Genomic DNA, 69,504 nt, shown 5'->3' with positions numbered 1-69,504 from the left:
GGCCCAGAGGAAGTGCCAGGCAAGAAGGGTCACTGCCAAGGTCAAAGCAGAGCCCAACCCCCCCCCCCCCACACACACACACACACACACACAAGCGCTCCCACGACAGCAACAACAACTATGGTTATTTATCAGGGGGATGTGATCCAGAGCACATAATATATTTTTATATTTCATTATCCTCGTGACCATACCTGTGACCTCTGTGTATGTAAGGAGGAGGGAAAAAAGCAATAATGTTTACAGGGGACTGCGTATCATTCATCATTAATGAGCCCTTCCTTGTTTCTCTTCGTTTGTAAGCTCCCTCTGGATGCTGCCGGTTATTGCGCTTATCATGTTCCCCCCACGTTCTATCTCTGTCGCGGCCTTCCTGTGGGGAATAAACGAGGAACACGTTTGGCCGGGATGCTTCAAAGAGCAGCCCCGACGGAGGACGCCAATAAAGCCGTATTTCATTTTTGCAGTGGAGGGGGTAGCGTAGCAGCGCTGGTGGGGTGTAGCGGTGGGAGAGATAATGTGGAGCACCGAGGGGTCCCTCTCAGGTAACATTTGCTACTCAACCAGGCGGAAGTAGAATGACTCCAGGTATACAGTAGATGGACTGAAGAAAGCAGAAACCTCGCAAAGAAAAGAAGAATAACAGTGTCTCAAATGAGTATACCTTTCAGCAGTGGCAGCTGGCTGAGAAACGTGTTTTGAGTTAAGTCCCAGACATAATATGGTATGATAAAAACAAGTATAAAGCATCTCTCAGGGGCTGATTGGGGAGGAATGAAGGTAACCCGATTCCGGCCTAGTCGTGAATGTCTGGTATGCTCCTAAATGCTGGCTTTTCAGGAAGCCCTTAATGCGTTACATGATGAGGAATTTGGTGAAGTATATAAGCTGTTTAAAGAATTGACACCTTCGATGGAAACTGTAGCTGTGTTTTTATGTCTGTCGAGAGTCAGCAGTAGGCCAGGTCTGATTGTAAAACTGAAGCAGAGTTATATTCACTAATATTATTTGAGAACCACATGGTAATACTGTGTTGCTCAACGATACCCCTGTGTGCACGCGAGTCTAGGTCTTGAACTGTAGTTTTAGGGGATGTGAAGGTCAGTCACTTTATTTTAAAAGAGCTCGTATTTTTAAGAGTTTGGTGACTTTGTGGGTTTGCTTGTCTTTGTTCAGAGTTACGCAGTGAAGGTTTGTAAAATGATGCATGCTTGAAGCACAAATCACCAGGGTTGCTCCATAAGGTTTGTGTCAATATGAAATAAATTTGATGAAATGCACTGCGCCAGTTGGCCGACATGCCAAAACAAAGCAAATCTGACGGAACGCGCCACGTAGTTAATGAAATAAAGGTACAATGCATATCCAAAAACAACCCTGATAAGCACAGAGCCAGAGCCAGACACATAAATCTCCTTAACCAAAGCTAAATTCCTTCTCTTGTGGAAAGCAAATATTTGTGTAGTCCAAGATTATACGGGCATTGGACATTCAAGACATTTTGCTGCCTAACAACCTTGAGGTCGAAGCAGAGCCAACCGACTGGAATGATGCATAAGGATGAAATACAGACTGAATTTTTAGTCAAAACTGAAGTCTACTCGAACATGTCAATCTGTATGCAGCCTTTTGTGGCGCCTCGTGTCTATCTTAGTGTATACTGTATGAATATTCCAAGGTAGAGGACAGAGGATTCAATGGGGAGAAAGAATGCTGACTGTGTTGAGACACAAAGGCAAAGACAGTCACCAGACAGTGGCACTGGCATAAATAGCAGCAGACAAACCCATTCACCTGAGAATTCATACAGCCTGTCTCACACAGTCTGCCTCAGGAATAAACCACATGCCTTGCACTCAGCAGGGTCAGCAGAGTTGACTTTTTGGCCACACACACTCAAAATCTCTAGTCAGAAATAAAGCAAATTCCAAACCAGAAGGCATAGTTCCCCCTCACCACTAAGAGTAAACAACAATTTGTGGTGCTATAGAGAAGAGCAAATATATTCCCTGATAATGTAGAAGGAATTGCTGTTCAATGGCAGTTTGAAAAATGACAGCAAAACCAGCCTGAAGAACATGTCATAGCTTCACACAGGGCTTGATTAGGACTTAAGTCACTTCTACATACATCAAGGTACTGTGAACACATCAAGATTTTGGTAGCAAGATTGAGTTTAAAACTGTAGTAATTTGCCTTCAGTGAGCTCATAGTGCTTGATGAGATTGTTAATGTTTATCCAACATGCTGTGTTCAACTAAGTCAAATTTCTTATGCATATAAAACACACTGTGTTTAGACAAAACACTAAAGGGTAACACTCCATAATAAGGTGCCATAATAAATAGCAAACTAGTAATTACCTAACCCTTTGTTAATTGTTACTAACATATCTATTTGGTACAAGTTAATAGTTTTTTCATCATTAATTAAATATTAGTTGTTTGCATAAAAACTGTATGTTAATGCTTTAGCAAATCTATTAACTAATATTGCATTAATATGTGATTACTAATTAACAGTTATATTTTACATCATTTAAATGTTTATTTGCAAACTACTGTATATGTTAATAGAAAAGTTAATGACATATTATTATTTAACTAATTGTTATTAAACTGTGCTTCTGCCTATCCCAATATGAACCACTCTCCATAAGACCCTTAGATAGATACTGTAGATACTTTATTGATCCCCAAGGGGAAATTCAAGAAAAAAACATGGAGCCACCTTGACATGTTGCCACTGTTGTCAGCGCCGGAACCGCTTGCGATAAAGTTGGCTAAGCTTAATTAATATATTAGTGGTATATAGCTATAAGCGTGGGGTCCCTTATAATAAAGTTGGTTAAGCTTAATTAATATATTAGTAATATATTACTATCAGTATGGGGGACCCTTATAATAAAGTTGGTTAAGCTTAATTAATATATTAGTAGTATATAGCTATCAGTGTGGAGCCCCTTATAATAAAGTTGGTTAAGCTTAATTAATATATTAGTAATATATAACTATCAGTATGGGGGACCCCATATAATAAAGTTGGTTAAGCTTTATTAATATATTAGTAATATATAACTATAGTCAGACGGTGAAGGGACTGAGACCAAAACTGGCTAATCACATTTATTCTTTTAGGAAAAGTTAAAACAAAACAACAAGTAGTTGAATGGGCTATATTACATGCATCATTCCTATACCATCACTGACAGCCCTACTAGCAAGGGAGAAATGGAATGTTCAGGTGCACAGAACGAGTTTATTAATATTCTGAGACTCACTAAACACTCACAGACGTAGACCATACGGAGGTAATGCATAAACATAATGCTAAACTAAATGTACATTCATTTCCTGCTAGACTGAATTGCACTTTCCATGCACACTAAGCTAAACTGCTTAACTACACTGAATGCATGGAAAGTTGCTAGCGGAGTTTACAGCTAGTCACGTTAGACTGTGTGTATGAACTCGTGGTCATAATGAAAACATTAATAAACGTTCTCTAAATCGCTAGAATTGCACCCAAATCTTAAAAATACATGTAAAGTAACATAATACAGGTGGTATATCAAAGCTTTCAACTTAAACAAAAGTGGGGAGTGCTTTATACAGTCAACCTACCCAATGCAAAGCATACCGCTTCTGATCGGCTATGGCAACAATACAAGGACAAAACGCAGCAGAACTGCAGTATAGCGTTTCTCCAAAGGGGGCTCCAAAACACCAATATCATAAATCTGCTTAATTACGGCGAAAATCACATACAAACACTAAACTACATTTCTAACTCTGTTACACCCCTCCCCTGAATTTCACCAAATCCAAGCAGCAACCAAATAGTACTTCTAAATGCAAAGAGTACACTACTTTCAAAGACTAGACAGAGAGTCACCAATTACAGGACAGCCAACCACAAAGGTATCCAATAAGGATGAAGTGGAAGAAGAGGAGCGCAAACTCTCACACAACCAACCACTGGCAGTAGGGTGCCGTATGCACCCCACAAGACCATAAAGCCATAAACCATAAATTCTCAACAAAGCTAATCATAAAAGCTAGATAAATAATGATATGTCATTAACTTTTATATTAGCATATAGTTTGTAAATAATAATAAATAAACATTTAACATTTAAATGATGTAAGAAATAACTGTGCCAAAAATATATTTAGTTAACTATTAACATATATTAATACAATATTAGTTAATAGATTTGTTAAAACATTAACATACATATTTTATGCAAACAACTAATATTTAATTAATGATGAAAAAACTATTAACTTGTGCCAAATAGATATTTTAGTAACAATTAACAAAGGGTTAGGTAATTAATAGTTTGCTATTTATTATGGCACCTTATTATGGAGTGTTACCCACTAGGGTAATGAGGCTTTAGTGCCACTAATATGTGTAGCTTGCTTGCTCTAATTCCACTATCTTTGTCTGTTGTAATTCAGTCTGGCAAAGATGAAAAAGGATAATCCAGTTCCCTCTGGAAGAGGTGGTGCTGGGGAGACGTATGTGTGAGTTTTCGTATCGGCTATTCCACCCCAGGGACACACCAAGCTGACCTGGGCAATATGTCACCCGTGAGAGAGATTGACATGTGCTGCACTCTGTGACTTATTGACAGACTGCCCTGCAAATGTATGCATGACTGTGGCCTCACAGGAGAGGGTCACCTACATGCACACTAATGAAAACCAATCTCAACCAGTGCCAACACACCAGCACTTCCTATGGGGTTATGCACACAACGAAAGCAAACACAGGTATTCATTCATTACAATAAAATTGAGTGCCAAATCGCTCTGTTATGTAGGCCCACCGCTAAATTGGGCAGTATAGTGCTGAGATGGAGCACAGAATGGCAGCCTCGAGAACTGGGACTTGGGAAGATGGGGAGTTGTGAAATTGGTGTGGATTGTGAGGCGGTCCCATATTAGGTCCAGTTCTGGCCAGACCGCTGGTTTAACAAAACTAGTCGAATTGACAACACAAATATTGTGCTTCTCTGGTTTTTGAAACCCACAGCAAAGCGCAAAATATTGATTTACTGCTTTGAAGATAGTTTTGACAGTTTGTGTATTGTTAAAAGTATTTCGCTTCCCCCGCCATCAAAGAGCACCGTCTGTTTGTGCTTGTGTGTTTTCCAGCTCATTTTAGGGCTTTCATGAGTGAGTCAGACTTGGCCTTTTGAACTGCACAAAAACGATGCAGGCAGCTGGCAAAGATCTTATGCTTCGTCTCATTTGCCTAGGCACTAATGAGTCCGATGGCTTTCTTTCAAACCAGAGCACGAGCCCCAGACACAAGCCACGGCTGCTGTCTCAAGTCTGTCCCTTCGTAACAGCGAGAAGGCCCACTATGCTGCATACATACTTTCAATCTTCTGGCAGCCAGGTTTGCCATGGCCCAAAGGCTGTGTTTGTTTATCTGTGAAATCGGTGTTGTACAACGGCGCTGTCATGCTTGTTATAACTCTGGCCAAATGCAGCGAAAGCACGAGGAGGCGCCGATAAAGCTGATACATTTCATGTGATTTCACTTTCAGACAAGACACCAAAGGTTGGAAAAGGACACATTTTTTTTGTTCCTGTGGATGCTCTTTTTTTCTCTCCTCCATTATTTTTTGTCCCCCCACCACACACACACACACACACACACACACACACACACACACTTGAAGTGTTGCCAGCGGTCACATGGGTCTGTGGAGATGTGTCCAGACGTCTGACTGCCATGTCGCCCGCGGGCCAAGCGCCGGCTGAGGGGGGATTAAGGGCCGATCACAGGGTGGGTGGCGCGGGGAGGCAGCGCGGTACCCGCTGTTAGCATTAAGCGCACCACCACAAAGCCCCTCCATGAATAATGGATGCCTCGCTTTTCAATTTTCGTCCACGTCGATACCTGACCCGTGGTTGACCCCAGGAGCAGTGGTACTCCACATTAACGAAAACAAAAGGAGAGAAGGAGGTGAGGTGGGAGGCGCAAGCCACTGTAAGGCAGCTCCCATGCTGCTATCGCAATATTACTGCTCGCGGATGGACAAGAAGTGAATACTAACATTCTCTCTGGGTTCATTTCCTGGGTATTAGCGCTGTGTCGTTTTATTGTCTAACTGCTCATAGAATTTCTGATCAAGCAGCAGGGTCTGGATTCAAATAATGCGCAAATCTTTTATTTTTCATTTTGGACAGGTGTAAAATTCTGCATTCCTGACTTTCCATGTTTAGAAAACTGCTGGAGCAAAAAAAAAAAGTTTGCCATGTCAGCTGTCTGTAGGTTTTCAGTGCTGATATGACAGCTCCAACTCTAAGAATGAGAAAAATGAATCATAAAAAGACATGATACAAAAAATATAACTTGCTAAGTCAACAGGCATGTATGTGTGTCAGTGGACATATCTATGTGATATACTAAGGACACAAATCAGACATTCACCAACTTTTGCAAGGTGAGGTATTCAGCCCGAGGTCTGAAAGCAAAGCAATCAAGTATTTTTTTTCCCAAAAAGTCCGCTCATACATTGACCTTCAGCACCACCTGTTTCAGAATTGCCTTTAATTCTTTCATAAAAGCAGAATTAACTTTCGACTGTAGAAAATTATTACTGGATCAGACTTCAATACAAGAAAGAATGATGTCTGTTCTCATAAAATCATTCCTGTGCCTCATAAACTGCTTGGACTTGAGGTTGCCCCCCTCTGTATTGGCAGTATTAAAAATTCTGAACCGGATTTTTATCTCAGTCACTTTAATACCTGTTAAGTGACAGACATGTCGGAAAACCAGACCCTATGCAAACATTTAGCACAGCACTTTTAGTATGGTTGAACGCACGCTGCATCGCATGTGGTCCCAACATTTAGTCCATTTTTTGGGGCTCATTGAAAAACATGTGGTTCTCTCTCCTGACCCGTGGAATGCAGCCTCTGCATTCTCTGCCTTGTATCCATCTGGCAAGAGGGAGCCAGAGAGTGTGGGATACAAGGAAAAGAGAGACAGACAGAAAGAGAGAGAGAAAGAGTAAAAGAAAGAAAGAGAATGACAGAAAGAGAGAGAGAATGAGTGGGTGAGAGAGGAGGCGAACAAGAGAAACTGTGGGAGTAAAGAGAGAGCTGTTTCAAGGCAGCGTAAGCAGTAAAGTCTGCTGATTAGTGGACTTTAGCCGTTGCCAGACAGTGTGTCAGAGCAGCCCAGCTCCCTATGTCTCTTTTGGCTTAAACCCTTTTAATGTATTTACCTCCCACTCACTACCCCCCCCCCCCACCACCCCTACCTCCACCTCCACCACCCCCTACCTCCACCTCCACCACCCTCATCCACCTCTCCACTCGCTCAGGCCTGAGGCCTCACGTTTATTTATCATGGAACATTCTCAGGTCCCCACAGACAACACGCACTCCGCTCGCTCGGTGCACCTACTGAGCCAAGGGCTCCAGTCCGTGCTGGCAGCATGCACATGTGGCGTGGATACAGTGGGCGAAAGGGAGAGTCGGGCCGGAGTGGAGTGTGGGTGGATATAATTGGGTGGTTGGTTTGGTGGTGTTGGATGTGGAAAAAGAAGGGCATTTTGGGGCTAAACCAACGGGCTTCTCTGAAGTCACAGTCCACAACTCTCCCTTCAGTGCTTCTCACACACACAGAAAAAAAAAAGAAAATCCATGGTGTCACTAAAGTCAATGTTTTGCAGCCTTCCTGGGCCAAACCGTGTGAGAGCAGGCAGAGTGGTGGAGGAAACGTGCTGACGGAGGTCTGGGGGCTGTGAGACGCCTCCGTCACCTTTAATGAATCCATCTTTCAGGAGCATGCAGCACCCAGGGGTGCACTCACTGACTAGGAGGCGGGAGGGAGGGAGGGGTTGGGTATTGCAGAGCCAAAAATATTCACAAGCAGATTTTTCATCTCTGACAAATCTGTGCCACAGCTTGACCAAATGTTATTGAAACGTTTTTGTTTTTTTCTTTCCATGTAATTATTTTTCATTAATTTGTGGCTCAGATCTGCGTGGCGCAGGGCTGAAAAATGAATTAGCTGTTTGGGGTATTATTAGGGCCAACGTTCATGAAGCCAAAGTGGAGTTTAGGTTTGCTACTTTGGGTCTTCTGTCAGAGGGCCAAATGCTTCCTCTGTGCCTTTGCTATTGACGGACTAATTAGTCTGTGAAGTCTGTGAAGCCCAGTTGCAACCCTTATTTCAGCACAGATTATATTTTTAACATGGCTACTCATAATATTTCTAATAGTTAAAGGATTCTAAAAAGATGTTTGGACAATAAGAATAACTATCCAAAATCCAATAACACTGTTCCAAAAAAAGTAGTTTATTGTCATGTACTCATAAAGGAATTATAAGTAATGAAATTATTGTGCTCAAAAGCCAGCTCAACTTTAAAGAATAAATGAAAAGTAGTAATTAAAAAGGTATATTGCGTGTGTGTATGGGCGGGTGTATGGTGTGTGTGTGTGTGTGTGTGTGACTGAATATTTAAATGGTTTTATGTAAAACATTATGTGATAACAGAACTATTAAGTAATTGCTTTACACTGTATGATTGTGTAGCCTAACTAGTTGGATCATACAAATGATTATTACCCTTTCCAATGCAACCTCATGAATGGAGCTAATGGGGAGTAATGGGTTCCTATCCCTGAATTCTTGTTGAATATGGCAGATTTGGTCAAAACAAATCATGGATACATGATATAAACAAATACTCTAAAAGATGTATAAAGAAACAACAATGAAGTATTGACTTCTACCAATGGCTGTCAATGTGAGTGGGGAATTGAGCTTTTTAATGTCGGGTGGATGAGTAACCCTGAGTTATCCATTATATTTCTACTGGCCAGACTAGTGGATGGTCATCGCAATGCACATGTGAGTGGTGTCATATGTTATTTGTCACTATAGCAACAAGAAGCCTATGAGGGTGACAAATTTAACAGCATCAGAACAGCTTTCAGAACAGCATCGGAACAGCTTTCAACTTTGTTCATAGTGCATTCCTGGTCGATATGCAGAACCACAAATTACTGCAGAACATCTCATCAGATTTTATTTTACAGAGAAGTGCTTCATAGTGAAATACAGAGATTAGGAGCACACCATGCATCAGGAAAAGAACTATCGGCTTTTGTGACTAAATTAAATTGCTGTGTAAGCCAGTGCCCATAGGCTTAGTTAAACTACTCATTTATGGTCTGAAGAAAGATGCATCTTAATTTAAGTAAGAAATATGGTGATGAATGTCTGACTATACTAGCAATGTAGCATGAAAGTGTTGGGGCTCTTAAAATGCATTTTCCTTTTGTTTGGTTCAAAAAAGCATAAAGGAATCTATCTTTTTGTGATCAGTGTCTCTGAATTCACTGGGGCAATACAGCAGTGATAGCCTTGACTGGTAGCTTCACTTTTCATCTGGTGCTGAAGTGATCGCACTTGCAGAGTGCATCTGCTCAATTCTGTCAAGAAAATGAAATGTCTACTGAGTCTATCAGTGGCAACCATTTGGGACACGCAATCTTCTCTCAGCATATCATTGTGTTTATACATAAAGGCAGCAACTGGATATCAGGGACAATGGTGGCTAGTGTAATGGCACAGACACACACACACACACACATACACACACAGCCACAGCCAGACATAGATAGAGAGAAACATACATGTACATTCATTGACATACAAAGAAGGCAATAAAGTTACTGTGAAATTGTTAAAACAACCAGACAGACAGAACGAGAGCGAGAGAGATTTGTATAAGCTGTGCCAATATTCACTATTTGTTGTTGCTCAGCTTTCACATTCCCAAAATCAAGCAGGCCAGAAAGAAACTCCTCAGCTGAAAATGTTGCAAAGCAAATTGCATCGTGTGTGTGTTTGTGTATGTGTGAATATGACAGAGAGAGTGAGAAAGAATGAGAGAGAGAGAGAGAGGCTGGGGTAATTTATGCCCCCCGCAGCTGTGCAAATACCAGCATTTAGACACATTCCTCAGCCCAAATGAACAGTTGCGTTCGTTTCAGCATGGCAATAATGAACCATCAGTATATCATTTATTTGAGCTGAATAAAATATGCAACAACTTTACATTTGTTTGGATCCATTTATCACCAGTGTCATTGAGCTGCCTGTGGTACTATAGCGCATTAACGTAACAAAACGCTGGTAATCTTGTGGAAAATGCATATTTATTGTTTGCATTTCTAAAGCCCCCTGAAGCAGACAGACAAGAAAGAGAATTGTTGAATAATGTTTTATAATATTGAATTTCTGAAAACAAACCCTGCTTATTCAGATTATGAAATCTGAAGCAGGCTTTGATGTTGATGCTGAGGCGAATGGAAATGCTTGAATATCCTGTCAGTTCAAGACATTAGCCTATTGCCACATTTATTTACACAACACACAACACACTTAGCTTTGACCCTGCCCTCAACCTTGAAGCTAGTCAAAACATCCCCAGAAGACTGCAAAAGCCTCCCCGTTTTTCATACGGGACAACTTTGAAATTTAACTTTAAATATTTTAGAAGCTCCTTCAGCATCAGGCTTTATACTGTAAGTCCTGCTTTAAAAAGCATTAATATTTACTTCATATTCATTCAGTTTTGTGATGACTTCACAGCAGCCTTAGAGCAGTACCTTTCTCTCTCTCTCTCTCTCTCTCCCTCTTCTCTCTCTCTCTCTCTCTCTTCTACTCTCTTACTCATTGAATGATTCAGTTATGCCATACAGTATTAATTCCCTCATTAGACGCAAACTGACCCTTGTGTTATTACACGGCCGCTCCACAGCCTCCAGTGGAGCAGTCACATGAAAGTGTGATTCACCTGCACACATTCACCAGTCCTTGTCTTCCAGGCGGAGAAAACGAACACTCACCTCCATTTATGCCTGACTGAAATGGTGACACATTAGCCCATATTATGTCTGTGCTAATGTCGCGTTACGCTACATCCTACTTGACTCAGTGCCAGCAATAGCAAAGACAGACAGAGGTGTGGGAATATCCATGAAGGGCTAATTTGATTATGCATGGATGGCAGGGTTTTTTGGACAGCATGGATAATGAGCTGACAAAGGGGGGGTGGGGGGGGTGGCTACGGCTTGTAATAGTCGCTTATGGTGTCGGCCTTATCTTCATCACCGCTGATGGTTGACACAGACTGACAGCTTCCTGATGAAAAGCAAAAGGGCTCCGCTCACACAGGTTATTGTGCTGTGTGCATCTGAATCAACAGTGCTGCTCACTAGAGACTCAACATCGCCTCCTGGCTCCCAACAGGGTTTATCACACACACACACACAGACACACACACACACACACACACACACACACACACACACACACACACACACACACACACACACACACACACACACACATCAGAAAGCCTACGTGCATGCTATCAGATGCGATAATAACATCCGGTTAATGCCTCTATTATGCAGATCTTGTGTTTCCCTGCATGAGGTCTTCTTAATGACTGCGGGGGTCATGGCGGTGGAAATGTCTTTTGGATGACCACGATAAGCCCGGTTAACGCTGCGCACCGGGCCAGCTCTCGTGCCTCTGGCCTGCTCAGTGGGGCGACTGATAATGAGCTCGTCTGCGAGAGCCCATCTCTCCGGGGATTAAGCACCAGGGGGAAAAAAGGGACTCCTGTGTAACCTCTGATTAACTCACATGTGCCACTGGAGGAACCAGCCCGCACACCCAGCTCTCGCCCCCTCAATGGCACTCCAGTGAATTCCTCAAGGCAACGCTTCATTATCATATTGTGTCATCGTCTCCTTATCCCTTTATGAACAATATGACCCTTAATGTCTGACTCTAAGTTGAGTTGGAGTCACTTTTGGTAGGTCATTGGGGAGACATTATGAAAAAGCAGAAAGAGTGAGACTTACAGTAATTGACATGATTCTTTTTTGTTGTTGTTTTTTGTAATGCAGTGTTTATTGAGTTTTGAACATAGGGAAGTATACATAGCATTTGTCTTAAGTACAGAGGTCAAATCTTCCCTTAAAACCCCCCTTCCCCACCCCAAACCATCCCACCCCAATCCCTTACCAACAATGGATACCAATGGATAACCATCAGCTAATTACCTGATTGACATGATTCTGATTGACATGCCAGCTTCCTTGACCCGTTGCAATATAAATATCTGCATTGCAGCAGTGTGAATCTCTGTAATAGAGCATTAAAGGATGGGTAATCCATCATGGCGTCCAGTTGTCATGTTGCCTCATCAGTAGCTACTAGATGTTAATTGAATTCCTCTGTTTGCTGTAATGAGAGATCCATCTGTGACATCCTGCAGAGGTCTTCTTTTAGCTTCCACTAGCTAATGCTTTTGGCGGCACTCTGTTCTTCGCAAAAGCCATTTTCAGTGGAGCCGAGATTCATCTTCGAGGCAGACGCCAATACTGTTTTGCCACCCCCTTAACTGTCAGTGTCAGATGATCCTACTTAATTGCTCGGCGTGTATGAAAACAAAAACATTTCGGCACTTTATGTGCTGCTCATTATCCTTGGTCTGGTACATACAAAATGATGCAGGAAGCCGCCGAGAACAGAAATGGAATTTTCTAACGGGAGGTCTTCCTCATAAAATTACAGATTAAAAATGTTGCTCCCGCTGTGAAACGTCTTCTGCTTTTTTCCCCGCAGTCAGAGAGCGGAAGATGGAGAGAGAGAGAGGGGGGGGGGGACAGTGCAGTGCAGTGCAGTGCAATGTGGGTTTGTCAGTGTGGGGGAAAAGTATTAGCTGACAGACATGAGTCAGGCTTGTATTTCAGAGTTCAAATGATGCAGCCAACCCTCCCAGTGGCTCCAAGTTGTCATTTCTCTGTGGTGTACCAGATCATAATTAGTCAGCCATGTTCGCTCCCCCTCACCACTGTTTATTAATGGCAGGGCAATGTTGTGTTATGTGCGGTTGCCTGCAGCATTAGCCTGACATACAGGCCTACGACAGTGTTCACTTTTTAATGGCGGCACCCTTTTGGTGTTGTTGATGTGAGCTGCTGGAAATACACAGCACTGATTTGCCGACTTCATGTCAAGCCTCATTCTGCTGGGTTAAACCAGAGAGGAATAGTCAAAAATGTGATGTTCCTCTGATGTGCAAATGTGCAATTGGTTATTGACTCTTTACTGGATTGCCTTCTCAAACACCATCATCATCATTTATGTCAATTGTGGGTTCTCTCTCTCTCTCTCTCTCTCTTTCTCTCTCTCTGCATAATTATGGTGTGTATGTGTGTGTGTACGTGTGTGTGTGTGTGTGTGTGTGTGTGTGTGTGTGTGTGTGTGTGTGTGTGTGTGTGTGTGTGTGTGTGTGTGTGTGTGTGTGTGTGTGTGTCAAATCTGTGCATTTGGGTATGTGTCTGTGTAGATGTTTATGTAATGTCATTTACATGTATGCCAAGAGACCGTCTGTCAGCATGTGTTTATAAGGGCATATAACCTTACAACCTGTCACAAATTCACATATGTCTCACAAAGAGCCCAAGGCCTCCATGCCTTTAACATAGTCTTACATTTCCTGATTTTCTTAGACATTTTTATTACACACACAGCTCCCCTATGTCCTCCGGGATCCTGCCTGCTTGGCAGATTGCATAGTAATGTAGCTAAACCCTTTCGGCAGGCTGTTAGGAGGGAAATCGATGCTCCAGTTGACTCCAGGACTGAAAATGATTTCTCGGTGGAGCACAGGGCAGTGAGAATTACAGGCGTCGTGGGTGGTCTATTTGGCATGGTGTGGCTGTCCTGGCCTTTCTGTCTGCCCGTTCCAGTACAGACGACTGGGTGCATTTCTAAGGGGCAAGCCAACTACGGTGATACAAGCTACCCCTTTGTCCTCAAGCCTTTGTTTTAGAGTGATTTTGCTTGTGGTGTTCACCTTATTTGTTCTGTTTACCTCTCTCAGACTGTGGTTACAGTTTTACCCTGTTCCAATTTATTGTCTCATTAGTGTGCTAAATTCACTGTTTGGTTTAATTATTCAGTGGGTCTAGTCTCTACAGCACCCTTTTTCACCTTAGTATCCTAAACTTAATCACCCGCACTGCAAATAATGAAGGTTGTTTGGGTTACTTGTTATTTTCCATTATGTACAACTTGACAGGTGCCCAATAAATATCTCTTGTCAAACATCTCTTGTCTCACCTCTCTGCAAATTACTGCTCTCTCTCTCTCTCTCTCTCTATATATATATATATATATATATATATATATATATATATATATATATATATATATATATATATATATATATGTGTGTGTGTGTGTGTGTGTGTGTGTGTGTGTACTACAGTAAAACACGATGGTCATTACCAACTTTTATAATGTCAAGACCATTAACGCTCTATTTCTCTCTCTGTTTATTCCACTTTTATCACTAATAAGCTGGACAAACCATGGCAGTGCAAGGTGAAGCTCACTCTCCACAGACCAGCTCAGGCCTCAGAATGTGCACCTTTAATACTAGCTTCAGTATGTGAAGTGCAAAGCTTATTCATTATGTTCCAAACTAACTTGCCATTTAAAAACTTTTGATGAAAAATAGGTAAAAGGACAACTAAATTGCATTTTCAAGTTTGGGTAAAATAAAATGAGTTGTGGAAATAAAACACTTTCTTGCCTAAAGATATAATAATTGATTGACTATGATTATATGGTCAATTTATAACAAGTGATTAAGCAAATGAGAGAACTGTACTGTTCACTGGTTGGTTAAAATGAAGAGAACTAGTTTCTTTATTTGTCCACTAGATGGAACTGTTGTTCAACTATGGCAGTTACAGTCCTGCTGATAGTCTGCTTCAGCTATGAAGGGCTATAGAATATGCAACCAGATGAGTGTTTTTAGATTAGATTAGATTCAACTTTATTGTCATTGTGCAGAGTAAAAATACAGAGACACGGAAATGCAGTTTGCGTCTAAGCAGAAGTGCAAAAAAGCAGAAAAGTGCAATGTGATATACACAATATAGACAGGTGGCGCAGTATAAACAATATAATACATATAGTGCAGTGCAGACAGTAGTGTACCTTTAAGAAAGTGGTATGGTTTACAGTAATATGAATTAAATATATATATATATATATGCAATGTATTAGCAGTAGCCTTATAAGAGCACAATAGATATGGATATGCAGTAACAACATGTACAGATATGTGCAGTGTATTAACAGTAATATTACAGTAATATTTGTTTTGGGGGCTTTGTTGTAATATATTTGTTACAGATTGTTTCTCTGATATATTGATAGTTGCTTAAATAGTTGAATGTTGTAATGTATGTGTCTGTGTCATATACTCTTTATTGATATGAGTTGGAATGACAATCTTATGTAACAGTCTAAGATTAACAGTAACAGAAGAACTAAAATAACAGACAGTTTTGGCAAATATTGCTGCTTTCTACAAGGGGTGAGTACATGAATTAGGAAAGGTTACGTTCTCTGTTGATAAATATCCTGTTTGCAAATTTGCTCAGTAACAAAAAGAGGCACCATCCAAACAAGTGTATGCAGTTGCGTATGGTGACCATAGGAGGGCGCAACTAGCATACGTTTTTGGTGAACCAACGATAGTGATTATGAGAGCAGGTCATTGGGTTTCTCCAATGCAACAGCTGCTATTCACTTTACTGGAACATTTCACTGAATACTGCTTTTAATGTACTTTTAACAACATATTCTCCAAACTTTGTTTATGTTCAGCAGTATTGCACCTAATCAGTTTGCATGCCATATTGGAATCAGTTTTGTGCATGCACAAATGTGTTGCAGTCAAGAGATAACACATCATGGCACTTGTCAGTATGATGGAGTGACTGATATGGGGAAAAGAGCTCATATAGTGGCAGCAAAAGAGCTAATTTGTACATATCATTTGAGACCAAGTATGCAATTGTAAGTCAAGACATCAACATGACTATTATCAAAATAGCTGGAACGTCAATGACTGGAAACACAGAATGTAAACATAGCTAAGTAATCTTAGTACCAGCTGATTTTGCAAGTCTTTGTCTGATTGCATCAATACAACGGAGGACTGCAATAAACCTTCCTAGAGCGAGACAAAAACTTCACAAATTACAGAAGGCACCTAAAACAATAAAGAGCTCGCAGTCAGAATCTGAAACTGCTGTTTGTTGTCGCGAGGCCCAGTGGTAGTTTAAGCCACCCTAAAGAGGTGACAGAGGCTCTTAGACAATGCAGAGTCTTCTCCTGGTCCATATGGCAGCTCAGCAGGGCCTCCTTTGTAGTGTGATGGATTCACTCACGTTAATCGTTGTCATCTTTAAGAGGTCTTCCGTCTCTCTCTCTCTCTCTCTCTCTCTCTCTCTTTCTCTCTCTGTATCTCTGTCCCTTTTTTGTGTCCTCCCCTCAACCCATCCCCCTCCCTCCGGTCAGCATCTCTCTCCCCTCCATGATCTAGTATGAGCCGGTTTCCTCCGCAAAAGTGTGCCTTTCAGTTTGTACACAAACCCCCCACCCCATCCACAGCCCCACACAACATCATCACCCCACCCTGCTCGCCTCTCTGCTCCAGACTTTGTGTTTGTGAAAAGGAGCATCTCAAATGTCTTTTGCAGGCACAGCAGCTGCTAGTGCCCCACGCCATTCTTTCAGCCCTGACAACAAAGGGAGGAACTTTTACCCCCCCCCACCCCCCCTCTTTTCTTCCCTTTTTTTTCGCCTTCACCGGGGTGTTCAGTGGACTTTTGTGTGCTAACACCACCTCTCCCCCACCCCAACCCCCCCCCCCCACCCCACCTTTTGACGTTGGAGCAGGAGTGCTGCCTGCTGCCTTTGTTTGAGTGTGTGTTGGAGAGGGGAGGGTAGGCGAGGGAGAGGCCTCTGATAGGGGCTGCTTGCCTCCGGAGCCCTCGGGGGCTAAACTGGGCCTATACTGACACGGGCAGAGCACAGCACAGCTGGCCCCTGTACACTCTGCCACCCCCCACCCCCCAACCCCCCAAACAAACATACACACAGACACATGCACACTTATACACACACACACACACACACACACACACACACACATACATAAGCATAAACATAAACATAAACATAAACATAAACATAAACATAAACATAAATGTACATACACACACACTTATACACATAAACACACACACACACACACACACAGTGGAGAGTGAGGTGGGGGCAGACAGGGAGGTGGGGCGGGGGAGACCCCTTCAGAGCCATCTGATAAACAGCATTTTGTCAACAGTTGGCAGCAGGCGCAAGGAACAATTATCCAGCCATGGACCACTTCACATCACAACAGCAAACAACAGCAGAAGAATTTCGCCAGGCTCTGGCAACAAACACACCCACAACGAACTGTACGCAAAGATACAAACCCAAACATAGACATTCATCTCTAATTGCCACCTGCCACTTGCAGCCATTCAGATGCTCCCTGATGGCTGAGCACTGTTTGGAACGTCAACAGCGTCATAATTATCATCGTCATTATCAGTTAACTCATCGATCGCCACACAGGAGCAAACCAGATCAGACGAGATAGGGCCAGAGGGACAAACAGGAGCCTTGTGGTGGGGCGTTAGCAACCTGAGTCATGTGTTTACATTCCTGTCAGAGATTCATGTGTTTATGGCCCTTTAGTTAGTGGCCAGTCAGAACTGGTAGTCATCTGTATGCAGCCCCTTGTGCTCTTGCGTGTGCTTGCTTTGTTCCAGCTGAGGGCTTTTCAGTGGGTAGTGGGGGTGGGGGGGGGTCTCTTGGAGCAGGTGATTGTAGTAGGGCAGAAGGGTAGAGCAGTGGTGTTTGGGGGGGGGGGGTTGCTTGCTTTGTGCATTTATACACTCACTCTGTGTTGTGGGTGCAAATACTTCTGGATATTTCTGTAGTTTTTCTACAGAGATAGTTTAGGTTTGGCGTGCCTCAATGTGTACAATGCTGTGTCTGTCTTTTTTTGTTTGTTTATGTTTGTGCATGTATAATGTTTTGGGTCAATATCATAGACTATAAAATAGGTGAATGTGCGTGTGTGTGTTTTTGTGGGGGGGGGGGGGGGGGGTGCAAGTGAATGAATGTGTGTGTTTGTGTGTGTGTGTGTGTGTGTGTGTGTGTGGGTGAGTGTGTGTGTGTGTGTGTGTGTTTTCTGTGCCTGCAGCATGCAGGAGAGGGGTGTGCTCTGACCTCCTGACCGCGTGAGGCCTGGCAGCTGGCTCACTTAAACTCATAATTACCATAGACAGCAGACTGAGGGCCTCATTCTTGTGCATAATCTGCAGTCATACATTCAGCCCGTCGGACACCACGAGCCTATAGAAAAGCTGCAGTCTGCAGCATGTGGCTTTTTTCTCTCCAAAGTTGAAGTAAATGAATTAAAAATGTCTGCCATCCTTTGCATGTTTGCTAAATTGTGAATTTGGTCAACATCGAAAATAAGAAACCTATCGGTATGAAGATCTACATGTTTTGTAACAGTTGTGTACAATGTTGAGTTGAGAAACAGTTGTGTGCAAGCTTAAGTTTACTTATTTAGGACAATAAAATCAAAACTAGAGAAGAGCACTTTCATATAATTTATGCACCTGAGACTTCAAACTGAGGTTCTACAACAAATATCAATAATTTTAAGAACTATCAAAACAATTTAATTAACAATTGTACATTCCAGTTGTACTGTTTAACCATAGCTTATTTCATTCCAGTGTTTACAAACATGCAAAAAGAGGGGCGATTACTTTCCTTTTTACAAAGCCAGAGAGACATTCATTCACTCAAGTAGATCCACGAGTTGTTTGATTCTTTCCAATTACTGTAATTTGAGGCTATTTCAATGTCTTTCCTAAATTAAACGTTTGGTGTTCATTGAGATTTGTGTGTGGTGACGGGGGTGGACTGGAGAGAGTGGTATCCGTGACAACAGTGAGCCCCCTGCCCAAATCAGTCTTTTCTGCCATCTGCTGCTGCTTTTTTTTCATCAGGATTTCAGTTCACCAGCTGAGTTGTGTGTGTGTGTGTGTGAGTGTGTGTGTGAGTGTGTGTGTGTGTGTGTGTGTGTGCGTGTGTGTGTGTGTGTGTGTGTGTGTGTGTGTGTGTGTGTGTGTGTGTGAGTTAGCATCCATGTGCGATCTTAATAGTGCATCTGTGTGCCTGTGTGCATAAATGCGAGTGTGTCTATTTGTTTGGCAGATTGTGTGCATTTGTGTTTGCACTTCTCTGTGTGTGTGCTTGTGTTTCAGCATGCTTATTGTGAGTGTGTGTGTGAGTATATGTGTGTATGTCTGTGTTTGTGTGTGTGTGTGTGTATATATGTCCGCCATATGTGTGTGTGTGTGTGTGTGTGTGTGTGTGTGTGTGTGTGTGTGTGTGTGTGTGTGTGTGTGTATGTGTGTGTGTGTGTGTGTGTGTGTGTGTGTGTATGTGTGTGTGTGTGTGTGTGTGTGTGTGTGTGTGTGTGTGTGTGTGTGTGTGTGTGTGTGTGTGTATACAAGCCCTAAGTGAATAGCCTGAGGGGAGGGAAGTATCTGATGAAAGGGCCATTGGAAAGTGAGCCATGTGGCTGCTGCAGAGAGAACCCTTGCAAAGCGGTCTGAGTCAGCCTGAGCAGGCCAGCACTGCCCGGCCCTGGTGTTGCTGCTGCTCTGTGTGTCTGCGGTGTGTGTGTGTGTGTGTGTGTGTGTGTGTGTGTGTGTGTGTGTGTGTGTGTGTGTGTGTGTGTGTGTGTATGTGGGAGGAGGTAATGAAATCTGCTGATGGGGGCAGGCCTGGCTCTGCCTGCCTGGCCTGCTCTCTTCTGTCACGGCAGCTGGGGAGTGCGCCAGCGTCCAGGGGCGTCATGTTCGGCCGGCCGCCACACTGCACCGCACCCCACCCATATACACCAGGGTGGGGCTGACAGAAGCTTCAACCTCCCCTGCCACCCCCCCCCCCCCACACACACACACACACAAACACACACACACCCTCTTCAACTACCAACATGTGGACTCCCTCCCAACACTGTCCTCTTCATCTCTCTCCTTCTTTGTCACCCACCCTCCATCCCACTGCTGTCTGTCCCTACCCCTCCTCCTCCTCTCTCTCTCTCTCTCTCTCTCTCTCTCTCTCTCTCTGTATCTCCTTCTGCCCTACAACAGATCTGCGATTAGCCCCCTTCTCCGCCCATTTGCCACTGGAGGGGCCCCTTTGAAACAGCCTGCTCAGGGGGATGATGCGGGGGAGCACCCCGGTCCCCAGGGGAGAGGGGATGAATGAGGGCTGGCTTGTGCCAGGCACAGGGCCGTCCTCGTCCCCTTGTCCTCGTCCACCTCACCTCCCCCTCTCATCTCATCTCCACTCCTCTCCTCTCCTCCACCCACTCCTATCTCTCCTGCCCTGCATCTCTCCACCAGCTAATTATGCAGCAGCAGCAGCAGCAGATGGAGAAGTGCAGCATGGACCGAGTTGCCGGGTAGACTTTGGGGGTCTTGTGGTTAGGGGCCTCCTGGCCCTCTCCCTCTCTCACTCTCTCACTTTCTCTCTCTCCCTCTCTCTGTTAGGTGGTTTGCTGCCACTGGTTGTCTGAAAGAGGACAATGGGGTGGTATTATTGAGGCAGGATTATTTGATTACCTCTCTGGCTGCTTAGTCGGAGCAGAAGGTCCTGTGGGGCCAGGGGAACAGGTTCATCTGTGGCTTGTGTCAGTGTTTTAGACTGAGCAGCCCATGCAACAGAGATCTCAACTCATCTGTCCTAAGAGCGCTTTAAAATGCACTTTTAAAAAATTAAATCAAAGTCTGATTGACTATGTTGAGATATTAACTATTTAAGGCACTGTGGAATGATTTTCATCCAAAATGCATGTCAGTATCAAGCTTTTAAAAACGTTCTGCTTGAGTTGGTTTATTAGTTAGTCACAATTGCATGTAAGGGTTTTAGTTTAACTTTGTCGTTTGTTTAAAATGTAACATTGTGCACATACTGCATTTAAGAAAGTCCAACAAAATTTAGCTTCAACAGCACTTTATTTTAAATATATGGCTATTGAATTCAATCTTGATGTTAAAAGAGCTGCTCACAGTTTTAGCTGAAACATGAAATGTAGGCATTGACATTAACTGGTTGAAATAACTGTTATGACATGGCTTAAGATGTGAAAAACAAAGTTCATTTACAGCAAACGTACAGCTATGTTGTCATTTTTTGTGATCTTTGACTAGGAAAAGAAACATAAAACTAAACTTTAGTATCTTTACTATAGCAAACTATTATTGAAAGGGGGGTTACAAATTATTTGATTTCAATTATAAATCAGGTTAATTAGATTAATGATATGCAACCCAATTATCCTGGATCACACAAATAAACACATGGAAGAAGTCCAAGGTATCAACTACATACTATGGTAAATTCATTAGAACATGAATTGGCAATGTATACCACATGGATGTTGTAACACATGACCAAAACATTGAAAGTCACATGGCTCTGGCCTGGCAACAGCCTTTCTTGTGGGTAACCAATCACAGAGCTGGTCTACTATATCCAGGAAAAGACACCTTTTATCCTCTTGGCCAATCAGTGAGCGTGTTTGGTCTCCAGATGTCACTTGGGTACATGTCGGGGTGAAGGTGGGGGCTGGGGCTATATTGGGCCTATGGTATGTCAGCTCAGGAAGTAACATTTTTACCAAATCCCACTTCCTAAGCCTCTATACTTGTCTGTACTACTACGACATATACAATGTTCTGATGATCATTCATTCCACTGAAACTTGCCTGACCTAAATAGAAGGAGTATGGCTTTGCCATGGGCTGTCAGAGTTTCAGTCTAGTTTTCTGATTGTTGTTTTCATCAAAACTAATGGCACCAACCGTGTATCTGAAACATAGCGTAACAGATTCTGATGACCAATAGGATGACTTTCTAGCTATTTATGGTATAGTGCAGTGAGTTGCAGAACCATTCTGGGTGGGTCGCAAAGCTTGTGGTTAAAAAACAAAAATAGAATTACCCAGACGCTAGAAACGCTACCCTATCAGATCTAATGTCGGAACTTTATTTTGATAGACATTATTTGAATGACAGTCATTGCGATGGACATAGACAATGTCTGTGACAGGCCATGTTAGATATCCTTTTAGTGGTACATACAGCAAAACAACTCTGAATATTTGAAGCATGGCTTTGAAGCATTTGCCTTTCTTAAGAGACAAAATATGAGCCTGACTATATGGTGGGAATATACATCAAACTCAACTATTCACCAGGACCTGTATAGTGGGGTCTTACTGTTGAGCCCATTTCTGTTCTATTCTGTACTGTAATGTGAAAAGTGAAATTTATTTTGTTGGTTGATAGTCACCAAATCCCACTGCCCCAACCACCTGCCTAAACATTGCATAACAGGTTCTTATTGTGGTTGCTTTGATGCTTAAAGATACCCAAAATTAGCAGCGCAATGAATGCCACTACTAACTTAACAGCTAAGGGTTCAGGGTGTGTTAGAGGGCAATTTGGCCGCTTGTGTCAAGTAAAGCTCTAAGTCTCGCTTCTTATGACTCTTAACTGCAAATCTCAGCCATTTGTTCAACTCAGCAGAAACACAAGGTGAAATTCATTCTTACTTTCCTTTATTTCTTGTTTTTTTTCTTTCTTTTTTCTACAACAATACAAATAATGGTTGCAAATTATAATAACAATAATAATGCAGTAATCTTAACAAATTCTAAAGTGAAACCTTTAGAGATTAATGACAATTCTGGAAAGTGAGAAACATTCTTGCAGAGCAGAGTGTCTTCCCTTGGCTCCGCAGTGCTTATCTTTAAAAATGAGCAAGATGTTAAGTCCATTTAAAAAAAAAAGCATGCTTCATTCGACGACCACTTCGTCCACTGCGTGTACAAACGCATGCGATATTTGCTCTGTGGCAAGGCCACAGCCGCAAAACTCGCTTCTCCTTCCTCTCCAAACCTCATCCGCACAAAGAATGAGGGCCATTGTGTCGCTCTCGTGGCATGCCTGCCCCTGGTTCACATAAAGAACCTGGGTCAGCTTGGCATGGACGGTACGAGGCGCGACGATAACCGCGAGGGCCACTCGGGCATAACCTCGCGGTGCCTGGACTGAGATCCTCCTCAGGAGTATCCAGGGATGCAGGAAAATTTGCATCATCCTGTCAAGTAGGATGAGTATTCCTTCAGGTTTACAGCATCTCGTTCAGAGAAGAGTATAGGCCCAGTTCAACGTTCAGGCAGAGTGATCTCTGGGACCCACTCGTTGAAGCTGCGGCTTTCTTCACAGAACAGGTGCAGCTTCTCGAGGGCCGGATCCTCCCAAGAACCTTCAGCCGGGTTCTGTAGAGAAGGAAAGAGATTAAATATTAGTGCCATTGCAATGACTTGTGCCACTGTGAATCCACAAAAATCTGACTAAAGGTGAGCTGTGTGAAGGCTGACTTGATTTGAAACATACCGAGATGAGGACACAGTGGGCGTCTTCCATATGTTCAGATTTGTCCCCAACAATCTTTGAGATGCGCTGCATGTCATTGACTCTCACAATGCTGATGTCGTTGTCAAAGCAGAAAGCTTGGATGAGAGTGAAGTGAATCTGAAGAGCTATATCACATTCGAAGGCATCAGTTGCCAGCACACAGAAAGACACACTGTCAGGGTCTCTGTTGAAAATGAAAGAAGAAAATGATTAGTTTATGCCATTTTAATGCAACAAAACCAAATGTTACTGATTTATTTAAATGTCATAAATTTGTCCCTAAAAAGTTACTTACTCGTTCATTATTTTTGCACACTCGTAGACTCCAACGGTAACACGACCGTCAGCTTGGGCATTCTGGAGAGCCTCCTTCAAAGTTTTGCCAGTGTTCATCTTAGCGTTTAGCAAGTGAGTGAAAGATGTAGAGTGGTTGATTTCGAACTGAGTCGAGAAGAGTTTGACTCCTTCATGGAACGTGGCCACTACTTATAGTCAGCCACTGGCACGCGTTTGCACCGAACTTTGTGATTGGCTGTTCGAAGATAATACAACCCCCCTTCTCCGGCGCGTGCCTGCACACACAATCAAGACTTCTAAAATAAATCTTGATGAATAGATCAAAACTGAAGCACACGTCTGCCAAAATAGAGAGAGGCGTTGAATAAAGTGAAAACGTACAGATTGTACAGTGGATTCAGATATCTTTCTAAGATTACCGGAAATTTGATAAATTAATTTGATACATTTACTCGTGCTCAGAACTGGGCTACTTACTCAAGGTCTGAAGTGTAAAGGGAGACATCTGAATTTAACCAGACCGTGTAGTTTAACTGAGCTGTTGCGTTTATTTCTGGTATGCATTTTAAGTAAGCTTAACTGTCTATAGACCTAAAACGTGGATCTTTAGATCTTCTGAATTATACATAAATGTAACTTTGTATGTGAGGCGGAAATGAGATAGGCTGTAGAGCCTAACATTCAAACTTTGCAGGTTTGATGATCGAAACGCCTAATTAAAAAAGTCATGGCAATTCCTGTATGGGGGGTTGTCTGACACGCGCCTCTCTTTGCAAAGGTGGGCTTAGTGGAGTGACTTGCGGCGCGTGGCATCTGGAGGCGCTTGCTGTTTCTCCATGGCAACAGGACCCATCTGTCCTTGGGGGTTGGTAAGGGGGTCGCTGAGGCAAACTTGTCTGTATCCAACTCAAGATGATTATCTGCACCTGCGGGTTAAGCGTCCAATGGCTTATCTTTTAGTCAAAACAATATAGTTATTTGGTGCGCAATTCAGTCATATGGAAGACAAAAGGCTATATCTGTACGTATCTGCATGTCTTTTCAAGTTGAATGTAATGTTGATACATTAGTATTGTACAAAATTAGAATATTGTTGTGGAGAAGGGAGAGGCAGAAATAAAAACAAGGCAGACTGAATGCCTTATAATAAATGTCTAAAATGTCACAGCACGTCAGCAGTAGAACAGACTAATCTGCATCCATACAAAGGCAAATTTTAAGATATAGGGCTAGCACACTCGGTCAGAGGGGTGTGTACTTTGGAACACCTGTCACTTGCCCCGGCGACGGGGAGGTCGGGGTGTGTAGGGTCGCGAGGGGGCCCCCTGAGCTGCAGATGTGACTGCAGAACAATGCACGGCCACCGAACTGCACGCGTCTCATTCTTTCTGTCGGCTGACTATGTTAATAAGTTTTGTGGGCATTGCAAACCCGATGACACTCCAGCATATATGTATAGGTGTATGTGATGTGGATATCCATATAACTGATAACTTTTCAAATTATACATCTTAAATGCAACGTTTTATGATAACTAATACAGAGTTAATTGAATACGTTCATCACATATTGCATTACACATAACTTTTCCTCTAACAAGACGCCCAGGAAAACCATCAAGGTTGTAATTTTATGCAGGCCTAGAAGGGTTTTTTAGCGCCCAGATATTCAAGAATGGAAGATACAATAAACATTGTGCCGTACTTAATACGGACAGGAACTTTTGCTACAGATTGAAAACTAAAAGTTTGTAGATTGCACAGGGCAAAATTAGAATCAACCCCATTGAGAGACAGCAGACTGTTCTGGCCAACGAATGTAAAGACGCGCGAACAATAGCGATGCGTGCTGCAGGGTCGCGAGGGGTGAATGGGGGTATGCCCATTGCGAGACTTGTCCATCTGCTCGGCTCACAGTAGTAACAATAAGCCTGAATCAGTCACCGTCAACTTGTAATCGGTGCACCCCCAGCTTTACTTGCAAAAGTCTAATGACTCTAAAACATTTAGTATATATTTGCAAAACTACACGTATTAACCGGGTACGACTGATAACATTTGTAAAAAGGGCGAGCATATGCATGTAGAATGTTTTAGGACTCGCATTCGACTTTCGACTGACTCGCACCGGTTGCTCTCACTGTTACCTTGTCGAAATGCGTAACGCTATGTCGCCAATTTTGTGCATGATGGGCAACTTTACTTTCATGCAACCTGCAGGCCTAATCACATCAACACAACAAACTTTGACCATTAATAAATTAGGCCAGTAGCACAGATTTAGAAGGTCTGCTGGTGGTCACGTGGTCGGTGGCTTGCAGCGCAGATTGTGCGGCAGGGCGTCATGGCACGCGCTTCTCATTTGCATTTGTATAGGCCCCACAATAATAGAAGTTTCTGAACTCACAATAGGGTCGTTTCAGCCTGCCTCCACAGATGGCCACACTCCACCTGTCTCCTACGAAGGGGGGGTGGGGGGGGGGGCTTTTTTTTAAATGCACACTCACTTTCACCATATTTTGCTTCATGTTATAGTTGTACCTTTCACTTTTAAACCTTTATAAATGTTACTTATAGGGCTACCATGCACATATATTGTTTGCATATTTGCACATGTGCATGAACATGGTAGAAAATATAACTGAACGAATGTGGCATACACATATACCATAAGGGCATAGAGTTTCAACATAAACAAAGCATGGAGTTTCAACAAAACGCCACAACTTCACAACTTTAAACATCAACGTTAAACCCTTCTTCTTTGTGGCAGTTTGACATAACAAAGACGTTACTGGTGTTAAGAGATATCGCTGATAAAGTTGATATTATTTTCTTGCAGAATTATATTTTTGCTTAGAATATGCAAAGTTGGCAAAGAAAATATATGGCATTACGATCCTCATCAATCTGCCACGAGCCGAAGTGCGACAATAACATTAGCATACCAATGCACTATTCAGGTCAGCCAATCAGAAGAGAGGCTATTCACCGGACCCACGAGCCTCACAGTATATATAGTGCGCACAGTCCAGTCCATCTTCACTCCGATCTCAGGAAATCTCATCTACTCTTTCTCACAAACGCTACTTGTGGAATTACAATTGCCATCATGACTCTTGAGGAAGTTATCGTCCAGAAGCCTATCGAGAGAGCCCAGTGCACCGGCAAAGCATTGGAAGAAGTGCTGGAGACTGCCAAAGCCAATGACTGCCTAACCATCGGCGTCTACGAATCTGCTAAAGTGATGAACATGTAAGTATAGCCTACAACAAGATACTTTCAGCTAAACTAAAGTCAGATTACTGATGAACACTTATTGAATCTGTGCATTTGACAAAATGACTCACTTTGCTCTTCTTACTTTTACAGTGATCCTGACAGCGTCTCTTTCTGCGTGCTGGCCACTGATGAGGAGTTCGAGTGTGACATCGCTCTTCAGATTCATTTCACCCTCATCCAGGCTTTCTGTTTCGACAACGATATCAGCATCGTCAGAGTCAGTGACATGCAACGCCTTGCTGAAATTGTTGGCGATAAATCTGAACAACTTGATGATGCCCACTGCGTCCTCATCACGGTATGTATGAGCCTTAACAAACGCAGCCTACATTCTGAAGCAGCTTTGAACAAAATATAATGGAATATATTGTGGAATAGTCACTAATGTGTCTGTGTTTTCTGTTAACAGAACCCTGCTGAAGGTTCTTGGGAGGATCCAGCCCTCGACAAGCTGCACCTGTTCTGCGAAGAAAGCCGCAGCCTCAACGACTGGGTCCCAGAGATCACTCTGCCTGAGCGTTGAACTGGGTCTACACTCTTCTCTGATCGAGATGCTGTAAACCTGAAGGAATACTCATCCTACTTGACAGGATGATGCAACTTTTCCTGCATCCCTGCATACTCCTGAGGAGGATCTCAGTCCAGGCACCGCGAGGTTATGCCCGAGTGGCCCTCGCGGTTATCGTCGCGCCTCGTACCGTCCATGCCAAGCTGACCCAGGTTCTTTATGTGAACCAGGGGCAGGCATGCCACGAGAGCGACACAATGGCCCTCATTCTTTGTGCGGATGAGGTTTGGAGAGGAAGGAGAAGCGAGTTTTGCGGCTGTGGTCTTGCCACAGAGCAAATATCGCATGCGTTTGTACACGCAGTGGACGAAGTGGTCGTCGAATGAAGCATGCATTTTTAAAAATGGACTTAACATCTCGCTCCCTTTTAAAAATCAGCTTTGCAGAGTCAGAGGATACTTCTCTGTGCTCTGCAAGAATGTTTCTCACTTTCCAGAATTGTCTTAAATCTCTAAAGGTTTCACTTTAGAATTTGTAACGAAACATAATTATGTATTTTGAAACTTTACTATTTTTTTTTCATTTGAAATATTAATAAACTAATGAACTAAATTTGCCGTTGTGTCTGTCATGTGTCTCTTGTTACAATTTAGCATTAAAAAGTTTACAACACACTCACACACACACACACACACACACACACACACACACACACACACACACACAGTAGTTTACAAACATGCACACTTGTCAGGCTCCAGCAGAGAAAATAGTAAATGTTTGGGGACGGAGCAGCGCAAAAAAAAGAAAGGGGCGGGGAAAGTTTTAATGCAGCACCAAATTTGCATAGCAGGCGGCAGAGGCTGTCAGCTGCCTCGCTGATCTGCAGGTGTATGGCGTGAATACAATGGCAGACCTCTGCACCGTCATATCGGGAGGCCCACACAAGGGAGCTATTGTAAAGGCCAGCAGATGTCTGCGTAGCGACGCCACTCCATCTGCCACGGTCTGCAGATGGGAGGTGTCGGGGGCTCTAGGGGGCGCGGGTAGGGGTAGCTGTCATATGGTGCACTGTCAGCTGCTGCTTTGTTTACCCCCGAGCCATAGATTTTCTTGAAAGCATGACTACACAGACAGTTTTGAAAATTGCGATAAAGTTAGAATACGTTGCAAACCACATAAGACTTTCAAAAAGTGTGTTTATTTGCAAAAATACAAAATAATTGCGTTCATTGTGCATTGGCAATATGAGGTCAATGTCCATACATGTCCTTCTTTTCTGACTGTCTCACATCATTACATTGATATTACAACAGCAAATGATTTGCCTATAAAAGAAATATATTCTAACACAACTATTATTTTACATGTTACATATTTTACATATTATTTACAGTTATGGGTCTTTCAAAAGGGGACTAAATGCATATGTTTAACATGCACTTAGTTAATGAAGCGTTTCTCATGCGTTATGGTTTGTATATTATAGTATTTGTTTATTTGTATTAGGTTATTGATTGAATTGACATTGTTGTTTATTATTATTATTCTCCTTAATGCAGTCTTATACCAACATTTTAAACTGTTCACTGTTAAATTTAACTATTGTATTGTTGTTATTTCTATGTTGCTTTGGATGAAAGCGTCACCAAATCCCATAACCATAACCATAACATGATATTTACCATTCATTGTGCTGCAGTATTCTATGCAAGAAATGAGCTCTCTTTGTGCTTCAAAACATTGTGCAATGTGCCCATCCATAAAAGTTGTGGGTCTATTTAGGCAAATATCTGTTTAGTCCTATCATGCAATGACACAAAACTTTGATGTGTGCCGCAGGCCCCTATAGGCACGCAGACTGTCCCTTTTAGGGTCTTTCACCACACCCTCGATGACCGGTAGACTCTCTACTCCGCGACTTCTCTGAGCGCGGTGGAGCAGGATGCGGTAGACCCCAGTGATGGCACAGCGGCTCCCTTTGCCCTGGTTGTTGTTGATGTGCTCCATGGTGATGCCCAGCTCCTCCATTCGTGCCTTGACCTCCTCCTCCTCCTCCTGCAGGTCGTTCGGGTCAGCGTCGATCAGGTAGGTGGGGTTGAGCTTCAGCGGCGCGGGCGGCCGGCAAATCTCCACCGGCAGCAGCCACTCGCAGCCCAGCATTTGGTCCAGGGCGAAGCGGTCAGCTGGCTCCTGGCGCAGGATGCCCCGGATCAGCCGCTGGCACGGCGCCGACATCCACGTGGGGATGGAGTAGGTGCCCTCCAGGATGCAGCGTCGCAGCTTGCTGACCGTATCCGCCCGGAAGGGCATGGTGCCCGTCACCATGAAGTACAGCAGCACCCCCATGGCCCAGATGTCCACGGGCGGCCCGACGTAGTTGTCGTCACGGAAGAGCTCGGGGGCGGCGTACGGGGGAGAGCCACAAAAAGTGTCCAAGACGTCGCTCCGATGCTTGACCCTGGTGCTAAAGCCTAGGTCGGCCACCTTGATACAGGCATCGCAGGTGAACAGCACATTCTCTGCCTTCAGATCTCGATGAATGACATTATTTTCATGCTGGAAACAGAGAAGGAAGTATTAACACTAAAATTAAACTAAAATAAGCATGAATGTTCTTTATAGGACAGGCACATGTATATCCCTAAATTACATTACATTACATTTAGCAGACACTTCTTGACCAAAGTGACTTACATGTTAGCTATATTACAAGGGATCACATTGTCCCCGGAGCAAGTTGGGGTTAAGTGCCTTGCTCAAGGGCACAACGGTGGAAGCCGGGAAATGACCCGACAACTTTCAGGCTACTGCACGCTAGCCCAGCTCCTTAACCACTACAGTACACTACCACTGCCCAAACAGCACACACCAGTACCTCTCTCTGCTAAATCAACAGACACGCTGCCAAGTGTGGACAGGGATGGACACTAACCATGTGTTTGATGGCAGACAGGATCTGGGCAAAGACTATCTTGCTGATGCCATCTGACAGCCTGCCCTCCGTGGTGATCCTGGTGTGGAGGTCGCCACCTCCAGCATACTCCAGCACCATGTACATCCGGCTGGGCGTCTCCACCACCTCGTACAGGCGCACTACGTTCGGGTGCTGCAGGGCCTCCATGCTCGAGATCTCCCTGGACAGCATGCGCTGGGACTGCCCATCCAGACGGGTCTTGTCCAGAACCTTGATGGCAACCTTGTCTGAATGAAAGAATGTAAAACAGGGTCATTGAAGTGTGGGGTTAATCTTCTCATCTCATTTTTTTAAGGGACAGCCTTCTGTGCCAGGCTTGGCTGCTTTCCTTTCAGTCAGTGCCTGCCAAAAGCCTTCCTTCTCTGTACTTGGCATGGCAGAGGGCACACTGTTTGGTTGCCTTGGCCAGACCTCAGTACCTTTCAATTGCGTGCTCTCTTTTAATCCTCATGGTCGTCAGCAGTGCTTCTCATCAAGCCAAACTGGCTCATGGTCATCAGCAATGTTCCTAATAGGGCCAAACCTTTTCATTTTTATGCTGATTCCACTCCCTCTCAATCAAAAATAAGAAACACCTCCAGAGCATTGTGTACACATGGTCTAAAATCATTGGCCACCCCCTCTTCAGTCTCTGACATCACTGCACAACAAGGCAACACTAAGGAAAGCCAACTGCATCCTAGAAGACTCTACCCTTGTCCTACGTAGAGTTTTTGAATGGCTGCCCTCTGGCAGGTCTGCGCTGTCCTTTGGCTAGGACTAACAGGAGGAAGGCTACCTTTACTTTTGAGGCTATTTGCCTTTTGAACTTGAATAATGCTCCAAGCCCCCTCCTCCTCTATCTACTGGGACTAATCCCCCTTACACCCCCACCCCCGTCTGTCTTTTTTTTCTTTTGTCCTGTCTTATATGTTGTGTTGTCTCATATGTCACTATGGGGATAAATAAAGTTTTTTGAACTGAATTGAATTGAATTGAATTGAAACTGGCACAATCACCTTGGCAGACAATGTATCTACAAACTAACTTTATTTATTTTTTTATTCAGTTCTCATGATGAGAATATCCATAAATGACTCAGCTATACACATTAAATTATGTGTGTGTGTCAATACAATGACTAATAGAATGTAAAAAGATATCAGAACCATCGTTGTCTTGTCTTTAATTATGTGCCTATATGCATATAGTTATGTGTCTTGTCTTTAGTTACTGTGTGCTTCTTGTCATTAATTATGTGCCTAAATGTGTGGTGTTCCATAATGCTCCCTAATTTAATGTAAAGTGTCCAGACAGCTATCGGGAAACCCGGCTTCAGAAAGTAAAAATTCCAACCAGATATTTGTTCCATCTATTCACTGTTGATTCTTATTAGATACACTCTTCAGCCAGGTAGACGAGCTAATTAGTAAAATCATCTGTTTTGGATGTACAGGTACCTTTATTTTCTGAAGCCAGGTTTCCCATCTCTGATTACCAACAAGCCAAAGAGTGTTTTTGGGTTACTTTCTTACCTTTTGTGAGTGCATGGAAGGCCAGCTTGACCTTGGAGAAGCTTCCGTAGCCAATCTGTCCACGGACCTGGTAGAAGCCCACCCTGCGGCCTACCAGTACTTCCTTAATGGTCTTCTCATCGTGGCACATGTTCATGGTCAGGCGCTCCAGAGGCGTCAGATGCTTCTTTAGACCCCCTTCCTCCTCGTCCTTTACGCATTCGGACTCGGACAGGCTCCAGAGGCTGTGGCGGGTCACTGGCCCCGTCAGGACCACCTGGTTGGCGCCCACAGGCATGGCTGTGCTCTAGGCTTACAGAAGAGCAGCGGGGAAACAACAACTAATGGCAGCTGGTAGCAAAGCACAGGTCCTCATCTGCTGCAAGCTGTGCTGTGTGAATCCAGAGGAATTTGAGTGTATTTCCCCACAGCGTTTATGTCCAAAGATACTGTGTGGGTCCTACAAGTAAAGATACACATTTTTAGTCATGTTGCAGCTGATCATGCAAGTATGTACTTGTCTATCAACTTGTCTATTGTAAGTGACCATGTATTGTGAGTATCACTCATGCATGTTATCAAACATTTTGAAAATATTTTGCATGTCTTGCAAGTATGTAGTGTGTGATGGACAAAATGTCTTCTATCACAGGTGATCATCATACTGCTATCATGGATTTAATAGTTAAAATAATTAGTAGCCTACTTGCTGGTTCATAATTGTCTGGCATCAAGATGAATATCTTACCCTTTGTTGCCCAGCTGTCAGGGGAATAACAGGCTTTTTAGCTCCTCTCTCATAATCACAGGCATCTCAAAGGCAATCCAAGGCTTCAGGGCCCACTAATGAGTCTCAGATTCAGTGTTCACTGTCCAAAATCCAACTGCATTCTAGTAATTCAAAAGCTTCACAAAAACATTCTTCACAGCAAAGAATTCTCCTTACTCCTCTTCAGGAATGTGAAATGCTGTGCCGAGTGTTAGGTACAGGGAGCCTTTGATACAGGGAATCCCGACACTTTTGTTTGTATTTCTTCTAGAGGAGTCTTCGGGGATGCAGCCGTCTTCTCTCTCCATCATTCCTCATTCCCTCTACTGTGCACTGATTCTCTGAGGAACAGCCTGGATTAGGATGGTGTCATGTTTCTTAATCTTCTGGTTTAATTTAGGTGTACCTTAATCCTTATTCATTTGATGGTCCCTTTAGACAAGAAAAAAAACAAAGGCATACGGTAAAGTTGTTTACTGGTATATAATAGTTTTCTTTTAAATCTTTTAAATAAACATACTGCCATAAGTGCTTCCATTCTCTATCTGGTTGTTTGACAAACTTGGCATAGCCTAAATCCCAAGAATCCCTGTGGTCCTTCAACTATGTTGACCTATGATGCCTCAATGTACGTTCAGACATTACGCAACGGCTTTGCTGTAGCCTAAACAAGATTAGCGCCAGGCCTAACGCACCACAGTTCAAGCCTTCATAGCTTAGCTCCCAGCCGCTAGGATGGCTTGCACCGTTCCCGCCTCCGTGATAGGTGTGCTCTCATTCAGGTGCGTTCCCCATGTGAGGAAACCCTTGGCTAAAGCACATTCCACACAGGTGGACAACACGTTTATGCAGCAATGACAAGGCATTTATATCACCAGTACTGCTCATTCATCAACATCTCCCTGTAAGACAGGGTTTTCACCTTGACTCCTTTAAATATCAAACTAAAGTAGTCATTAGTACTATTACACAGTACACAGAATTGATTAAAGAATTGTTTTAACCTGAGAGGTGCATCAGTTGTTGACAAAAATATAAATTGTAAAATCTTTTGCAAGGACTTTTCACACACAAAACACGTCTGGCTGACTTGCATCTTTGCAAATGCCATAACTGAAATTAACTTAATACAATGGAAAATCAGTTCCACCATCCAGGGAAAAAATGAGGGGTTATGCACAGGTTCCCTAGTAATACTTGACTGACTTCCAGTATCTGCAAGGACAGAGCTTTTCCGTGCCATTCAGTGTTCTCTTTCAACGGATTTAAGTGTACTTGGCCTAATTACACTGAGAGGACATGTTATCCTGTTACTGCTGTACCACAAGTTTGTTCCCTGGCTCACATGGCACCACGTTGTTTTCAATGAGCTCTGTTAATTATGTTTATTATGTTAATTAAGCACATTTTTTGATTTCTATGTTCATTTTGGATGATAGACCCGTGTTCAGTGCAAAATTGACACAAATAGCCATTTTGCATCAGGTCAAATTAAGTGCTACCATATAATAATAATACAATTATGCACTAATGTACATAATATACAGTACCATAATGTATACTCAATAACCGAATTAATACATGGTTAAGGGGGATCAAATGAGATATCCTCCCATGAGAATGTTTACTTTCCCTTTGAGAATAATCCAGACTGTGAACATATGTGTAAGAGATTATTGATCTATGATATGGATTTCTACGACTTTGTTTCCGGCCAGAAGGAGCCCTCCCCCTATGTGCAGCAGTCTTTCCTCATGTTATAGTGACGGGCTGAGAGGGGTCTACAAGAGTGTGGCGTCTGCGTTGATGAGATTAAGAGATTTGGAGGGCGCCTAGTCGCGATCTTTACATGTGTGCCGAACTGTTGTTCCAGCCATGCTCCTGTCTGTGTACTCGCTGGTCACCTGCTTGGCCAGTCGTGTGCCGGTATCCAGAACTGGGCACAGCCTACTGTATAGAATCAGAATGATTTTATTGCATGAAGGACTTCACAGCAGGATATATTGAAAACTCCTCATTCACATGGAATTGACATTCATAAAAGATTCAGCACAGCCTTAACCAGCACAAGCAAAAATCATAATAAATAAACAAAGTCATAAACTGTTCAGAAAATATCCACTGCCTGTCTCCATTAACTTCATAGTAGCATCATGCAACCTGAAAAACTTGCTGCAAAAGCATTATGCAATGAAAGGTTATTAATATGCACTGGCTGGTTTCCACGGGTTTATGACAAGCCTGTTACATCTTCCTTCTTTTAAGACGTGACTCTGCGAAGCTGGTGAACTGTTGCTGCTCCAGTTCTTTGACTTTTTGGCGCAAGGCCTCAATTTCACGATTCTTTTCCTCCTGCATGAACTGCAGCTTCTGCAGACACACAAACACACATATGGTGCTTATCTGACTTTACTGATTTGACAGTGAATTAGTCTTTCACTTCCAATAGCTCAATAAATATAGAAAATATGATCAAAAATCCAAATGCTCTTAGGTGGCTAAGCTGAATAACACATATTACATAGCTTTTGATACAGTATTACTATTAGGCCACTCAACCTCATAACGGGTCAGTGTGCCTTGCTGAACATATTTCACACAAAAAGGTTTCCCTGTTCAGAATGAATTATTGCTCTGGTTAATGGGCTGAATCCTCACCCTCTTGAAGATGTTCTGAGATGCAAGGCTGGAGGCCTGAGTCTGCTGGGGCTTCACCGCTGTGCTCTGGGCCCTAGCTAGCTTTGCACTAAACTGTAATTTAGGACACACGTACATGCATTTATAAGAACTTTATTGATATAAGATCATTTTTATGTTTATGAATATAAACAAGGCTATTTAATCACTCATCGGATGGGTTTCAGAAGCTCAGCAAGTGAGCTGGTGAAGCAAAGTGCTGGTAGAAATATGCATGTCCAATACATACATTATGCATACATAATGCATACATAAATACATTATCTATACTTATATACATGCACCAACAGAAATGTTGAATATGATAGAAATGAATGAATGAATGAATGAAAATGAATAACTCATGCTTTCATGAAAACTGAGATGAGAAAAAAAGAGAGATGAAGTGATTGTACATGGGCAGCAGTCTACCTCCATTTGTAGTTTAATGATTTCACTCTGCTTTTCTTTGTCCTGGTCTCGGATCTTTCTCCTCAGCTCCTCCTCCTCACACTCTTTCTTCTCAATGACTTCTTTTATAGCTCGCTCTTTCTCCACCACTTCAACAATGAACAGTCAACCATGAATGTGAAATATATAGGCAGTGCATAAACACTAGGCTGTGTATACATTTTATGTTAGTTTGTATAAGCCTGCATGTATCATTAACATGTTACTATTACTTTAAAGTGAATCTGTCACCTGACCAATACTCACATAGTCTCTGAGTGTCCTGTTGGGCTTCCTCTAGCTCCCTCTGGTGGTCTTCTTGTAGAACAGCAATCTCAGCTTGAAGCCCCTCAATTTGAGCATGGAAATCCTGTAGCCACACGGTGGAGACCTTAACACACATCTTCAACACACTTGCATTAGTGAATTTATCTAGCCTGGGAATACCCATACAAGCTTTCAGCAAATGTTGGATTTGCCAAGCCCATGAAGCCCATTTCCAATGTCCCTAAAACACGGGCACGCTAATACAATCGCTAATCCAGCATGGACATATTTCGTTGGATTTAAGAAAACAACTGCATTTAAAACCTTTATTTACAAGATTGCTACACTTTTGAAACGATTTGGTAAAAGTTTAATGTATCATTTTAAGTTTAATTTCACTGCTAGTTACGCCCCTGCTGGATGTCGTACTGTAAGTCAATTAACCTTTTCCAGACCCACTCCCAATTGTGAAGGTCTGTGTGTTCCCAGGCTAGAATTTATCCAAATTGATGTATGAAAAATGCATTTACCTCTATCATTTTTTCATTGTCCTTCTTCATGTCAAGCAAGGACTTTTTAAAACGTTCATTTTCCACTACAAAAATAACATGCATGTTAAACTTGGCTAAACATAAATTAAATATCTACTTTCCAGCAGGATACGTGGTGCAGGAACCTACCTCTCAAATTACACTGTTGTTGAAGAGTTTGCTGAAGCCCCTGAATTGTCCCAAGTAACCCATTTCTGTCTGTAGTAAATAAATGAATATAGGACAAATGAGTCAACATCAATAACACAAATACTAGAAAAATGAGTTGTTGGTAAGAGCAAAAATAATATAATTATATAATGTAAAATAATTGTCACAACATGTGTGTGTGTGTGTGTGTGTTTGTTTTAAGATATTAAGAGATAACACATTGTTGAAAATCTTCTTTCAAGTATTCATTTTTCATTTCAGAATGTAGTTATAGGACATGCCCCTTTTCCCCTATACGCAAGCTATCATCCTTTTATCACCTTTACATAGCCATGAATGATGCAAACATCATCAAACCAGTCTAAAGGGAATTTAAAAGTAATACAACGTGATGTCAATGCATTATCATTGCTGATGGCCTAACAAGTTGAAATGGAGGAAGATGTAACAGCCACACCCAGTCTAGTTCTTTGGAGGGAAATCAACGCGGTCTAGAACCGTTTACATCTACACAGATGCATGGTGTAAACTGTGGGGTAGCTATGGCCCTGCTGGACTCCGAAGAGGGCCACAGTCAATACCCAGATAGCAAAGGAGCGTTGAGGGGCGTTGAATCCACGTTTGTTTGAAGCGGCGGAGGTTGATTCAACGTGGATTCAACGCCCCTGTGCTATCAGGGTATGTACAGACTCTTTCTCAAGAGGATAACCCAACTATTGGGCATGCTCATGGGCCCCAAAGGTCTTTTTTGGTGAGTATAGCCTGCTGATTTCCCTTCTTCACTGAAAGGTAGCCCTGTTCCTAGGCCTGACAAAACGGTTGCAGCCCAACCAAACGTTTTTGGGGTTGCTTCAAGGCCGAGGGACGTATCCATCTTTAACATGTTATCCCCTGTCTAATGTAGCCAAATTAAAAATGTAGTTTACCCTAACATAATCCAATCAAAGACACATGAGAAAAGTATGTCTGCAAACCCGTGCATTTCAGAGTACTTACTGACATAATTTGGTAAGTGTGATTATTCTATCCCAGGCAAGTCATGTTCATAAAGTAGCCTACTGACCAATACTGTTAATGGTATATAGACATCCTCAGAGGTAGCCTATATGACACCTGCCAGTCAGATACCTTTCTCATGCAAGAACCAGGGTTCTGTAACCTCAAGTTTCATATTAGGTAGCCTGGCTAGCGCCACCACTTCTCAATGAGACGTGGTCTGGAAACCAAACGTTCATTTTCTCGTATTTGAAAAAAATGCCCAGATCCGTTTATTGGGTGCCACGGATGTGCAAGGCAGCATGGGAACACCCAGGCTAATCAGTAGGCTACACAAGACACACGTAGCCTAAGCCTACACAGAGTTCCTACCACTAGAGGGAGGAAAAGCTTCAGAAAATTATGTTAAAAAAACAGGTCTGCTGCACACAATTCAACCTGATGTCCTGGAAGCAGGTCTATTTCATAATAACAAGGTCGTTCTTTTCAGGTAGGTCATAGGCCTACCAGACCTTCATTACTTTAGTAAAACTGTAAAGTAAGTAAAGGCGCTGCTCTTGAAATATCTTGAAAGCAAAATTTTATTAATGGGGTGCTCATGTTCTTACCTTCAGTCAAATGCTTTTCCTTTGATTGAGAAAACTTCAAAAATCGGTTGGTCTCCTCCAGTTTCATTTCAAGAATGCTACTCTTACTCCTCAGATCTGTTATTTTCTAAGTTCAACCAACAACCAATTAAGGGTCCATTTGTTAGCAAGCAACACAGCCAGGTTATGCATGTCCTGGGTATGTAAATTGACGCCAAGACACACAGAAGGTAAAGATGTAGAAGTATGACCAACGCGGAGAAATTGTATTTGATGGCGAACGTTAAGTTAACAGAAAGCCAACAGAAAGGCTAGTAATACTAATGTTGGCTTTACAAGGTTTACTTTTCACACTCACTAGTTAAATATTGAAGCGATTTCATTTGCAAACATAATATAATTTTAACAAACTATGTAGCGACAGTTTTAAAACAAAACTATTGTAAGATACTTTTGCTGTTCAAGACTGAAAAGGATAATGACACAATTAGCCGCTAGCAAGCTAAGTAGCTGTGACTCCGCAAATTATAAATAATGTATTGCTGACCTCTGTATCCCCTTAACTTACCTGTTCTAATTGAGAAAAGTCTTTGACAAGCTTATCTAAATCCACAGGTGTAGATGTCTTCATATTGAGTTGAAAACTGTGCAGCAGGGAGCAAGCTAATGGCTACTATAACGTTAGAGGCTCATGAACAACCATGAAGAGGTAAGCTTGAGTGTGTCATGTGCCCTATCAGTAGCCTATGTGGTTTTACAAACTTTACAAAAACACCCTTGCTCATAGATTTTTATTAACTGTTTAAAAACATCCACATATTTGGAAACAAGATAACCATTTGCAAAAATACATTCTTTTCAGAAACATTTCAATGTTAAACATTATTTACAATTAGTTATCTGATAAGGCACATTTAGCTACTGCTTTCACATGGACTTCAGGAAATAAATGCTGAAGTAGGCCCAAGGCATGGTTATGCTGGGAAATAACCCATAGGTTACAAATTATAAAATTAGATCCAAGCATTTTCACAGTTTATAGTGAGCTATACCTTTGGTCAGCTGGTCATTTACACATAGTAGGTGACCGGTTTGTATTAAATGAGAGCAATTAATATGATTAACATAGTAAACATGATTTAAAATAGTAAACCAATTAATTCCTTTGTGTAAACAGAGAAGGATCTACAGCAACTGGCCAAATTAGGCAAACAGCTAAGATCCATCAACCATTCCTGTATTTCACCGCTTTATTTATTAGCTCGGTATATTTTACATATCAGTTTGAGTCCCTCTCTTAAGATGCCTTGTTGGCTAACCCAGTATTCTTGTCCTAGACCATTATGACCTAGTTGATGTTGCCTAACAGTGTCACATTTCCCTTCATCAGGCACAAACATCTCTAAGGCTTAATATAAAAACACAGCAAAATAGTATGAACTATTAAACCGATGCACTATGGCACATTTAAAAAAAAAAAAAAAAAAAACACGAAGCAGTATCCCATTGGACTGCATTGGGATTATGTACACTGCATTTCATTAGTTCTGATGAAGTGTTTTTATTTTGTGGTCATTCAAAAGGACATACTGTCCATAAGGTCTGGGGATATGTACCCTTCTGGCGAGGGCATCTGTTTTATGTTTGAAGAGCTGGGAGCCAAGGGAGCATTGGATCTCAGTAGGAGGCTATTCTGTGGATCAGTGCCATCCACCACAGTGTATTCTGGCGAGGCCAGTGCCGATGATTGAGGAACCGACGTCTCTGGAGCTGCTGCTGAGGCCACCTGTGGTTCTTGGTAATCCATTAATGGCTGACGGGGTGCAAAGTTGACATCCCCTGTGGGGGATAAGGATGGACTGTGATCTCCAGTTGATTGGTTCATGCTCATGTTGACGCCTGGCTCAGAGGTGTTACCTTTCTCATCTTCGAGCACAAGCAAGTGGAATTCTGGATCTTTCCTGGTCAGATCACATTTAATTTTGTCCTGTTTATTGATGGTCTCCCCTCTCTGCTTCTCAGGGGTCAAAACCACTTCACCCAATGGGGTTACTTGTTTCACTTGAGCATACAGATCTGGTGTGCCAGGCCATGAATCTTGAGATGTTGCCACCACCACCTGCGATTGGGTTTCGGTTCGGGGAGTTGCAGTGGGGTCAAGAATCGAGGATGACGACAGCATAGGGGTTGTAAACTCTACCGACTCAGGCTCTGGCAGGTCTTGTTCACAACAGCTGGCCCGACCTGAGTCATCGTCATGGAAATCACTGGTCAGATGTGTGCTGTTGGAGGGGGAGTGGTCGATGAGGAATGCTGTGTCCATATCCTGCTCAATTGCATCAGGCTTCTCTAAATCTACCTCAATAAACTCTACCCAGGGGTCATTGTTGTAAAGGTCAGACCCCAGGACAGCATGACTGGTCAGGATTGAGTTGAGCTCAGACAGTTTTCCTTTCTGTTTTCAAGCAAAGAAAAATAGCTTTACGGACTGAGTCACAGTATTTCTATTATCCATCAACACAAGAGACTAGCAAGGAATTTGTAAAGGGTAACTATCACTGGTATTTGATTTGACATACAGCTCTGAGGGACCACAATTGTCTAATAACATTTGTAATAATTACATACCTGAAGAAGTTCTAAGTCAATGCCTCTGATTTTGGGGCCAGGGACAGGAGGCAGGAAAATCACCATGAGTCTGAAATAGTGAAGTGACATAAATACTTGAATGCCAGTTCAGAGCCATTATCTATCTTCTAACAGCTCATATAAACATGATGCATTTCTGTGTGCTTAATTGTGCTTTGCATTGGAGTTGTTGTAGAATCAATGGGATAGTAAATTCTTCATGCAACTAATGTTACTGCTCATTAACTTGTAGTATTTGGTAGTGTTATGAAAGAAATACTTACTTCTTCTGTCGGGAGACCACTACCAGCATACCAATGACAGCAAAGCCCACTGCTGTAAAGATGAACCCTACAGCAATTGGAACTCTTGATTCTAGGAAAGAGAGAGGACATACATATTCTTCAAGTCTTCGTATAAAATAAGGAACTAAATTATGAATTTAAACATGCTTGTGACAGAGCTATGCCTTTTTCTACCTGTGGCTGGTACACTGATCATTAGGGTGTCACTGAAGTTACTGAAGTTATTGGAACTTTTCATCTTGCATCGCACTCTGATTTCATAATCTGTGTTTGTGCGAAGCCCATAGACGTATTTCTTGGTCTCTGTGTCTGCATCCAGCTACAAAAGAGGATAAAATTAAGTCAAGTGAAGGCACAGCCATAACAAAGCAATACTAATCACAAATACTTTATACTTTAGTATCTGTCTGTTTGGTAAGTAATTATGTATTGTGCAAAAGGAATAAAATATTATTCCTAATCTCTATTTTAAATTCTTTTGATAGATTATTGGCCCTTACTATGTTCCAAGTAGCTGAACCAGGCTCTCGGTACTGAGTCTCGTACGCCAGGGATAACCAACCCGCCTCCACAGTCACTGCTGCTGATGGTGGTGACTCCCAGCTGATGAGTACATCAGTGTACATCTTGGTCATGCCCACACTCAGAATGGTCCAGTTCAACCCAACAGGTGGGTCCGGATATACTAATACACATGAATATTAGAATTTAACCATATAGCAAATCCATTTGTGTAGTTTCCTATGATGAATATTCTACACATTAGGCTTTTATATGTGTAAATAAGTATCTATAGCCTTATGCAGGGGTGGGCAAACTGCGGCCCGTGGGCTGGATCCGGCCCGCCAAGCACTTTAATCCGGCCCGCCGAGCATTTAATTTGGTTATCAGACTGCTCGCTATTTTTTTTCTTGTGATAGAGATGACGTTGGTTAGCTTTACTACAAACTTCTTTTCACTCTTTTTAGAGAACGTTAACAATGTCAATGTCAAAACATGATGTTACATAGAGATGACGGGCCTCTCCTTTGCAGCAGATCTAACTTGAACATTATGCTACTCCATTATGAACGCGTCTTTGAGCGCTCACGAGAGGGAGAGAGAGGGCAGGTTCCAGCTGACTTGTCATTGTTGATAATTGATATTTCCTTCTTATAAGGAAATCACGAAGGCAACAGTAGTTCCCACTACTGACAATTTATAAACTGTGAGAGGGCACAGCCATTTGGTACAGCAGTAGCCATAGCGGAGCAGAGCTGCTAGAAGAAAATTGAGAACTAAATGTGAATTGTTCTTAAAGCGACAGTGCACAATTTATACATTTGTTAAACAGTATCAAATTAGCAGTATTGTTTTAAGCAATTAATATTTGAAAACAAAATTACTTTTGATACTAAATGATAGGCTATAAAAAATGTATGTTTTTTTGTGTGTGTTGTGGGTGGGGGGGTGGGGTTTTTCAAAACCCAATGTGGCCCTTGAGCCAAAAAGTTTGCCCACCCCTGGCCTAATGTGTAGAATATTAAGAGTTCACCATAGGATTACCATAGTGCATAGAAAATAGGTTTCAGAAACTTGGTCAACAGTGGTCACTGGAAAGGGTTAGTATTCATGGCTCACCAATAGTCTCCACTGTGAACTGGTCTTCATCATAGATAATGGACTGATCACGCGAGCGTAGTTCGATTTTGTAAGCCACCCATACTTGTGTGTGGCGTTTGTCAAAGTAACACTCATTTTCTCTCAGCAAGGTGTATTTAGGGCATTCCTTCCATTCTCTGGAAGACATGCTAGATACAAAAAGAAAGATAGAAAAGAGACATTACAGTCAATTTAGCTATTTCCTATGATTAAGAGTAAAGTGTTTTTTGTGACACTTATTAAGTTACTATTTCCCTTACAATGCCCCACCACTCCAATCGGACACTGTTGTATTGACTGACTGTTAGGAAGAGATCTTAAATTAGGCTATGACTCTTACACCTTCATTTTCACTTATATTATTAGAGGTGTACTCTATTTTGTTGCCACTGGTTTAGACCAGCGATTAGAAACGGTTCAAAGAATGAAAACGAAAACTGGACAAGAACACAGTTTTTGGATGAATGTAACCGAAAACGAGATCAAAACCAATTTCACTTAGTTTGGCTATCATTTTTAAGATTGAACATTGGTCTGGGGTAGAGCCCGACCGATTTATCGGCGGGCCGATATTATCGGCCGATATTAGGCATTTTCCAAACTATCGGTATCGGCATGTATAATGGCCGATAAATGAATATTTTAAAAAATAAAATAAAAACGGACGAAACACCCTTCAACCATGTCATGAGTGTTGGCGTTGTATAGTTTGTCCACCAGAGGGCACTCTACACCGTCCCTGCTGGCAACACTCGTGTATAACGCGCCACACATCCTGCAAGTTGCAACCTGCTGATCCAGCCGTCGGGCAGAGAGAACCAGTTATCCGCGAGTGAGATCATCAGTGAAGTGTGTTCATGGTGATTTGGTCACGAGACATACATTGCTTGAATAACAATTAAAAGGACATCCCAATCAATTCTCTTCACTCAAATAAGCATGACAAAATTCGTGAAAACAATGTCCAGTTTTGCTACTGGTAAATAAGCCGAGAGTGAAGCGGAATTAGCTAGTAGGCCTAATTACGTTACGTTGATGCAGTGTAGTTGACTGTCTGTCCTTTTAACTTTTGACAATGTGACTGAAGATGTATTTCTTTAATAGCGTGACAGTTATAGCAGTGAGACGTATCATCTCTCCCCGGCCTGGTATTTTGAAAGCGTATGTTTTACAATTTGCAGTATGACGTTATCCATTGCTAAATTAGGGCTCATCATAGACTAGCTAACCACAAAGCTAGCTAATGCCATGAATATCAGTGGAAGACCGCTAACGTTAACAGAGCTTGGAAACCACAACGAACTTATTCTGCCTAAATAAAGTAATGATAACTGTATTTATAGCTAGTATATCTGTAGTTACAGTCCCTGCATTGTAAAATGTAAGTTAGACGTGCGAGGAGTGAACATTTAGACATAGAGAAAAAGTATCAAACGTAGCTTGTGCAAAACGTAGCTTGTGCATAGAAGTTAGCTTTTCTTTTACACGTGAAATCCAATGACGCCAAGTGTGCGTTTCAGACTGTCGTTCAGCCGCAGCATTGACAAGTTACATAATGGATTTAGATCACTAAATAGTAGGTTTTAGAAGGCAGGCAGCAACTGATGATTGAAAATGGTTTGATGTAGCTTGATGGAAATAATTTTAAAAGTGCCGGTAAAGGGATAAGCAAGCTGACATTGTAATTATAAGGTATAAGGCAATAGGGACTAATTATTACACATGCACACTCAAACATTTAGGAGTGACCTTTATCTTGTTTAATGATAATACAAATGATGATGATAGTAATAATGTCATCATTATTTTTTGTAATTATTAAGTCTTAGTTCAAAGTTATATTTATGAAGCTTACCAAGTCTTTTAATACTGGTAACTTTGATTTGGTTGTTGTTGTTATTGTGTTTTTGTTCAAAAGACTAAGTTTCATATCTTAAGTTTCTATTTTTATACATTTTATTTATCAGAACTTTAATATATTTCGATGTTCCTCTGTTCCACTGTGACAATATTATTTAAAAATAAACAAGTTTAAAATGCATTATCATATTATTTTAGTCAATACTCATAAATAACTACAAATAACTAATGTTAGGGAAATCTGTTAATGTTTTGTTGCACGTTTCTGAAAAAAAAAAATATATATATCGGCCGATATATCGGAATATCGGATTTTTAAATCAACAAATATTTCGGTCAACAAATTGTATCGGTATCGGCCTTCAAAATCCTTTATCGGTCGGGCTCTAGTCTGGGGAGTCTGCTATGTATTTTCTACTGCACAAGAGGCGTGATCAACGGGCATAGTTGAAATGACTCTACATTGGATAGTCAGTCAGCAATCTGACCAATGAACCGGGTGACGTTTGAAGAGCGACGCGAAAAAACCAGGCAGGAAACTTGCTGGAAACTTGTCAACAAACGTATCGTAAAAGCACCAATTTCTGCCCCTTTCGTTCAAACATTCCAAAACAAAGATGTTTTTTAATACTTCAAAATAACATTTGATAAATGAACATCTTTTCAGTAGCCATGGGTGTGTAGATTTTAACAAAATCTGGTTTGGTTCTTAACGGGAGCATTTACTGCCTTAAAAATCCGATTTTGTTTACTGTGCTCGGAGTTTGGTGTTGGGATGGTGAGTGCCTTATTTCCGCCGCACTTGGCGAAAGAGAACTCTCGTCGCAAAATCTAAATTCCACGAGCTCCAAGCAGGTAGGCCTACCCACCCTTACAACACTGTTTACAGCTCTTCGAGTCACTGTAAAATGTCATTTTTGGTACATAGCTAATTTAGACACAATTATGGCGTTTCTTTAGAGATCCGCCGTCTTGGTTTGTATAGAAATGAATATTAAGTGACACATACACGAAATAGACCTCTCCGGAATAAGTCCCGCCTCCGAAACATCCGGATCCACCCAACTTCCGGTTGTCGAATGTCTATGGGAAATAACATGGCGTTTCGAAAAATTATACCTGTCAAACTCTGTAGGTGGCAAAGTAGAAAAAGCTGGTGGGCCGATTGGCCTACATACTTCTGCCATCTGGTTTCCACTGGATTTTTTGATTGTCGGTGCCGTATTTATCGTTACGATTAACCTTTGTTTGAATATTATTCAATAGTCCATAGGCTTGGAAAGTGACCTGCCCACACAGTGTTCCCCAGACCCCTTATACGTAGGATGAATTAGTCTGATGTTATGAATCAGTGTCTACCCTGTATAATAGGCTAGCACTACTAATTGATAGAAAAGATTTTCATATCCAACACTATCTAACTGCCTTTTCCAAGTATGTAGCCTAAATTACTGAAACATTTTGTGAAATAATATAGGCTACCAGAGACACTAGGAAAATATCTATAGGCTGTCATGCAGTTGGTAGCACCACTCATAGGTTAGCCTAATACAGTTAGGCTATCAGACATTTTTTTTTAAGATTTAATATCATATAGGCCTACTAGCCTACTTTTAAATCTCGCACCACGCCTGAATTCAAGCACAGTGATTTTACAGTTAGCCGTGAATGTGCTTTGATTTAAGCTTTAAGGCTGTTGGGCAAAAAAAAGTCTATAGTATTGTGCCACCGGCCATAAATCAATTTGTAAAGACAATGTCATTTTTAAAGGAACGTTATTAACCGTTGTTCTATAACATTCTAACCGGAGAGGCCTTGGAACACTGGAACAGGAACAGCAAATGTTTTTGCTCAGAATGAACCGAAATGAAAATCATTCTGTTTTTCAGTCCCTGCTTTAGACATTAATGGCTGTGTGTTGAGTTATTTTGAGGGGACAGCAAATTTACACTGTTATACAAGCTGTACAATCACTACTTTACATTGTATAAAGTGTCATTTCTTCAGTGTTGTCCCATGAAAAGATATAATAAAATATTTGCAGAAATGTGAGGGTACTCACTTTTGTGAGATACTGTATGTGTAAAAGAGCCTGAGGTCTCCAGGCTCTGTGAGGTTCTGGAATGTTCCAACACTCCAAGAGCAGTAGAATGATTCCATTTCTCTTGAAACACAGCCAGTCAAGTGAGGACTTTGAGACTGCTCTAAATGGGGTGTAAGACAGTGAACAGTGAGATTCAAACATTATGCTGTATCCCTTTCATAAGACAGAGATAAACACAACCTGTATTGAATGTTTTTCCAAAGCTCAATTATGCAGAAACCCAACACCAGTAGGTTACAAGTCTAATAACTGACTGGTGTCTTCCTGGAAGGATGTATTCCTGGAAGGAGTTGTTCAAATGTTTGAAATATGTGAAGGTACTTGTGTGTCAGGATAAGGTTACCATCAGAAGTCTTTCACAGAATCGCTCCACATAGCCCTTCAGCATCCATATTTAATTTAGAACAGAAATAGGGGTGGGGAACTTAATCATGTTCCTAATTCAGCGAACTACATAAATAAACCACCCTAAAAATAAGTAAGCAACTACTGTATATTAACTAACTTATTATAAAATATTCTTATTAAAATGTCATTTGAAATGCATATTTTATCAAAATTAAGAACAGAGTAATTAGCCTAGTTAAGATTACAATTAATTACAATTACACTTCGATAGACTATGAAACAGGTCTTGACACATAGCAGTACGGTGTTAGTGTGTTTAAAGTGCCAAAGCAGAAGTTAGAAAAAGCCTGTTTAGCAGAAAAATTCTAAAAAGTGCCATTTATGACTGAGGAAAAAGAGCATCTGAAATTATGAAGATACTGGATTTCAGCTTAAGTAAGTTAATCGTAGAAAGCATTATAAATGTATTATGTATGTGTTTATGTATAGCTCTCAAATGTAAATGTTTATAATGCTTATATTGTCTTGCTCTCATATACAGTGTTGCTTCCCAAAAATAAAACACATTGTGTTTGGATTGAATTTAGTCATCAACACAATAATAAAGTTGACGTCAGACAGAATTGGAAAAAACAATGTGCTATGTGCAGGAAATGATTATTCCCCTCCATTAGACTGAACGTGCTCCTGCACGAGTGAGGCTAATATTGCATTAATCCATGATAGATTCTGAACAGGTAGTATCTGAAAATAGAGGCACTTTTCTATTAATGCCCTACTCAGTGCATCTTCCCATTTTAACAAACAAGAAAAAAAAATATATATATTTTAAAAGCTGTACCTTTCAACCAATAAAGTGTGGAATTAAGGGGAGAGAGGACCAGTGATGGCCATTTAAGAACTTTGCTTGATGGATACTTTATGTTGTTAGTGTAAAAAGGCATATTGGCCCCAGCTGTGGCGCAACTGACTGGAGCACCTGCACCGTACAGCGGCGACCCGGGTTCGATTCCCGCCCCCGTGGTCCTTTCCGGATCCCTCTGTCACTCTCCACTGTCCTATCATTAAAGTCATAAAAAGCCCCAAAAATATACTTGAAATCTTGTCTGCCAGCTTGTCTTGTCTGCCAGCAAGTACTCTACTCCACTGGCTGTATTTGGTCCATCTGGCCATGATTCAATATTCTTTCCCTCTCTAGAGTTCTTCTTGTCCTGCTCCAACACAAGTAGGCGTCAAGTTCTAGGTACACGTACGAGTCTCTCTTCATCTAATGCAAATTCCATCTGTTCAGTTGAGAATACACAGTCCCAGAGCTACTGCACAAAATCCCACAATGCACTTACATAATGTTATGTAACATTACACAAAACACAGGGAGCTGTGTGGAAATAAGTTAAGTATAATACGCTGAAGAGTGTACTCCACACTGAAGAGGAATGTCTGAATAAACACTCTTCACTTCTTTACAAACTTTCGGCTTACTGACCAACAAACGAGACAGAATTTGCCAGTTTCTCTGCGTTTATAATCATGTGTCTTAACAGACAAACTCTCCGTAGTGCATTTAAAAGGAATTTCAAGAGCCTGATGAAGGGAGGGGTTTATATCTCGACAAATCACTGTATGTTTGTACACAGTGGACTGGGTGGTAATAGAAACTGTTTTAAAGTGTTTAAAGAGCAAGAAAGCAGTGTATAGAGCATTTTAATTGTGGCAGATTCATTGAAGCATATGCCTTGCTGTTGGGCATGATTCTGTTTACAGTGCAGAGATAGATGTTTTATAAACCGTGAACATTTTCTGTGCATCGTGCACTTACAAAATTACTGGGTGGCTGCAAGTGCCTGCTGTGGCTTTACACACCATTCCTAGAAATGAGTGCACACTAAAGATAGCCAAGACCATAACTGCAACGTTGTAAAACATGACTAAGAGTCAGTGGAGAAGAAGATGGATAACTTACTTTTCAAATTCGGGGGAAACCCCTTCATTGCCACATCATGAACAAGGACAAGAAAACCAATGAGAAGTACTTGGATAGTTGCCATGTCAGAATCCCTGGAAAGGACAGAAAGCCATAACAGCAAGCTCATACAACCTTAAAAACACTGGTCTTGTGAATTGTGAAATATGAAAAACAGTACATTAAAATTGGTGTTACCTCATGCTAAGTCAAATTAAGCCTGTGTCAGTCTGACTGATGCTATCCTGTAGATCAGTACAAAGTGGCATTAAGCCCATGAGTATACTTTAACTGACCGATGGAATTACATTGTGTCTGGATGTCTTTCTAAATCTTAGAATTCTCAGATTCTCGATTTTCAGTGCAAGTGATATGCTGGCTCACTCAAACACAAGGTCCATTAACATGGTGTTAAATATGCTCCTGATGCCCTTTATAATTTTCTGCCCTATAAGTATATTGATTTGATCATGGGGGTCACATGCTACGCTACCCCTTGGATAAATAGCTTGTGAGTTAATGATCAGGTTCATGCAAAGTGGCCTCAATTGCCTTTTCAGTTGAAACTTGTTGAATATGCTTTCTTTTTGTCAGTGGAAGATCTAGTGTCTAATTCTGGCAGTACCTTTTGATTTAATGTTGATTTTATCTTTATCAATATGTTTATTCTGACTGAAAATGACACTGTATGCCAAAAAACAGTGTGGTAGAAACATGGAATCAGAAAAAAAAGCATTTTCATCTTTTTTAACATTTTGATGTTAAAACATAAAAATGGTGTGTCCAAGATTATTCATACCCTTTTTAAATAATCAATGGAAACATCTTTATTTGCCATCACACTCTCAACATGGTTCTTATAATACCTACCAAGCCTCTCCATGTCTCCACAATGATTCTACACTGCATCCTTTTAGCAGCAATCCAGGTTTTTAGGCAGGAACGATTATTTGCCACCACCCTGACCTTTTGATCACCTTCACAAAGTAAACGGTAACACTAAAACAAGAGGTTACATTAAGATTCTGTAGGAAAAGGATCAGGCAGTGTGCCGAGAGACCTATCCCAATAGACAGCATTGGACCATTTAACCACACAATGATCCAAAACATACAGCCAAACAAGGCAAGAAATGGTTAACAGAGAACAATATCAACATTTTATAGTGGCCCAGCCAGAGTCAAGACCTCAATCCATCAAAAAAGTGAGCACAAGGCCAGAGTGGCAAAGAGTCGTTCCTGCCCCTGATTGCTGCTAAAAAGGTGCGGCCTAGAATCATTGTGGAGACATGGAGAGGCTTGGTATAAGAACCATTTTCAGAGCTGTGAATGCAAATAATGATGTTTCCACTGATTATTTAAAATGAGTATGAATATTTTTGGACATGCCATTTTTCATTTAAAAAAAATATAAAAAAGATGAAAACACTTTTTTTTATTCCATGTTTCTACCACATTGTCTTACAACTTTTAGCCATGTGGCAGTGTCATTTTCAGTCAGAACAAACATATTGCTCAAGAGAAAATCAACATTAAATCAATATTTGCCAGAGGTATGAATAATTTTGTTCTTAACTGTACATAAATTCACAGAAATCACTGGTTTTCAAGGAAAGCACATCTGCTTGGCAACATTGTGAAACCTAACCGAGTAAACAGGCCACAGCAGAACATGACATCCGTCTTAGGCCAAATAATGCTGGGCTCTGTCCAGAAGTTGTGACATGAAGGCCTCCTCCTCTTTGGCAACCTTCCAGTTCAGTTCTGCCCTGGCAGAAAGTTAAATTCAAAGAAACTCTCAAAGTTTGTTCAAATGCTACTCTGTAAAACGAATCAGCTACAAACACAGTACAGACAGCTTCGATCTGATAAGACTATTTTCACAAAAGTAACTGCCTGTATTTGTCATTGTCAAAAACAAGTCAAGTGTCTGCGATAGGGCAGCCTCAAGTGCACCCTTCAAACAGAAGTGCAGTTGTCAGTCATACCCAATGGAAGCCCGTCTAATACTTCAATAGCTGACATTCTCCGTCCTCTCCCTCTTGGATCAGGCAAACTCACATGAAAATGTCAGATAATGAACAGAATTGACAGAAACAGCTGTCAGCTAAGCCAAGACATCCAAGTACAACTGTCAGCACGATGCAGGCATTCAATAAGGCATGCACAGGGTAGCGTATACATCTGTTTCACGCTAATTGTCTAATTTCCCATTATAGGAAAAGAGAAAACCCTGTGTTGTGCTCTGTGAAAGTGCATTTGGCACCTTACCTCCACAAAACCGTGCAATGGTTCTGTGAATGTCTGATTCTGTGAATTTCTAACTTGTACTCTCTCCAGTATATTATCATTGGAGCTGTGCGTATAGCACCCTCTAGTTTGAGTTTATTTTTTATATGCTCACATCTTAATTAAACTCTTCACCAATCCTCCACTCCTAGGCTTACACAGATTTGTTTACAGTCCATCAGTTTATAGAAAAGCTCCTCCAATTGCTGATATGCATGGCCCTTGGAAATATGCATGTAACTGCTATCAGTCCAATTAATTTTTAATAAGTGACACCTTTGACATTACGAATACTTTGATTTAACATTAGCCTGTTAGTTTACTGTAGGCTACCATACCATGCACATGTTGATGAAAAAATGTAATCTTAATTAAAATGTAAAAAATAATTTAGGACTATTCTAATGCAAATTAGTCACAAATGTTTACTTGGCAGTTCAATAGAAATGTCAACAATGTTACTCTATTAACTCCATATTAATTCAGTATATCAAACAGGATAGTTGAGATATCACATTAACTTTCATCCCTTCAACTATGGAGCAACAACTAGTCATCATCATCAACAACAACTGAGTTCATCCTGTGGGCATAGCCTACTGCTATTGGTAATAATAATAATAATAATAATAATAATTTCATTTATCGTAGGCCTATGTTAAATTAAGTAAACAAATAAATGTAAACATATGCTTAACACGCTTCCTTAGCGGATCTGCTGAATATCACATCCTATTCCTCAAAAAGTATAGGCTAATATTCTTTAAAATTACCGTTTGATGTGCTATCGGGATGATGGTGTCCAGAGAAGAAGAGACCATGCAAAATATTCTAAGAATTATACCGTAGGTTAATTATTCGAGACATTTGAGTTGTCTAAACATAATGTTCGGGCAAATATCAGCCTGCGTCAGCTCTTAGCCTCAGCGCGCAGTTAAACCTGTTTGAGGATTTCTCCTTGGAACTGCTTGCCAGAAATCTCTATTTAAGCGCCACCCTCAGGCATTCCAAACACAAGGCAGTACCCTGTTTTCCACGAAAGACTTTTCTGCGAATTCGCCAACCTAGAGGCCCTTGTAGGCTATTTCTCCAAATGAAAGAAATGTGTCGCTGGTGCAGTTAACCGAAGCCATGAGTAGTTGAATGACTATCTAACGGTATCATATTCTGTTAGCTCTCACAGGCGATTTGGCCAAAGCCTAGCCTACATACGCAGATGACGTAGCTTATTCTGGGTCACTTTTCCAGTGTGTCCATGCAGTCAAACGCAATCGCCTGAAATGCAACAAACATTCTCACAAAGTGAGTTTTGTTTTTCTAAGACGTCTAATATCTCTGTATGCGTCTGTAGACGTGAAATAGACAATCTGGTATGTTCTGTCGTTGTAGGCTATTAGTTCTATTTTGTAAGGTTTTATTTAAGGACGACATTATCTGCTAAGATAACCCTGTTTCTGAATTGTTCCTTCCTGTTATAGCCAAAATGTAGTTGTACTGGTCAGTCATAGACAGTATGGCTTCAACTGTTCTCTGTGTGATTTATGCATGTTGCTAAGCTCGCTTGGGGGTCTGTGGGAAAAGCCACCACAACTGCAATGTGTTATGCGCAATGTTCAGTGCAGGCTTCAACGTGACCATGGCCCGACACGTGCGGGAAGACTGATGTGCATACCGAGGTGTGTTCAGTGCAAATACGATAGATAGAGACGAATAATGCACATTTTGTGACACAATACAAGCCCTAATTATAAACTCGAACGTGTGTGTGTGTGTGTGTGTGTGTGTGTGTGTGGGGGGGGGTCCTCCCATCCTCCTGACGTTTTGAATTTGCTATTGCTGTAATATTACAAAGTCTGACAGCGGCAAGGATGTTAAAGAGCTATATCTGTTCAGCAGCCAGTCTTATTGTAAATAAATTGATTATCAGGCCAAAAGGGTAGTTATATATGGTTATATATGGTGACATGGTTCCCATGGTCATGGAAAGTCAAGGACTTTTAAAATCCCATATACTGTCTGGGTTTCCGCAGCACAGTGCTGTTTTTTGCTCACTTTGTACTTATTAGAAAAATAATGGAAAAACTTCCTCTTCAATTTTCATTCATTTGGCCACAACCACTGGTGTAAAGTACCAGGTGAGTTACAGAAGCACTATTCTCTTGTAAAGGCCAGTTAGAAGCCAGCAGAACCAGGAACTAATTTATGGGCTTTTTGGTTCCACATTGGGATGTGGGTGGCCCTAGTGAGACGCTATATAAGTATATATATATATAAGTATATATACTCTTTTGATCCCGTGAGGGAAATTTGGTCTCTGCATTTATCCCAATCCGTGAATTAGTGAAACACACACAGCACACAGTGAGGTGAAGCACACTAATCCCGGCGCAGTGAGCTGCCTGCATCAACAGCGGCGCTCGGGGAGCAGTGAGGGGTTAGGTGCCTTGCTCAAGGGCACTTCAGCCGTGCCTACTGGTCGGGGTTCGAACCGGCAACCCTCCGGTTACAGGACTCCGAAGTGCTAACCAGTAGGCTACGGCTGCCCCAACCTGTGTTCATTCATGGGTTTGGAGAAATCCCTCAATGACACACACACACTCAACCTGTGCCCTAACATTGATATGGTGCAAACCACTGTTCAGAGATAATTAATCATTAACCTTGGATTCCATGCAGTGTATCACTTCATTCTGGGTTTTTTTCTGTTTATTATTATTATTATTATTATCAGACCTGTAGTCTTCAGAACTCAGACAAAAACATGTTCTATTTATCTAAAGCATGCACTGCACACATTGCGATGGAAGAAGAGCTCATGCGCTGTCCTCTTTATTTCTTTCTCACACACTTATTTTCATGTAATAATTCCCTTGTGTTTCTGATTTTCTACATCTGCATATGTTTATCTCAAAATTCTTATTTGACATTATGACACTCATACACATTAATCAACATTTCTCAGAAGTCACATGAACATTTAGATGCAAAAACAGCATTTACATAATGATCATAGAAAAACAACAAAATAATTTATATAGAACATTACCTAAAGGGTTCTAACCTACTGTAACAGTCCATATATCTAACATCACCTACACTGTCAGATTTGAATAGCCATTGGACTATGACTAAATGTCAAAAAGCAAATGTCCATGGCCTGGCCTACATTGACAGCAGTCTGCCCACCCCTTTTCATTTGTCTGCTTTTCTGAGAAACACCGTTAACACAGTCTTGAGTATCTTGAGAAACCCATTCCTCATCAAAAGAAGGCCATTTTAATGGTTCTGATAATGGCCTCACCTACAGCTCTATCAAGAGGTGATATGTTTTTGAGAAGTATGTACAGATTTCTCGCAAAAGACGTAAGAGCCTGTGTTCAAGCAAAGGTAAGAAGCCTATTTTATAAGATTGAAAACTCAGTGAACATTATTGTTAGTTATTGTCTGCAAAGTGTTTTTGGCTCTATTACCAATCAAAATGGAAAATGATATTCAGTGTTTTGAAGTTGGTTTTTGTTGTCTGTTGTTATAAGTTTCACATTTTTGAATAAAAAAAGTCCTGCTAACATAATTGCTAGGCCCTATATGACAACCACACTATCATGTTGTGTTGTTCTTTGCTCGCCATTGGCAAAAACGTATTAATTCTGGTGTCATCATTCTCAAATGGAACAGCGATTAGACTTGCGGCAGGTATGGAATGATGCAATTACTGGTAGTCATGGAAATTGCACAGAAAACATATTCTAGATATTATAGGACTTGTAAACAAGAAAGAAGGGACATGTATTTCCACTGTTGTCTCTGCACTTACTGTGGTAAGTGATATGTGTGCGTAAGCGTCTAATTTCCCCTCTAGGACGGTGCCAGTAATGAGGGGAGTTTGGACTTGTGTCAGTGTGCTGACTTACTGTTTAAACAACCCCCTTTCACTCTCTGCAGGACTTGCCAAAACCACAGTTTCACTAAGCCGTAAAAATAACCTAGAGGCACAATCAGTAGCATCTACTGATTACTGTGCTTGCCAGAAGAAGGTGGAAAATTGGCCTATCCTGTGAAAATCACCTGTTTGCCTCTTTTTCTTTTATCCAAATAGCATGAAAAGTATGTGTGGTCAATTTTCCTTTGACCTTTCAATCGGGATTTTCATTGATGTGGAAAAAAACACACATAAAAAACTATGTTTTTGATTCACACAGCATTTCTCAAAGGACAATTGTGTGGTGATTTCATTACTATCATGAACAGGTGCAACTTTACACTTGGATAATGTTTCTTGTGCTCTTTCAACAGAGTATTGGGTGCTGTTTTTCCACCACTTGTGCCAAAAATGCACGGTTTTTCAATAACCCTACAGAGGCAGTTGGAGATATCCCAGATGGCTCCACACTACTAGTAGGAGGTAGGCCATGAAAAGAGCCTGCATGTGGATGAAGAACATCTCCATACAGCGTGCAAATGCAATGACATGTCTATTTCTGGAATGAGTGGACAAGCATGAGAGATCAGTAAACACAAATGTAGGCCTGCCTTATTCAAATCTGTAGCCTACTTCCAAAACACACACATAACATAACATCTGGTTGGATGTATGTCAAAGATTACATTCCTTCAGCATGCTAAACAAACAGCTGGTAGATTAATAAAGCAACATGTCCATGGAATCAGGATGTATAAACCTCCCCCCTTGATAAGGTATTTCCTGCCTGTGATTTGCACTTCCTCTGACGAGTCTTTTCCTTGACTGAGTTGCTCTCTGGAGTAAAATCATGTTGTTTGCCTTGTACTTTTGCTTTAGGATTTGGCCTGTGTGGAATCCCAGAGAATCTGATCAATGGTCTACTAAGAACAGGGGTGAAAGGTATCACAGCCGTAAGCAACAATGCAGGGTAAGAGTCTAAATTCATGGGAAGCCTGATTTTGACAGTCATGCTGGCTCCTGCAACTTATATGTAACTTTGTTTCAAGCACTGCTTTTCCCATTCATTTAAACCTATTAAAATTACTATTTTAAAATCTTAATCCAATCTCTTGCCATAGTCTTAACTCGGTATTAGGAGGTAATCCAACAGTGGACTATCATCCAAATACAAGTGTTGAATTTGCCCAATCAAGTATATAATGTGATTTAAGGGTGGTAATCTAAACAAATTTTGAAACCTGATCAGACATTTTTACAAACATTGACACTGGATAAAACCCTTCAAATTATTTCTCGGTTTTCCTGAGATTTACACACTGATCCTTAAAAATGCTTGTTTTGAAGTTCTCAATCCACATGACTACGTTTGCCCACAGTAAAATGTGTCAAAACTTGCCTCAAGAGAATGTAGACAGGTTTAATTACCTTTCACATTTTTAGAAGGTTTCTGCAACGGCATTAGAGAAATGACAGTCCTGAAAATGTAAATCTGACAGCAGGCTGTCTACTGCCGGAGTATGATACACTATGTCATGGTAATGGGAAAACAGAGGGGGTGTGAGAGAATGTTTCGGGGAACATTTTGTTGTTTTTGGACATCATTCATGCAAGGCCAGCACTGCACTGTTTTTTTTTTTTTTTTTTTTTTTTTTTTTTTTGCAAAGGACTATTGTGTTGTAATAATTGATAATTGCATTGTTGGTTTATTAACTCAATGTTTTCAATGCTTTACAAACAATGTGTACAATTAATTTCCAGCAATACAAATTAAGATACTTAAAACAAAGTATTTTTTCCTCAGTATTTTTCCTATCCCAACAAATAAACCAACCTTTGGAGAAAAACATCTACTAAATATATGAAATGCATAAATTCTATTGTAGTAATAATGTAACTGATTTAAATGCAGGCTCATTAATCAGAAGTGCCCCTATCCCATATTCCTCTGCTGTCTGAAGTATAGATACCGGTAATAACTTTTGAATCTGTGAGGTTTAGCTTTCACATATCCTTGTGTGTTTCAGAGTAGATCACTTCGGACTGGGGCTTTTGCTAAGAACAAAGCAAATCAAGAGGATGATCTCGTCGTATGTCGGGGAAAATGCAGAATTTGAGAGACAGTATCTATGTGGAGAACTGGAGGTGGAGCTGACCCCACAGGTAACATTCAGTACCGTACATATACTATTAATAATCTCATACACATACGCACGCATACACACGATCACATCACACACACATCACACACTTATGCACTCGCTGCCAGCATGTTGTTCTCCTGTAGGGCACGTTGGCAGAGAGGGTACGAGCTGGCGGGGCGGGCATCCCTGCCTTCTTCACACCCACTGGATACGGCACACTGGTGCAGGAGGGAGGTGCCCCCATCAAGTACAATAAGGACGGCAGTGTGGCTATCGCCAGTGAGAGGAGAGAGGTGGGATTGGGAGTCCATTCAAACCTATTGCCATTGTTATTTGAAATAATAATACAATATGTAGTATATACAACAAAACTATTTTAAGTGCTTAAAGGAAGCGTGTGTGGGGGAAAAATATCCTCTGTCCCTGAAAGACTCTCTTTCATCTCTGAGCACAGGTGCAGGAATTCAATGGTAGGCATTATGTGATGGAAAAAGCCATCACTGGTGACTATGCTCTCATCAAAGCTTGGAAATGTGACATGGCTGGAAACCTAGTGTTCAGGTAAGAGGCTGGTTTTAGAATGTGGTGTAGCTCCTGGTGATCTAGGTGACTAGTGATCAGTCTATCAAGAAGCACATTGCATATATGAATAAATTCTTCCATCATTACATGTAAACTCCAGTAGATGTCAGTATTTATTCACAATCATTGGCCTCTCTTGCCAGGAAAACAGCTCAAAACTTCAATCAACCCATGTGCAAGGCAGCCAAAATAACAGTAGTGGAGGTTGGCATTATTGTTTTCAGAATGTATTATATTCATAGATTTATATTGAGCTAATTTTTGCCACCATTGTCATTGCCACCATGAGCAACATAGACTACATTATTTTTTTGTATATGCACTATTCAACATTAACATGTTGACAACATGAAAAAACTCAACATTCAGTATCGCTAACACTTTCACTTGAGCACCAGACACATCCTTTGCAATGAACTGAAGCCCCATATGTCCTGCTCAGGTTGAGGAAGTGGTAGACATCGGGACATTTGCTGCAGAGGACATCCACATCCCAAGCATTTATGTGGATCGTATAGTGAAAGGAGCCAGCTATGAGAAAAGAATAGAGGTCAGAGTGTTTTAAATAAAACCTTCTTCTGATATACAACTTGATTTAATGGCCCACTTCCAATCATTTACACATCTGTGTCCATCAACTTCACAGAAAAGGACAGTGCGGTCAGATAAACAACAGCATAAGCCTAAGCCGCGAAAGGACTCTGACATCACAAGGGAGAGGATCATTCGGCGTGCTGCCCTTGAGTTTGAAGACGGAATGTACGGTATCCTTCAGACGGGACCAGAGACTGTATAACTCTTATATCTCTTATGTCTATGGGTAGAACACAAGCTAAATGTCCCACCTCAAAGGAGTTTTCCATTGTTATGACAACTTTTGAAAATAATCATTCATGTCAAAGGAATCCAAATATTAGTTAAATATGATAATATAAATTTGAGCTTTTTGTTTGTTCTTAGAAGATTAGAAGACACCTTCTGGTAATATTATAGCTGTCTTTTATCCAGCCCATCATATACAACTCAAAGTGCAAAGTCAGGAAATGAGCAGTGTCTCATGCATGAACTAAATCTATTATGTAGTGTGTGGAAGCATTGAGCTAACCCACCAGTGTTTGCGCTTATGATCCTAGGTTTTTTTATACTCAGTGATGGCCAAAATGTAGTGAGCTAAGCTACAAGCTACTCTTAATCTTCATTTAAGCTACATTTTCTAAGTAGCTTGCCCATCACAGCTTATACTGCCGTTAAGATTTCTCTGTGTTTTGTGAAGCACAAGACATGACTGGACTGTGAGATGATAACTACATAAGAAAAACATTGCCTTAACAGCCAAAAGCAAACCTTGGCATCGGAATCCCCATGATGGCTAGCAACTACATCAGCCCTGACATCACTGTACACCTGCAGAGTGAGAATGGCATTCTGGGATTGGTGAGACGCACAGCATAACAATAACATATGAAAACACAGCACACCAGTACTGGCGCCATGCTATCCGACAATATTTTCTTTGGTCAACGTTAGTTTTTCAATGTTCATCGACTTCCATGCACTCCCGAGAACACAAACTCTCACGCCGTTGAAATGTTCTATTAACCATTTCACTTTGATAATACAGGATTACAAATGAAAATACCTGTATACCAAAATTATGCAATGGATTTCGAGAAAATAAGTTAACAGTATATAATTTGCCTATGTGCAAATATTATTGTAGTGAGCTGGTGCATCTGAGGTTTGAGGCAGTGCTGCAGTTAGTTTCTGCCTGTAGTATAATAGTGTCTGGGATCCAATCCGCAACCTTGGTTTTGCTTTATAAGTTGATCTACAGGAACAGCCAATGTGGTAATCAAATTTTTATTCAAGTGAAATGAAGTTACAGTATCAGTCTGGACCATTAGGTAGTCTGCCTCTGCATCCTAGAAATATACAGGTTTAGTGATGACATTGACTGCACTGTGCACTGGTATTATTCTTAAAGGGGCCTTATCCAACTGAAAATGAAGTGGATCCAGAGCTCATCAATGCTGGTAAGGTGGAGCAAATGACAGATTCTGAAAAGCAGAATATGGACACAACTGGATACTTCCAAATGACAACATGTAAAAACTTGGCCCTTCCTTTTTTTATTATAGGAAAGGAGACAGTTACAGTGATGCCTGGGGCTGCCTACTTCTCCAGTGATGAGTCTTTTGCCATGATCAGGGGGTTAGTAGTTTCTCTCTATCTCTCTCTTTCTCTCTCTCTCTCCCTCTGTCTTTCTTTGTGATTCTCTCTAGTTTCCCATTCTGATTTTTCTTCGTCAACTGAACTTGTTCTCCTCTCTCACAGAGGTCATATTGACTTGACGATGCTGGGGGCCATGCAGGTGTCTAAGTATGGAGATCTGGCCAACTGGATGATACCAGTATGTTCTTTAAACATGTGTAGCTGTGTGTGTGTGTGTGAGAGTGTGTGAGTGAGTGAGTGCTGAAGCGAGCGTGTGTGTGTGTGTGTGTGTATGTATGTTTGTATTTCCTTTTTCCTATTTCCCATTTAGTAGAACATGTGGTGGTGTGACTGCAGGCAGTATCATGTCCTGGTATCTTATTCCACGTTTCAGGGGAAGATGGTAAAGGGCATGGGGGGAGCCATGGATCTAGTGTCCAGCGCTGGAACCAAAGTAGTGGTCACCATGGAGCACTCTGCCAAGGTAATTCATTTCTTCACTGTAAATGAAACACATGTTCTGTGTCTCATTTGATAAGCTTTGATGGACTGGTTTCATGGTGACCTCTTGCCTACTGTCAGGGTGGGAAACACAAAATCCTGGAGAAATGCACTCTACCCCTTACTGGCAAACACTGCGTGGATCGCATTATCACAGAAAAGGTCAGGGCTGATCGTCACTATTTGACCTCTTTACTTGTACACTGTATCCAACTTATCAACCTCTTCTCTCTCTCTCTCTCTCTCTCTCTCTCGTTCTCTCTCTCTCTCTCTCAAATGCAATTCAAATTCAAAAGGTGCTTTATTGGCATGACAAATAGTTAGACATTTGTATTGTCTAAGCAATTGTTACATAAATGTATCAGGACTCTATCTCTCTCTCTCTCTCTCTCTCTCTCTCTCTCTCTGTCACACACACACACGTGTCATTCCATCTCTTCCTTTCAGGCTGTATTTGATGTCGATAAGACATCTGGTCTCACCCTTGTTGAGATATGGGAAGGGTTGTCCCCTGATGATATTCGGACTTTCACAGGGACCGATTTTAAGGTTAGGCATGTTAAATAAAAATGTAAATAAAAAACTATGAGTCATTTGGATTGTTATGCAATTCTTTAAATACATTTGCATGTATTTTTATTTGCCCCAGATATTGTTTGGTATAATAAGACTTTCACTCTTTCTCTTTGATTGTTAAAAAAAAACAGGTGGCTCCAAACCTAAGACCAATGCAGCAAATCTGACCAGGAATGTTCTCCCAGGGATCCTTGGAAAATGCAGCGCATTCATTTCTGCTGGGCGATGTCAATTTTTCAGCCCAAGGAAGTTACTATCAGAAGATGTGGGAATATATGAGAAATTTGACCTCACCTTCGGGAACAAAAGACTTAATATTTCAATGGACTATAGTGCAACATGTTTGTACTGATTTTTTATATACCTACCACAGGCTAGAGGAAAAAAATACTTTTAACTCTGTACAGTACTGTACATTTCCATAATCATACTGTTTGTATGAACTCTTATGGTTTTGAAGAAAGGTATTTGATTATTTAATTAAAAGACTGTATCATTTTAGATGCTGTTATGCATGGTAGAATACATATTTGAGTCTATGTCTATCTCTGTGTGTGCCTGTGTGTGTGTGTGTGTGTGTGTGTGTGTGTGTGTGTGTGTGTGTGCGTACAAGCGTGTGTATGTGCGTGTGTGTACATTATCACACAAGGAATGTTACAACTGTACACTGTTACAGAGCTCTCTCCTTATACTCAAACTCTGTGTCATTGAACTGTTCACATAAGGACAGAACACCAGTATGTTTGCTCTGTATGTTTTAAGTTGTGCCTTATTGTTATGGTGGGGTGTCAGGTCTGGCCTTTTTGAATTAGGGGCAGAATGTCCAAGTCAAGTCAAGTTTATTGATATAGCACATTACATATACACTGAGGTCATTCAGTGCGCTTTACATAAACAAAAACAAACAGTAATGGTAAATAAAAGCATAGAAGGGCAATAGTCAAAGAATAGTTTAAAAAGTAAAGATAATAAAAAAGAAAACATAAAACACACAAGGCAAAATTTAAAAATAAAGAATAAATAAAAAGACACAGGTAGAATAATTTAAAGACAGATTCAGAATTTGTAATTCAGTGCAGTTAGCAGAAGGCATCTTAGAACAGTTTGGTCCTGATTTAAAACTGCAGTTGGGGCCTTTTTGATGTCATCCGAAAGTTGGTTCTAGAGCTGAGCCGCATACTCAGTGTTGGGAGTAATGCATTAAAAAAGTAATGTAATTACAGTAATGCATTGCTTTTTGCTGTAATGCAGTACTGTAAGGCATTACCAATACAATTTCAGTAATATTTTACTCGGTAGTAAAACTGAAGTTACTTTGCTTTTTAATCCAAAATTGAGAAATGATCAATTGGCACCAGAGAAGATTATCCAAGAATTTAAAAAGTAATCTATTCTGGTCCTGGAATTTGATTGCCTTGTTTAGATGACTGTAGAAAGGGAATTTGAGTTATCTCTGCCATTCATGCAACAGATCTAACATGGTTAGGCTATACTTCTCATTTCAAGCAGTGAGAATAACTAAAATGTTGCTTTTACAGACAAAGATCGTAGCCATTATTCTTAAACTATTTGCATTAAGTTTACACCACTGTAAGTGGAAGGAAAGGCAACCAGCAATGATGAGAACCATTTAGTCAACATACAATTTCACTATGGCTATATTTTACTATATTAAGTTGTGAGTGACCTTTGGCCTTTGGGGCCTACATCGTCCCATGAGCCATAACTGCAACCATTATATTGTTCTTTTGTTAGCATTAAACCTAGCTCAGTCATTATGCCATACCACATCACCTCCTGCCGTGTAATGAGCTGCATTGAACACATGAAGATCTATTGAGAACAACAAATCCATATTTCCTGTTATTTTGGTGAAAGTAATGTAAACGTAGTGTAATGCCTTACAATTCAAAGACAGTAATATTGTAATGTAACAAATTACTTTGAGATGACAGTAACAAGTAATAAATAATGCATTACGCTTTTGAAGTAACTTGCCCAACACTGTGCATACCGTAGCAGCTAAAAGCTGCTTCACCATGTTGCCATGTTTAGTTCTAACAGCAGGTTTAAATAACAGGTTTTTCTCCTGAGACCTGAGAGGTTGTGAAGGTTAGTAAGTTAGTAGTATGTACTGCTGAAGCATGTCTGATAGCTATAGTTCCTGCTCCATGTACAGATTTAGCCTTTAAACAACCAGTAGTGCTTTAAAAGTAAATTCTGTGACTACTGGAAGCCAGTGCAGGGACATAAGAATTGGAGTAATGTGGTCAGTTCTTTTAGTTATTGTGAGAACCCATAGCTGCAGCGTTTTGTATCACCTAATGCTGTTTGATAGTCTTTTTAGGAAGGCCTGTGAAAAGCCCATTGCAGTAATCAACCCTGCTGGAGATGAATGAGTTTTTCAAAATCAAGTTTTGACAGCCCTCTTACTTTGGCAATGTGGATCAATACTTTGGCCCTTGCTTTCATGTGGCTCTTGAAATTTAGATCACTGTCAATTAATAGGCCTACAAGATTTTTAACAGTCTGCTTAGTTTGAACCCTTTTGTGTCAAGGAGTCTTTCCTCCTTTTTACCAAATATAATTACTTCAGTTTTTTCTTTGTTCGGCTGAATAAAATGTTGAGACATCCAGTTGTTAATTTGGTCAATACACTGACAGAGATTCAGTGATTTGGTGACAGAAGTAAATTGTCATCTGCAATATGAAATCATTATTTTTGATGATTTGTCCAAGTGGGAGCATATAGAGGTTGAACAATAGTGGCCCCAATCTACCCCTGGGGAACACCACAGGGCAAGGATGTTGGTGTTGAGGTACAGTTGAGAAAAAAGCTCCTTTCTCGTAGATATGATTTGAGCTTGATGGTGTTTTAAGCCCCCAAGGTTAGCTCTATCTTCTCTAATGTAGCTAGCTAGCTAGACCATGCATTGCCACACACAAGTGGGGGCAGAATTGGAAATGTGTCATCATTATCTCGTAATTATGAGAAAATCATATCGTAATTATGAGATAATATGCCGTAATTATGAGATACTCTCTCATAAATATTATATAACCTGATTTTTTTGTGTGTGATGGGAATGCATTGCGCCACCGTAGCGCCTATAACGTCATGAATTCTGCTTAGACAGAATTTTGCAGGAATTCCATTCTAGAACACACAAAGTAGAATTTTAAGAAAAATGCACTTTTTTCTGTTCAGTTGCTCTTGGACAACACATTGATCAGACGCATTTTGACTTTTCTCTGACGACTTTGACATCTTCTGCTAATTACATTTAGCTATTTCTGTCTCCAGCAAGCTTTACAGGCTATTTAATTTATATTTTGTTCATTTAAGGTTTGATAACTGTCAATTTACCTAGGTTAGGCTACTTGATCCATCAGGCTAAAGCCTAAGCTAGTCTAGGCTAGTATTACAAGATTGTTGGGTTTGTTTGTTTTAAATTGTTGCAGTTTAATTTTATCTTTTTAATGGCGACACCTAATAACCTCTTTGCTAGTTTCGCCCAGTGGTCTGCACAGCTGGCCTGTGGGAGCTGTTTTCTGTTTTCCAGGGGGCAGGAGGAGACTGTCGAGATCGGCACCCAGACGGACTGGGAAACAGCTGAGGCTTCGACCCAAGCCGGCTGGGAAACAGCTGACGCTGGGACCCAAGTACTGTGGGAAACAGCAGAGGCTTCGACCCAAGCCGGCTGGGAAACAGCTGACGCTGGGACCCAAGTACTGTGGGAAACAGCAGAGGCTTCGACCCAAGCCGGCTGGGAAACGGCTGATGCTGGGACCCAGGCCAAATGGGAAACGGTGGAGGCTGGCATCCAGGCAGAGTGTCAGAGGGCTGAGGCTGGTGTCCAGGCGGTACAGGAGACGGCTGTCTCTGCAACCCAGGCTGTGTGGGAGACCACGGAGGTGGGAACTCAGCCGGACTGGAAAGACGGTAACTATATTATAAAGGCCTATGTGTTAGGTAGATTGTAAATCAAATTTCAGGTTAACTACCCAGGAATCTAGTTGGCTAAGCTAAGTAGTTGTGCACTTCGTTAACTTATAGTGATCACTCCTTTTAGAATATGTTGTTTTATAAAACAATAATTGGCATTCTTTAAACATTTGATTCAACTCACAGGATTCATCCATGTGGACCCTGTCACACCCCAGCTGGTAAGCAGGCACTTGTTTGTCTTTTGGTTTAGTACTATACTCATTACATTGAGCAATAAAACACAAATGTAGGCTGCCTACAACAGCAGGTCTTAACAAGTTTTCTGTTTTATAGGTCACTCTGGATGGTGTGGATGGACAGCAGCAGCCATCTGGGGTATTTATTCAATTTGATTTTGACAAGGGTGCTGTTATTTGTCATTCTTCATCAACCACCTAACAAAGAACAGAAATATCCAAATGTATCCAAATGACCATTTTACAAATTGAAAAGCTCAGTGTGTCAGTATGAAAATGAACATGTATAATGTTCTGTGAAATTGCAGTGGGACGTCCAGACCCTGCTTCGTTACACCATGGTGTACAGATCGTCCACCCTGTTCTCCTGCGGTATGCACTTACTCCATTTTGAAAATGTTAAGATACCGTTTTATGGATATGAATCCATTTAGAATGCTCCTTGTCACATGTGTGGTCTTGTATCCAGATGGTCGGAGAGAGGCGGTGCTCAGGGGAGACAGTGGAGGGATCACTGAGGACGCAGTTCTGGTTCACTGCCGATGAGAACTTTGTGGTTGATGCAGAGGTAACTAAAAAAAGATAATATGGTATTATTTATTATTGTATTGTATTACTTATGCATTACTATAGGCTTTAGCTTATCAAGGCCTAAAACTGTCTCACTGTAGGGCAACCGTGACACCTACACCACCATTGATGCTGCAACCATCATCAAGGTAGAGATGGTGTTGATTTGGCTGAAGAGGAATTACTGAGCTACCAGTACTCTTGCCTTTACATACCAGTAGCTGTGTGGAGATCATTCATTCATTTAAAACTTATCCTTGTTTTCTTTTCCTAGTGGCGCTGTGGTGAGCTCGTCCGTGCAGTGTCTTACCATGAGCAAGAGTCCAAGTTGTTGGTTCTCATGGATGGAGTTCCGGTACAAACTAGTTTTAATTATGATCAAATTATTTTTTTACCTTTTGTGTTAACTGATAGAGCAGGTTTTCATTTTTCACATACAATGATATGATCTCCAATCAGGTCATCCAGACATCCAGGACCTACAAGCGGGTGACCATGTCTGCCAACGGATCACTGGTGAGCTCAGAGAGGTCCGAAACCACCTCCGTCCCTGCCCCTGTGGTCCCTGACCCGTCTGCTGATGGTGCTGCTGACGCCTCTGGTCCCACTGACCCACCTGGTGCTGACGCCTCAGCTGCTGCTGCTGCTGACGACACCCAGAGCTCTGCCCAGGTGATTTTGAGCACTCATGTTTAACTCAACCAATCTATCACTGACAGAAATGTATCTTCTAAGTTGTTTAGTTGATGTTTAGACCAGCTGCATTTGCTTCACCATGCTGACGATTTGTAAATGAATATCTGCAATGGTAGGGATCAGAGGACAGCTGCCTCCTGCCTGAGGCTCGGGAGGTGCCCTCACTCTTGTAAGTACAGTACAGCCCTTCTCACATACAGTATACACACTTCTCCCTTGGGTTTGGGTATTGGGTATGACCATTAGCTTGAACAGGTCGCCTGAGCGGAGTTTACCTCATATGGTTACTGACAGCCCAGGTAGTCCAGTCAAAAAGTCTGGAAATGCACTAATGCACAATTTTTTTTACAAAATCTTTTTAACAGCAACTTCTTCCAGTCGAGGACACTGGAGGACTTCTCGACCAAACTGACAGCCCTCAGGCAGGCCTTCACCGTGAGTAGCTCATCTCTTCTGTGCAGAAAAGATGTGCGTGTGGATAGTGACAGCGATTCCTTAACAAAACCCTGTCCTGTCTCCATCAGATCCTGCTCAGCGACGACCAGCAGTGCAACTACGCCAGCGTTGCTGTGAGGATGATCCTGCGCAACCTGGCCACGCTGAATGGGAGGGTATGTGTTTTATCTTACATCTATGTTATAGATATTGTGCCCATCCTGATGGTAGAAGCATACGCCATTACCACCTATCTCACCTTTATCTCTCCTGTAGGATGCGGATCTCTTTCAGCGGGCCTTTGATGACCTGGTGGCCTACGTCCAGAACCCAGAGAATGCCCTGAGCATTCAGGTGGAGCTTCTGAAGGCGAGGGTATGTTAGCATTATAAACTCATATCACAGACACATCTCTTGAATAGATGTATAATTCATGCCATGTTTATGTTTCAGATCCACCACATCAATGTCCTTGACATTGTGTTCGAGCTGGTGTTGTTTGGCATGCTTGATGTGGCTCGACCCCAGCTGGTCCCTGTAAGCAACACTATACTTTCTGTGCCTGTTGTGACGTGTTTCATTGTGTTGTGATGCCTAACTGACCCTGTTTCTCTCTATTCTCTCACCCATAGCGGGTGCAGGGTGGGTTCCTGGACCAACTGCTTGCAGTGGTTCATGCCTTCCTGCCCTTTGAGGCCTGTTCACCAGCTGCACATCAATATTGGCAGATGCTGCAGGTAAGTACTGACCGCACCCTGAGAACATTTTCTGTGATCTACTCCAAAAGTGTAACACTAACCGGTTTATTGGTTTTATAGGCGGACCTCCGGGCCTTCCTGGAGGAGGTGTTCTCTCTGGACCTGAGTGTCTACAGCCGTCTCCAGGCCCTTGCCGACGGGCTCTTCAGCTGTCTGGAGCACCGGGTGGACCAGCTGCTGAGCACGCTCCCATCGCCCTAATATCCTTTTTAATACTCTCGATAAAATTACAACAAAATAATATAATACAGTAATATATTACAAAGTAGTGTCTTAACACCTACCCTCTATGCACCCCCCCCCCCCCTCTCCTTACAGATGCTACCTGTTGCAGTTTAGTTGGGGCCTACTAGTACCTTCCTGAGGACGAAGTACATCCAAGGACACCTGGAGGATCTGAAGACTCCTGGAGACATCTGAGGACACGACACCTGGACATCTGAGGATGTTGCCACACCATGCCCTGGACCTGGACACACCATGCAGAATGTCTCAGATGTGCACACGCACATGCGCGTACACATACACACACACACACACACACACACACACACACACACACACACACACACACACACACACACACACACACACACATATACGCTCAGACTCTCGCACACACACTGCACACTCACCGCACACACTTTAATAACTGCATACTTTTTTTCTCTTTTTCTCAATAAATCAGTCATATTGAACTTCTGTTTGTCTTGTGTTAATATATTATCATTATATAATTATAATAGCAGATACAAACAGCAACACTGTTTTAAATGCTGCACATTTTAAAAGAAAATACTACCTCGGCAAAATAAGTCAATATCATTCTATCAGCATTCAATTATTCATATGTTTAAGTGAGAACCATTAGAATAGTCTACTGTTTGTATTCATGAAGCAATCTGAAAATTATCCTATGGTCAAGTTTTACCAAGTATGGCCACCATTTCTAGTTTTAAATGACAAAATGTCTGAACTAATATGTTTTACATAAATCACTTAGCTATGTGAAGCACATCACCCATTCACACCAGATGCCCTATTGGAGCACATACTATAGTTTCTGATATTTTCCTTAAAATGGTAACAAGCTCAAACGTTAAATCTAGAATTTATAAGTTTAGAATTCATTATGAAGAACTGATATGCCTTTGAAAGTTAATTTACTAGTGATCTTATCTGTGCATCAACTTGATAGATAAAGGTTAAGGAAACACTGTATGTGATGACAAAGCTCATTTTTATATTACTGTATAGTGTAGGCCTACCATAATCTTAACATTACAACATTA

General features: G+C 41.4%; 7 protein-coding genes across 11 annotated transcripts; 3 read left to right on the top strand and 4 right to left on the bottom strand.

Annotated features, from left to right (window-relative positions):
- Window positions 1-23,243: 23,243 nt before the first annotated feature.
- On the bottom strand, window positions 23,244-23,889 carry LOC143122514 (growth arrest and DNA damage-inducible protein GADD45 gamma-like). The gene is made up of 3 exons (XM_076283297.1): window positions 23,792-23,889; window positions 23,476-23,680; window positions 23,244-23,357 (listed from the first exon to the last, which is right to left on the bottom strand). Exons 1-3 carry the CDS (start codon window positions 23,887-23,889, stop codon window positions 23,244-23,246), a joined length of 417 nt encoding a protein of 138 aa, XP_076139412.1.
- A 2,998-nt stretch (window positions 23,890-26,887) lies between these two features.
- Window positions 26,888-27,840, top strand: LOC143122513 (growth arrest and DNA damage-inducible protein GADD45 gamma-like). The gene is made up of 3 exons (XM_076283296.1): window positions 26,888-27,047; window positions 27,165-27,372; window positions 27,484-27,840. Exons 1-3 carry the CDS (start codon window positions 26,905-26,907, stop codon window positions 27,595-27,597), a joined length of 465 nt encoding a protein of 154 aa, XP_076139411.1. The 5' UTR covers window positions 26,888-26,904; the 3' UTR covers window positions 27,598-27,840.
- A 1,548-nt stretch (window positions 27,841-29,388) lies between these two features.
- On the bottom strand, window positions 29,389-32,350 carry nim1kb (NIM1 serine/threonine protein kinase). The gene is made up of 3 exons (XM_076283414.1): window positions 32,074-32,350; window positions 30,518-30,786; window positions 29,389-30,141 (listed from the first exon to the last, which is right to left on the bottom strand). The coding sequence occupies exons 1-3, from the start codon at window positions 32,348-32,350 to the stop codon at window positions 29,389-29,391; spliced, it is 1,299 nt and encodes a 432-aa protein (XP_076139529.1).
- A 2,715-nt stretch (window positions 32,351-35,065) lies between these two features.
- Window positions 35,066-39,129, bottom strand: ccdc152 (coiled-coil domain containing 152). Its single transcript, XM_076283413.1, has 8 exons — window positions 39,067-39,129; window positions 38,520-38,625; window positions 36,895-36,963; window positions 36,745-36,809; window positions 36,215-36,317; window positions 35,930-36,057; window positions 35,480-35,572; window positions 35,066-35,191 (listed from the first exon to the last, which is right to left on the bottom strand). The coding sequence occupies exons 1-8, from the start codon at window positions 39,127-39,129 to the stop codon at window positions 35,066-35,068; spliced, it is 753 nt and encodes a 250-aa protein (XP_076139528.1).
- A 158-nt stretch (window positions 39,130-39,287) lies between these two features.
- On the bottom strand, window positions 39,288-52,604 carry ghrb (growth hormone receptor b). Of its 3 annotated transcripts, none has more exons than XM_076284527.1 (10): window positions 52,409-52,604; window positions 50,995-51,115; window positions 49,348-49,442; window positions 46,995-47,136; window positions 43,052-43,221; window positions 41,932-42,116; window positions 41,606-41,750; window positions 41,411-41,501; window positions 41,127-41,196; window positions 39,288-40,953 (listed from the first exon to the last, which is right to left on the bottom strand). In XM_076284527.1, the coding sequence occupies exons 2-10, from the start codon at window positions 51,018-51,020 to the stop codon at window positions 40,075-40,077; spliced, it is 1,803 nt and encodes a 600-aa protein (XP_076140642.1). In that variant the 5' UTR covers window positions 51,021-51,115; window positions 52,409-52,604; the 3' UTR covers window positions 39,288-40,074. The 3 variants fall into 3 exon arrangements, with proteins under 3 accessions (XP_076140642.1, XP_076140643.1, XP_076140644.1); XM_076284528.1 differs by lacking the exon at window positions 50,995-51,115 and adding an exon at window positions 49,546-49,592; XM_076284529.1 differs by lacking the exon at window positions 50,995-51,115 and having other exon boundaries at window positions 52,409-52,603.
- Window positions 52,605-54,758: 2,154 nt separating this feature from the next.
- Window positions 54,759-62,095, top strand: LOC143122511 (succinyl-CoA:3-ketoacid coenzyme A transferase 1, mitochondrial-like). Of its 3 annotated transcripts, XM_076283294.1 has the most exons (17): window positions 54,759-55,022; window positions 55,929-56,037; window positions 56,434-56,524; window positions 57,582-57,717; window positions 57,842-57,991; window positions 58,153-58,259; window positions 58,424-58,484; window positions 58,723-58,830; window positions 58,927-59,044; window positions 59,620-59,714; window positions 60,265-60,313; window positions 60,419-60,491; window positions 60,615-60,690; window positions 60,886-60,975; window positions 61,074-61,154; window positions 61,440-61,541; window positions 61,700-62,095. In XM_076283294.1, the coding sequence occupies exons 1-17, from the start codon at window positions 54,915-54,917 to the stop codon at window positions 61,733-61,735; spliced, it is 1,590 nt and encodes a 529-aa protein (XP_076139409.1). In that variant the 5' UTR covers window positions 54,759-54,914; the 3' UTR covers window positions 61,736-62,095. The 3 variants fall into 3 exon arrangements, with proteins under 3 accessions (XP_076139409.1, XP_076139408.1, XP_076139410.1); XM_076283293.1 differs by having other exon boundaries at window positions 60,265-60,491; XM_076283295.1 differs by lacking the exons at window positions 54,759-55,022; window positions 55,929-56,037 and having other exon boundaries at window positions 56,446-56,524; window positions 57,587-57,717; window positions 60,265-60,491.
- Window positions 62,096-64,373: 2,278 nt separating this feature from the next.
- On the top strand, window positions 64,374-68,445 carry LOC143122632 (uncharacterized). Its single transcript, XM_076283412.1, has 16 exons — window positions 64,374-64,387; window positions 65,139-65,511; window positions 65,701-65,735; window positions 65,851-65,892; window positions 66,062-66,125; window positions 66,223-66,321; window positions 66,425-66,472; window positions 66,598-66,678; window positions 66,783-66,995; window positions 67,136-67,188; window positions 67,385-67,454; window positions 67,544-67,630; window positions 67,731-67,829; window positions 67,908-67,991; window positions 68,087-68,191; window positions 68,273-68,445. The coding sequence occupies exons 1-16, from the start codon at window positions 64,374-64,376 to the stop codon at window positions 68,411-68,413; spliced, it is 1,608 nt and encodes a 535-aa protein (XP_076139527.1). The 3' UTR covers window positions 68,414-68,445.
- Window positions 68,446-69,504: the final 1,059 nt, after the last annotated feature.

This window comes from Alosa pseudoharengus, unplaced genomic scaffold (assembly GCF_046254945.1).
Source record: "Alosa pseudoharengus isolate Yale_2024_CS ecotype anadromous, Long Island Sound unplaced genomic scaffold, YU_APseudo_1.1 YU_APseudo_1.1_scf_14, whole genome shotgun sequence".
Lineage (NCBI taxonomy): Eukaryota > Metazoa > Chordata > Actinopteri > Clupeiformes > Clupeidae > Alosa > Alosa pseudoharengus.
Note: the sequence above shows the minus strand (reverse complement) of the source record. Positions and strands in the feature narration are given on the sequence as shown.

Excerpts from the sequence above, each read along its gene's own strand:
- LOC143122632 (XM_076283412.1), top strand. Across the intron at positions 65,512-65,700 it reads TCAGCCGGACTGGAAAGACG|GATTCATCCATGTGGACCCT; the intron begins GTAACTATATTA and ends TTCAACTCACAG. Across the intron at positions 67,631-67,730 it reads TGGCCACGCTGAATGGGAGG|GATGCGGATCTCTTTCAGCG; the intron begins GTATGTGTTTTA and ends TCTCTCCTGTAG.
- LOC143122513 (XM_076283296.1), top strand. The coding sequence starts at position 26,905 with ATGACTCTTGAGGAAGTTATCGTCCAGAAGCCTATCGAGAGAGCCCAG. Across the intron at positions 27,048-27,164 it reads TCTGCTAAAGTGATGAACAT|TGATCCTGACAGCGTCTCTT; the intron begins GTAAGTATAGCC and ends TTACTTTTACAG. Across the intron at positions 27,373-27,483 it reads CCCACTGCGTCCTCATCACG|AACCCTGCTGAAGGTTCTTG; the intron begins GTATGTATGAGC and ends TTCTGTTAACAG.
- ccdc152 (XM_076283413.1), bottom strand. The coding sequence starts at position 39,129 with ATGAAGACATCTACACCTGTGGATTTAGATAAGCTTGTCAAAGACTTT. Across the intron at positions 36,318-36,744 it reads ACAATGAAAAAATGATAGAG|GATTTCCATGCTCAAATTGA; the intron begins GTAAATGCATTT and ends GTGTGGCTACAG. Across the intron at positions 35,192-35,479 it reads CTCAGAACATCTTCAAGAGG|AAGCTGCAGTTCATGCAGGA; the intron begins GTGAGGATTCAG and ends GTGTGTCTGCAG.
- LOC143122514 (XM_076283297.1), bottom strand. The coding sequence starts at position 23,889 with ATGAACACTGGCAAAACTTTGAAGGAGGCTCTCCAGAATGCCCAAGCT. Across the intron at positions 23,681-23,791 it reads TGTGCAAAAATAATGAACGA|AGACCCTGACAGTGTGTCTT; the intron begins GTAAGTAACTTT and ends CATTTTCAACAG. Across the intron at positions 23,358-23,475 it reads CCCACTGTGTCCTCATCTCG|AACCCGGCTGAAGGTTCTTG; the intron begins GTATGTTTCAAA and ends CCTTCTCTACAG.
- LOC143122511 (XM_076283293.1), top strand. The coding sequence starts at position 54,915 with ATGGTTCTGATAATGGCCTCACCTACAGCTCTATCAAGAGGTGATATG. Across the intron at positions 56,525-57,581 it reads GCCGTAAGCAACAATGCAGG|AGTAGATCACTTCGGACTGG; the intron begins GTAAGAGTCTAA and ends TGTGTGTTTCAG. Across the intron at positions 57,992-58,152 it reads TCGCCAGTGAGAGGAGAGAG|GTGCAGGAATTCAATGGTAG; the intron begins GTGGGATTGGGA and ends CTCTGAGCACAG.
- ghrb (XM_076284527.1), bottom strand. The coding sequence starts at position 51,020 with ATGTTCTGCTGTGGCCTGTTTACTCG. Across the intron at positions 43,222-46,994 it reads ACATACAGTATCTCACAAAA|CATGTCTTCCAGAGAATGGA; the intron begins GTGAGTACCCTC and ends TTTTGTATCTAG. Across the intron at positions 41,197-41,410 it reads GTGGTCTCCCGACAGAAGAA|ACTCATGGTGATTTTCCTGC; the intron begins GTAAGTATTTCT and ends TCACTATTTCAG.
- nim1kb (XM_076283414.1), bottom strand. The coding sequence starts at position 32,350 with ATGCCTGTGGGCGCCAACCAGGTGGTCCTGACGGGGCCAGTGACCCGC. Across the intron at positions 30,787-32,073 it reads CTTCCATGCACTCACAAAAG|ACAAGGTTGCCATCAAGGTT; the intron begins GTAAGAAAGTAA and ends TCTTTCATTCAG. Across the intron at positions 30,142-30,517 it reads TGTCTGCCATCAAACACATG|CATGAAAATAATGTCATTCA; the intron begins GTTAGTGTCCAT and ends CTCTGTTTCCAG.